The sequence below is a fragment of the Cyrtonyx montezumae genome, unplaced genomic scaffold, assembly GCF_038088225.1.
Source record: "Cyrtonyx montezumae isolate F1298 unplaced genomic scaffold, pur_monq_1.0 scaffold_2, whole genome shotgun sequence".
Lineage (NCBI taxonomy): Eukaryota > Metazoa > Chordata > Aves > Galliformes > Odontophoridae > Cyrtonyx > Cyrtonyx montezumae.
This window is the reverse complement of record NW_027071936.1, coordinates 36,376,549-36,448,637: the sequence shown is the minus strand read 5'-3', so window position 1 is coordinate 36,448,637 and position 72,089 is coordinate 36,376,549. Positions and strand designations below refer to the sequence as shown.

Genomic DNA, 72,089 nt, shown 5'->3' with positions numbered 1-72,089 from the left:
TCACCCTTCCTGAACCATCTTATAATCAAGATTATACGGTTACCTTTAAGTTTCATAAGAATAACATGCACTGGCAATAAAACTGATCTTTAACACAAAAGTATCTATGAGGGAGCAGGACATAATATGAATTAAACATTATATCCTCCTTTAAATCTGTACTACATTTCTCTGAAGTATGAGACAATTTAATAGAAGTTTCTAGTAAAAGTTTGCAAGATATGAATATCACCTGGGTTAGACAATATAAAAAACTGACTCAACACTAAGTTCATCTTTCTTTGCATCGTGTAGGATATATCTTCTGGCAAGTTCAGGGTGAAAGTTTTCTTTGAGAAAAGGATGATACTGCAGTTATGGGATCAACTAAAAGTGTGTAATATAAAGAGCAATATATGAAAATAGGTATTGTAAATACCCAGATATCTACTTGAGTAATTCAGTTCTCAAAATCCAATAACTGAATGGTGAAGGTTATATAAAGTTAATTTTTTGTTAGATGTGGACCAGGAAGCACACTGTTGCAACAGTTACCCCAAGGATTAATGTACAGTTGTAATACCCTTGTACATCTCCAAGGTAACTGAGCACTAATATCAGTTACGGAAACTTTATTGTCAAATGTATTGCAAAGGTATTAGCCAGTAATAAATTAACAGAGAAAAGAAATGTTCTTAAGTACACAGAAGTGGATGTGTGGCACTGTGGAATAGATCTTTTCTTGCTCAGATAAACATGAATATACAATGCATTGATTCACTTATTCACTATCAAAAGGAGTATAGAAGATGCAAAATCAAGTGACAGCCTGCCACATTAGTAAGCTTTCTATAGAGCAAAATACTACATTACTTATATTAACAGGAAGCACCTGCCCGTTTACTATTGAGTAGTTATTATGTTAGTCTGATAGATTCCTATGTAAACATTACAGATTGCTGAAATCCTGAAAAGTTGAGGTGTTCTGCAATTATTTCAAGCCCAAAGGAAATCTGTAACTGAGCAGCTCATAACTGAGACATTTTTCTGAGTTCACCTCCCACTTTAGCTTTAAGACTGGACAATACTTTCCCATCTGATTGTCCTCGTCACTTGGACTTTTCGTAAGTTCAACAGGAAAGGGAATCAATTAAATGTTAAGGTGTGTAGGGTCAATAGCCTAAGTCTTGAGGTTGTGAAAGTATTGTCACTCATTGGATAGAGATAGAACAATGTTGTTTCAATACAGGTGTGCCTAATAGAGTGGTGCTGTAACAAATTCTTCACTGCAGTATCAAAGCAAGATAGCAGTCCCAAGATTTGGATGATTACGTAATTGCTTTTCAGAATGTCCTAACTGATAATCATGCTCCCAGGCACCTTGGAGCAAACTTCAGTGATATCAGCATACAAGAGCTGTTGCCTCCAGCCAACTAACAAAAAATAAACATTTCTATTGCTTTTAACAACTTGTAGACAGGTGAAGGTCCCATTGGTTCAAAACACTAAATCTTATCAGTTTCAGTGAAGAACCTACATCCCTTTTTTGGGGGTTGTTTTTGTTTGTTTTGTTTTAATAGAAGTATTGATTCAGGCTTTTTTCTCCTTGGCAGATCTTCATGATCTTCATGACAGGAACTTCATGTTTATTGTTCTACGTTCTTGGTAACTCGAGCGAAGCAACTTGTGACAGCATCTGACCTCTTCTTATTGCAGTCATGAGACAAAAATATGTTCTTTGAAGACATCATCTGCACTTCATTCTGGCGTCTTTTGCTCAGAGGTAATCTGCATTGTTAGATTTTATGGTATACAATGAATTTTTGCAGTGTTTCTGTACCTTAGAGAAAAGGGCATTACTCTTACGGATGATAGTTAAAATCTTGAAATAAACTAATTAAATGGAAGTGAATATATTCAAGGTCAGAACAAAACATAACAGGTAGAAGATGAGAGCTTCTGTTCACTGTGTAAGAAAAGTAGTTTGTCTCCAGAAATAGATGGCAGGCTTCTCCTGATGCCAGCACTTTCAGAATACCAAATCCAACTCTCACTGATATGGCAGAACCCCACTGTTCAGATTTTTTGCTCAGAAGCCGTGAAACCAAATCATAGCATCAGTATTTGACTTCCAATGTGTCTCTGCCCATTCAGTAGGAAAGGTATAGATGCTGAAACGTTTGCAAATTGAGCAGAACTAGGCTTGAATATTCCAGCTCATAAAATAATTCTGACAAGGAAAAAAAGAAGCAGGAAATAAGTGAGAATGAAACCCAATAACTTAAATAGAAAGGGCTGCAGAAGCATTTGTCTGCACAGATTGAGTGTTACCGAAAACTTTGGAGGTTAGTTGTCCAGAACTGGAACAAGGGAAATTTTAGTGGAAGGAATAATAAAAGAGGATGCTAGAGCCTGAAGAATAGAAAAAGACAAGGAAGTCTGCTGTGTTTGGAAACCAACTATAGCACTTAGTTCATTTCTAATGTTGGGAAAGAGCAATGTGAGTAGTTAGGCTCTTCGGGAAAAGATAGCCAACAATGGAAAATGTATCCACAACCTTCTTGTTAAGGCTAAAGATGGCATAACTTGTATTCACACTCACTATAAGTTCTTGTTACAATATTTTATGTGTATTAAGTAGTAGGCAGGTAATACAGGCCAAGCTATTCGCACCTGACATGTGACTAAACAAGTAAGGATATGAAGGATGAGTCTTCTGTCTTCTGCTACTATATTCCAGTGGCCATTTAAATAGTCCCATCACCAAACTCTAGGATGAGACAACTCTACAGATAAGATGGAAATGAAGCAGGCACCTAATTAACCTCTTTAAATCCATGTAAAAAATAATAAGAATAAAAAAAAGATGGCCCCAATGCTCTATCAGAAATATCATTTTTAAGAGGAAAGACTTTCTTCCAAGGGATGCTGAGATTTAGGTGCTGCTCAAGAGAACTGTGGCCTCATTTCCTTTTCAGGAAAGAAAGACAGCTTCTTCCTTCACATCAAGTGCAAGCTACACCTGAGTCCAAAATGAAAGCAATTGAAATAAATAGGGTTTGAAAAAAGCACCATTCTTGAAACTGTGTGGCTATTTTGTTGCCATGAACAATAGGCAAAGAGAATTTCAGTCTTAAATCTAAGATGTCTCCAAGCTGAAAAAATGTTTTCAACAATGATTACCTGAAATCAAACTCCAAGGCTGTGTTCTTATAATTCATTTTATTGTACAATAAAACATTTTATTATTTTAATTCAGTTAACACTAAACCTGGAGATGTTGGTTTGCTTTTAAATACCTTGCATAAAAATGTCTCATCTCAGCATTATCCTGGTAAACTGCAGGCCATCAGCAATCAGTGCTACATCTCAAGAAGCTGCCACAAATGTTGTAGAAAGAAGTATTAATTTGAAAGTCACATCTTTGTACAAATTATACACGTGGCTCAAAAGAATACTGACTTCTCTGTTTTATGATATTAATGGGAGTGAGCTCTGGTTTGCTTCCCTGTGACAAGAAGTTTGACAGTGAAAGGGTTGGACAGAAATTATATACTAATCCAGAAACTTTCTATTAATAGGAACTGGGGTCTTGTATTATGTCTTGAACCCAAACACAGAAATAACAGAAGAATATTATGGAAGTATTGGATTTGATTTTTAAGAGGTTACTATATTCAGGTTTCCTGAATTGTCAACATTCCTTTTGTAACAATCAACATTCTCACAGTAAGATTTCTTCCCTTTGCACTGAAGCCTCAAGAATATGAAATGTGAAAGTTGAATTAATAATCAGCATAACTGTAGAACAAATGATATACCTAGCAGCTTCACTATTTCTTTAAATCAGTCTATGCCAAGAGGTCTAGTGTTGCTTCTAAATGAATCTTTCTTTATTCGACATCCTTTTGCCCCCATTGAAAATTCAATTTAGTTACAATAGTTTTCATTTTCATTTTCTACCCAGAGTACCAGAATGCTTTGCAAGCTTTCAGCCCAGCATTTCACAGCAGGGCAAGCTGTTCTACCTGCTGTGTAGTCAGATACAAAACTCTGCAAGCTTTTCATCCCAATTCATTCCTGGAAAACACACCATCTTTTTCATTTTATGGTATGCTACACTGGAAATGCTACTAGAGTTAGTATTTTAGCCATGGACAGGGAGAAATGCTTCCAAACATCTCTCCTGTAAAAATGTCCCCCTCCCGTAGCTATTGGAAGAAACGTTACCATTGCATAACACCAAGAAAAACAGAATTAAAGCCTTGACAAGAACTACTACAAAGGTATATTGTGGAGCAGGTTTCAAAGGCAGTCATAGTGTGATGGAGCTGAGGAGGATAAATTCAGATCAGATGAGAGACTGATTGATTCAAGTATAGCTCCCACAAATCTGGAAAAATGGCTGCAATAGAAGCAGTGTTAGAAAAGCATGAGCTGAAACCTCAGTTATTTTAGAAAGCTTAGCTCTGCTTTTGGATGGCACCAGACTGATCTGTAAGAACAGTATACCAAAGCGTGCATATTGTCCTGCAAATGAGTGTTGCCTATGTCAGCATTTTTGCTAAAACAGCACCGGTTCCTTTTAAATTCCAGAAAAATAACTTAAATCCATTACATACAAGCAAGAGCACAGTTTAAGTTATATAGAAATGAAATGTTAGTATCTGGCTTTAAGAACAACTGTGTTATTAAAAAATAGTAGTTCACTTCAGAAACGAATATTTCAGAATCAGAAGGACTGCGTGCACCTTAAGTTTAGCAGTATTAAACATCTAACTTCAGAACGAGATGAAAACATCAGGGAAGAGGGAAACATCATTCAGCTGTTTGCACAGGTGAAGTCCTGTAGATGCTATAAGTGCATGCCCATTCAGCCTTACGGCTTCTTTAAGAAAAATGATCAACAAAGAATGCACCAAAGGTACAAACCTTAACAGTCAAGTACTCCTGAAAAAAAAAATATTGTTTTTAAACTTAGAAATCCTCTTCATACAATTTTGAAGTTTTTTCTCTTAGCTCAAGTTCACTTTTTAAAATCTACCCCCAGAAATAAACTATCATACCAGTATTTTATACTGGTAGTAAAGTCCACCAACATATAACAAGTCAGAACCTTTTCTATATCACTTAAAAATATCATGAGTTCTGAGCGAACAGTTAACCTCTTACTACCATAGCATAGTAAGACCTAGTTTCCATTTCATCAATTGCTGTGGCTACTTGTACTCCAATGCCACAGACCTATTAGCAATAAAGAAGTTGGACAGTATCTTGACACCTTATGTGTGATAAGGCATATTGACTCAGGTTCCCTCACTGCCATTCACACAGCTGCAAAAGGAAAAAAAAAACAAAAACAAAAACAAACAACCATATATTTTGTACTTCTGTGCACTAGGGAGAAAAGGAGTATTAAATCCAGATGTTCTCAGGGCAGCATGCATGGGAGGAACATGCCCACTCCAGGTCCTTCACTTCAGCCTGAGTGGCTGGGCAGCAGGGAAGTGGATTATTCTCACAGAGAAGCTAGTGAGAAGAAAGTGAAACAATATTAAATCAGGAGGAAATAGTTTCACTCTCCACACCTGTTCTTCATTTTTGAGTGAACCGTATGTTCCTGTTTATGAATGAGCAATGAAATTGCCACAGAGTGAGACAATGAAAGCCTGTAGTCCTGAGAATAGCAAACTTTTCTGACACAGATAGCACAGGAAAGCTGCATGGATTTTCACTTGCTGGAACCAGAAAGTAAATCAAAATTTGATATTAAACAAAAAAAAAAATCCCTCAAACCCACAATTCCATTGCTTTCAGGTCCCTTAGCTTAAGTCTGTTGAAATTAAATTACTAAAAGTATAGAAATAACCACAGAGCTTTGGGGGTCAGCATAAACACAGGCCTGGTGATGGCTGCACTTAGGCTGATGGGAGATGGACAGGAGGTACTGCATGTGTAATGCAAGCATCAGGGAAGAAAACCTGAAGCATAACACGTCTGTCATTGAGTTATAAGATAACAAACAAACCTCACTGACAGTCCATTCAGAGTAGATTTCTCTGTACGTGTATCAAACCCTGACAACAGCTATACAGAAATCTCACTGGATCATGAGGCTGCATCTTGGAAAGCAAGGTCCTTTCACCACCACCTCCTTTGGCCACTCTCTTGCAGCCTGCTTTAACACAGAGCACTTAAGGCAGTTTCCTCTGCTTTCTGGTCATTGCCTGGCTTCACCCCTTGCCTTCTGGGTGAGGCTAGTAAATCCCAGCAGATCAGAGGATTTGGAGTTGTATTTAAGAGACCAGTTCATCATGTCCTAGGAGGGAAGGCAGCTTTAGTGATTTGTTGCATAAAACCACTTTCTTTCCCCTGTTACAGTTCCTAAAGCTGCAAATGTTCTGGAATTCATCCAAGCAACTGATATCTACAATTTTCCCCTGGAAAAGGCATTGACAGGTAGGGATTTTTACCAAGCACTGGAAAAGAACTCAAAAGCTTTGAGAAGTTGTATTTTGCACTGCAGAAATTAATCAAATACGGCAAAAGTGATGGTCTGCCTGAATGGAGCTAACTCATGGCTAGCAGGCTGTTGGGATGCTGTCCCACTGGGCTGCTCAAAGAGGCTGTGATTCAGAGCTGGACTCAGGACATTCACTGCACAGGAGAATCACTTTGATCCCCATTACCTAGAGATCTCCCCTGGGCTAGGCTGCAGGCTAAGACTTTACTTGTAGTCAAATATTAAGTACTAGCACACCACAGAAAGAATTTACAGGTACACTAGTGAATGTCACATGCATCACTTGAAGCAACATAAAAGCTTTCCTCCATGCTGTACTCCTTCAGTGCATTGTAGGAGATGAAGTCCTGCACTTCAAGGGAGGGCTGACATGACGTGTGCACAGACACCCAGCTTGGTGCGGCAATGGCAATAATCCAAGAGATCAGACAAGCAAAACCAGAACTCTTTATTAAGATGAGGCTGCATCTCTGTCTGCAAGTACACGTACAGTATAGATAAATTGTAATTCTTTAGTAGGACCCCAGAAGCCCAGAGGTGTAGCATATACCATATATAAGCCTTCAGTAAAACCTTGGAAAGCAGGTACTGAAAATGTTCTACTTAATTTTAAAAATTCTGTTTTTCTTCACAAAATTACTAAGTTTAAATTAGTGGTTTACTTGTTACTTTTTTCCTCTTAAGACTCAGAGCTAAATTAAGTGCTTAAGTTCACAAGCAATCACTTGAAAAACTGGGCCACTTGCTGAGTCTCTTCATGTGAATCTGAAAGTCTCAGCTGAGCGCATGCCAAAACATTTCCACAGAACAATAGGGAACAGCTTGTGCAACATGTTAAACTGTAGCAAGTCTGCATGAAAGCAAGGCTATGAACACTGCATTCTCTCCAGCACTAAGTGTACAGTTATTCCTTGTAGAAAGATATGACTCAGGAAAACAAACCTTCATCTCAGTAAAGCAGAAAGAGCAACTTCTATTGCTGTATCAAGAACATTTTGGTTTTTACTTGGTATTGTTAGAACAACACTGTCAAAATGTTCCACATAGCAATCTAGACAAAATAACCCCAGAATATCAGCAATTTGGGTTATCAGTTCTGGTCCAGTATTGTGGACAACTAGAATAAGCAGGGAGGACTGATGGATGGAAATAGGTTTGGCGTCTTTGTGTTGACAAGCAGCTACAATAACAATACTAATTTGAGCCTCTCTGATTTGAGATCATCTTTCACTCCTTCTCCATTTATTTTTTACCCTCCCGCTGGCCCTATCTGAATATTTGGACATCTATGTCAATAACAGATATACTACAGACCAAACTAGATAGAAGGAGGCCGCATAGCTTGGAAAATGCATACTGAACCTCCAACTGTAGCAAGGTGACTCAGACTTCAGAACTTGTGCTGAGATGTCCTTCTATTGTAGTTAATTGGAAGTTAATTTAATTTTTATAGAAATTTAATGAAATTAAGTAATATATCATATTTTTATTGCTGTGTGTCACTACAGTAGTGTATCTTCCTAAAAAAAAATGTAATTTCCATTCTAAAAAATGATAAGAGATATAAAGTTGCAAGAGGGAATTAATTATATTGAACCCTGCATTATTGCTTTAATCATATACTTAATAAACAATTCTTTCCTTGAAGAAATTAGGCATGATCACTGTAAAACTATGCCAAGCAGCGTGCCTTGATTTTTTTGGTCTTGAGACTGACTTAGCAGAACTAAAGAATGTTGTTGATTGCACCATAGATATGAATTCTGGTAATTCAACTTGATATTGCTTTGAGAGTTCAGTAAGTGCACTTCTCAGATAAGCAGACAGTTCAATAGAATTATTTTAAAATTTTTTAAAGCTTCATTTGAAGGCTTCTGTCATTATGAGTTGCTCACCAACAGAACAGCTTGCCATGCAATAAGAATTGCATATTGTACAACCTATGTTTTAGATTCCAAATAACCAAGACAAATAGTACGTATCTACCTGCCTACACAGCTATGCTGATATAATTGTCCTATCACTTCACTGCATTTTCCCTTTTCACTTGTTAGTGCCCTAATTTGTCATGTCTAATACCAACAACTGTATGCTCTGTGAAAGGACCAAGTTTCTACCCTAAAACCATTAGGCTGCTTTTGAGTGCAAGCATATAAACAGAAAAACATTCTGTAGGAAGAAGGACCAGTCTGTGTCTAAATCTTCCTCTCAGACTTGGCAATAAACATAAGCCTGAAATTCCTTGCTTTACTTCTTGGTCTCTCTAAAGAGGATGAAAACATTACTGACTTCAGAAGTAGACTGAAAACAGCATATATGAATATTACTATTAAGTGTTCCTAGAAGACATAGTTCCTAAAGAACATAGGCTGAAATGTTGTCTTTAATATCCATTTTCTTCTATTATGTTTGTTGGTACTTTTGTGGCTTCTATTTTCAGATCTTCAAGGAAAGGAAAATTCCTGCTAGAGGTAAAACAAACAAACAAACAAACAAACAAATGCACAAAAAACACACCCCGCAGTTTGAGGGAAAGGAAAAGAGTAAAATAAAGTTAATAAGGAAAGGAAGGCTTTGCAGGAACTGATGGGCTGAACAACTATATTTCATCCTATAAAACGCTTTTTCCAGGAAAAGTTGAGACAGCAATTCTATAAATTTAAAAGTGAATTGGTACATAAAATCCAAACTCATCCAAGCTGATTATCAGTGGAGAAGATTCTGGAGAAGGGATTAAAATCTTGAATAGGATTCAGATAGAGAAAGATAGTATTTGATTATTTCCAAGTCTAAGCTTCTATATTCAACACCAAATGGAGCCAAAAAGTACGGAGTTCCTTAGCTGGTTTTAGAAGACAGAGTATTCTGATTGTCCATGAGATGTGGAGTTCCTGGGTTTTGTTCCTTTTACTATTTTTTTTTTTCTGTGCAATCTTTCACAAGTGCTAAATTTTGTTTGTCTGTTATTTTGTGCTCTTGGCAAGGTGTACAGGCATACAAGCTCAAATGTTATATGTCTGAAGAATAAAGTTGTGCTTGCATAGAAACTACTATTACTTCAGTTGCTGTTGCTTGTAGTAAAAGAATCAATTTAGATCTGAGCTGTTGGCCAGTGAAATTGTACTCCCAGGTTAGTCTGTGTTTGATAAAATAGAACTATTTTACAACATTTCTGTGTGAAAAGATCTGGCTAGTCATTGCTCTGAAGGACATGACTCCCAGATAACATGAAGATAAAAATAAGTATTACTCATATCAAATCCTCCCTTTTAATATGACACCCCCTATCAGGAAAGCTTGCTAACTAGTCCTCCAGTGCATGTACTTCATCATTTCTCACCAGTTTGTGAGGCCGAGTAATTTAGAAACATCCTGGGGAATCAGTCAGTCTACTCTAATCCTAGTTTTGAAGCCACTGGCTATTCTAGAATTGGGCTGAGGAATTAACATCTGTAACTTCAGGTTCCCAGCCTCTTGAATATTTTGACTTCAGAGCTGGATGGAATTACTAAGCTTTTAGAGATCAGAATACAAATTTATGATATAACTAGATAAGTGTACCTACATAAACCTGTTACTTTTATGTATCTTCTTACTCTGGTACAATGTCTTCAGGCTCTTCTCAGCCAACCCTCTTTTTGGAATTCCCTCCTCTGCTTTGGGGTACCTCTTTGTTCCAAATATCCCACCTTTACTCCTTGACCTGTAGTTTACAGAGTTTGCAGCATTCAGAAAGTCATGCACTTCACAAGTTAACAAGGAGTATGTTTTTTTTTCAGGCAGACATCTATTGTTGGTAATTCTGTTACTTTACTGTGTGAACAGATTGTGTGGATCCCTACAATGTATGGATTCATACAAGTGATGCCACCAATGAGTGACAATCTTGATGATGGACTCCAGATAGTTCTGTATGTCATGATTGTAATCCAGAATTAAATGATGTGAATGATCTGTTAGAAGTCTCATTTAATATAGAGAAGCTTATCTAACTGTGGAGATTTGAGCCTCTCAGAGAAAAAGGTTGACTACACAAATACTCTACCTGTTCTTATATCTACAACAAACTTCACTGATTAACATCATGCTTTTTACTGTTGCACCCTTCTCATCATTTTAGGGTGTCCCCAGTACTTAACTCATATGACATAAGGGGTGGAGCTCTACCTCATGTTCTTCTCAACCTCTGTAGTAGCAGAGAGGTGAGGACTGATGAAAATTAAGCTAGTTCTTGAGAGAAATATTCCATGCAGGGCAAAACAGATCAAGTAAACATGATTGAAATCCCAAAGATACAGTTTTTTTTCTATTTCCATTGTGCAGGCAAATCTTTTTATTTCAAGGGGAGCAAGGGAAAGCAAATAGATCTTTAATTGTTGACTTTCCTTCATCCTTTAATCTCAATTCATTTTCAAATACCTTAATATAACTATAATCCTGTTTTCAAAGGGGAAAAAGGATTATTGTTTTTTAATATGATAGTCAAATGAAAGTTCATGCCATTGCAATTGTTTCCTTTTATCAGTTTCATTGCCCTGGCCAAGAAGATGAAACCAAGGACAAATGCAGATGTAACAGATTTGAAAGTAACCTAAATACACACAGACAGAGAATTCCTCTGACATTGTATATCCAACTGATAAAAAATTTTAACAGTTGTTTTCTCTACCGTTAACTTGTTTCCTTTTACAACACTCCCTTCGTACCAGAGATAATGCCAGCAATTTTTCTATGACTTGGCACAATTTCTGGTGCCTTTTCAGCAGCAAAGGACCACATGAGTCTATGCAACAGAACAGATCAGGCCCTCTCAGTTCACTGTTCTGTGAACAGTAGTTCACATGAGAAGCCTCAGGAACAGTATCTGCAAACTGTCCCTATGAATGCCACAGATGAAATGCAAAATTACTAGGAAAGCTTTTCTTCTCATCTGTGTCAGACACGCTGCCTTTGAAAGTTGTATGTCTCCTACGTACCATGGAATAGTCAAATTATCTTAATCTAAGCCATCTACAATTATCATATCCCATTGTTCTTTTAACATACTTTCAATCACTTTCATACAGACTGCAATAAGTGCTCCCAGTTCACAAAGCTGTAAGAGCAAGATTCAGTGTTTTAATTTCTTCTAATGATTAGAAGGATGATTGACCCTTCTACTCTGAATTACAACTTAGCTTAATGCTTCCTTTAAGGTCCCCTCCAACCTAAGACGTTTTACAATTTCGTTCATTTTCATGTTTTTTTGGATTTTTTTTTTAAGTAAAATGAGAAACCCATAATTTGCTATATGTAAAAACATGCAATCAGCTGATATTTGCCACAGTAGTCTTCACCACCTGCTAGTATGTTAGAACTATCACTACATGCTGAGCAGACATCCTTACAGGCCTGGTTAATACTTTTTGACTGATTTGGCCTTCAAACTCCTGCTCTGCTTCTAGAAGAGAGAGCCATACAAAAGAGCCTGCCCTAAAAGTTAACAGAATCAAGCTGTGGCCAGACACGGTAGGAAGGGAACTAAAATCTGCTCCATTAAAAGTGCTTTTCTTCTTATGCCCTGCTATCTAGACATAGGAGCAGATCAATATACCTGTGTATTAGATGACACAGCAATGTTCAAGGGCAGAGGTGACATCTCAGGGAACTGCAACTCTTATGAAACAGATTACAAGAATTACCCTGAACTGCATGTGGGGGTAGAAGGTCTAAGGTATCACCCTCACTCACAAAGAAAAGAAAACAAATTGAAGCAAGTTCCTAACACTAGGAGGATAAAATGGCTGCACATATTCATCCAGGAATTAGCTGTTTCAGATTTTCCTCTGGGCCTACTGGATCCCCAGCATATTCTACAGGTTATGTAAACACACAAAATGCCCATTTATTTTCTCATTTTTTGTCTAAGAGTTTGTTAAAGAAGATGTACTACATAGCAGGAAGATACTCTATTGAGACAGGTTAGAAAAATGCACATGTAAGTTTAGTTTTTGTTTGTTTGCTTTTTACAGTAGAACTCACCTCAGGCCCATTTTTTAAAAAAGGAAACTTCGTACTGGAATTTAGCTTTGCAAGTGCAGAACAATAACCTGTAACTCTTTTAATAGCCAGTGCTGATAAGAAACACACTTGTAAAGGGTAACTATAAGAAAGCATGCTGGAACAAGTAAGGAGTGATCATATTCATCAGAATCCCACATTAGGTTATGGCTTTGTATTAGAGGTTAATGATTTGAATGAAAGAACCCAAGCAAGCTCACCTTGGTTACAAAGCAGTAGATGAATAAGTAATACTTTAGAGGAAAGCAAATTAAGAGTCTCAGCTGCCTTGCGAGCACAAAGAACATAGGATGACGTTAATGTTTCAGAACACAGAATCCAAATCCAGAAATTTGAAACAGAAAGGAGGAGGAAAAAATGTAACTCACAGTACTTCCTTGTGAAGAGATACTGAGATAAATCATTTCAGTCTTGATACAAGTGAGAAGTAAAACATCCATCACCAGCCTGCTAGGGGAAACCAGCAGAAGGGACAGTAAGACTGCAAGAATTATACGCAGAGCTTGTTAGATTGCAGCAGAAGGTAATTCGGTCCTCCTGAGCCTTCACAGCTGTCAATATGGCACAATAGAGGCCAGCTGTCCAAGATTTTACTGGGGGAAACAGCTGTAACTGAAGTAAACCCAAAAGTACCTCTCAAACCAGTTTGAAACATTTGTATTTCCACACAACACAAACCAGGAGTTAAAAACCATAAAAGACAGTGAAGCAAGGATCACTGAGCCAGCAGTTACTAAGTCCTACTAAGTCCAGAGAACTTTCTGGGGATTCATAATTGCTACATGGTATTCAGAGCTGAATATGGAGACAAGAGCAACCATTACAGGCGTATGAAAATACAGCACAAGGGAATTACTTCTGGTACAATTCACTTGTGACTTTGTGGAACACCGGTTTCACATCTCTCATGTCTTAAATGTGCTTTGGGGGTAGAGAGCCACAGGGGAGACGTTTACAAGTGCAGTTCTGCCAGAAGGCAGTCACTAAAGGAGATTGCTTCAATCTTTCTCTTTCTGCAACCACAGATTTAACAGAGTGTTGGTTTAGTGTAAAGAGAGCCAAATTGCTCTTGATGGAGGCTGAGGAGCTCCATTTATTCAGCAACCCACAATTTCATAGCTGGGGCAGCTCAGGGACAGGCAGGAAATCAGAGGTCCTTTGATTCTGTTGCCCTCATACTGTCTTAATGTCTCTGGACACAAGGAGACAAGACATCCTCGGCATGAGCCCAGTAAGTACTTCATTTTATTCCAAGGATGGACTTGGCTTGGGGGAGTTTCATTTGTTGTGATATATTGCAGAATTTGATTTTTATTGTTATTTTAAATATACTTTGTTTATTTCCATGTCTTTGACACTTTCCAGAGCAGCTCTTTGCTCATTCTTGGTTTCAGTCAAGGATTTCCTGTTTCACTTCTCTCTGAAAGCCTTCAGCAGGCCCATGCTAGTGCCGCTTTTGGCTGTCACCTGTGGAAATCTTACTCCATTTTCTAATCTTAAAATTGGAAATTTTCTTGGAAAAGAGAGGCTGACCTTTTGGGGGATAACATTTAGGATATATATTTACATTCTTGGCAGTTGCCTGAAAAGATGTTCAGATGTTGCTCCTACAGCCATTTACATGTTCCCACCAGCAATGTCAAGACAGTGCAGGGTGACCTTATACTCCTCTCTTGTTTAGGTAGCTGAAGGGACTGGGCTAAACTTGTGCAGAAATTCCAGTTCAGATGGAGAAATATATACTAACTCAAGGTGAAACTGCTTCGATTAAAAATCACAAAAAATCAACACAAAAGAAATTATACCAGGCATTAGTATTGTAAAGGTGATTGATATGATTGTTTTAAACCCTTTCCAGTTTTCTAGAAATTAAACTAAACTAATTTATCGCCCCCCTTCCCCTTCTCCCACCCCCCTCCCCCTCCTTGTCTTAGCCAGCACTTGCTAGTTTTGAAATAGACATGCTAGTGGTTCATGCAGAAATGGCTTGGGGTGAGCTTTCTGTCACTTTCTATATTCATCATCATAAACAAGTAAAAATATATTTAGCTTTTTGGTAAGGGGCCATGGTGCTCATCTGCATGATATCCTCTCTGGAGCAGCAGATCTCACTCTCTGCCCCTTTCCAAGCCCAGCACTGGTACTTCCTTTGGGCACTCTGCCCCTCTTTATTGCTGCTATGGAACTGACAGTCCTCATCCCATCCTTGAACATGTTTATTGGGTCATTACTACCTAGCAGTCTTGGCATCTGCACAGCTTCTTAGCACAGCTGCTTGCTGACTCTTCTTTTGCTCTGCACCATAGTGCCAACCAGGAACAAAGCATACTTCCAGTGTTGGAGAGATCAGCCTGCACTTAACTACAACTATCAGAAATTCATTACATTACACTTATTTTTGGCTGCAACTAGGCTTGAATCTCAGTTTTGACAAAGAGATCAATACTGAGTGTGTGTATAACTGTCCTACTGCCCTCAGTTGGCAGAAGACACCAATAATCTCTGCTACTTGTAGAGTTAATACATTTATCACTCCTCATTAGTTTGTAATAGCTTTTACTGCTACTGGTTGTTGTTGTTTTCTTTTTTGTTTGTTTGTTTTTTAAGGTTTAGGGTGGGAAATACATACATTCTTGCTACTTAGGAACAACTCACCCAGATATGTTTTTCTAGCTCTTCCCTGAAGGAGGTAATTTTTAACAGTGAAGAAAACTGCAAGACTCCTCATAATTAAAATAAATAACTTGTTCTGCAACCCATAGGCTTAGACAGCATTTTTAATCTTCAGATTAAAAATGTAACAGAAAACCTCTTGACTATGGAGGAGGAAAATTGGACTGATGTAACAAGTATGCTTGAAATCAAGACATATTTAATATCTCATCATTTACGGTCTGTTTTGGCTTAAGATATCCTATTAAAAATCTATCCTCGTTCTGCTTCCATGTCATTTTCAATCAGAACAACACAAAGGCAGAAATGGTTTTAAATGTTAAGACTGCGATCTTCAGTGCTGGCTTTGTTACTAGAATTTAAATTCTTACCCAATTCATTAAAGGGCACTGGTTTCCCTTGTCATATCTAGTTTTGATCATGAGAGAGAAATGGGAAACAATAAAAACAGGCATAATATGAAACAGATTTTCAGCTTTCCACTTTTTTTTTAATTTGTTTTTCAGTTCTGAAAATATCTGAGTAAGAGTTAACTTGATGCTCTGAAAAGAAAAAAAAGGGGAAAAAAAGAAAAAAATTAAAAAATCTTTTCTCAATTCCTGATGGAAAACTTTGCCTTTAAAATAAGAAGCTATATAAATAGCAGTGTGCTATAAGAGTGCTGATGTGGATTGGGTGGCTAAAGTTCCTGGTGGTGGCTGGCAATATTTCAGAGGGAGACTTATGAGGCTTGTGAACAGATTCATTTCTAGAAAGTCTGTACAGATTGGATGATTTTCACCCTGTCCAGGTGAAAATTTATCAGTCTCTAAAAAAGAACGAAAGAAAGAAGGGAAGAAAGAAAGAGAAAGAAACAAAAAAGCATCTAAGTAGTCAAAGAACTGTAACTGATATGAAGAGTAATGTTAATCTGTCTCCTTACAAAGCAGAACAGGAGGCATGAAGCCAAACAGATGTGCTTGGCTTAAAATCTACTGAAATTGGTTCTGTGAGTGGAGGAAAAGGGTTAAGAAGACTGGAGTTTCCGTTCTACTCTGTTCTCCTTCTGTTCAGTGTCAAACAAGGTCAAGAGTATTGCCTACTCAGTTTAGTGTTACATTAGCAGCACCTTGCTTGCAGGCTTAGCAAGACATTACTTATAACAGGGTTTTCCAGGCAGAACTGGGCTCTATTCAATTACTTTGTTTCAACAAAGCACTATGTTATGATGGCATGCAGTAAATGCTGAATTAGATCTTCAGTGAATAAATCACATAACTGCATATTTAGAAGTATCCCTCTCAGCAAGGGTTCACAGGCAGCGCTGCAATTGTACTGACCAGCCATATCCCAGGCTGCCTGCATGCACAGCCATGAGCAATCTCCTGGAAAATTGGCCCTATAAGACAAGGATAAGAATTGGACATATTTTAAAGTTTAAAGTCAGTGATCAAGATTTACCATTCCACTGTGGATTCTTCTGCCCATGACTGCCTCGAATTACTCAGCAAAGGTAAATGAGCCTAGAAAAGAGGGGAAATGGTTGAAACTGCCTTGAAAGATGTATGCGAATTTGCTGGATTTCTGAGACTTTGGAGATGTATTTCACAAACTATAGAGTGGAAGTTCAAGGGAATCTTTGCTAGCAAAGGAAAAAGGAAAAAACGCAAACAAGACACAGCTCAGAAAAAGAAAAAACAAAAAGGAAGAGGGGAAGAGGTAGTGGCAAAGGTTGAGGCTTTGGAGCAGTTACACCTCTATCTGTGAACTCCTTTGGAAAGCTGCTGACAGAGCTTTGGCATCTGATCATCTCCTAACTGCTGATTAACATAGCACTGTTTTATATTTAACTCAGGCCAGAGCAGGAGGGGCTGGGGGTGGGGTTGTGCTGCTTAAAAGGGGAATGCAGCAGGAACAATGTTCTTCTGTGTCAGTTCCCTCGGTCTCTCTGCCCAGCTGCACGCCTTTTGATCACTCATGTTTCCTCTAAATGCATGTTATCTTTAATTAACTGAGTGCGTTGTGGAAAGCAAGGTAGGGGAAACAGACAGAGAACAGCTATAGCTACATAATTAATGTTCAAGCCAAGTTTGCTGAGTTTACTGAAAGAAGTGCTGAAGTGACTAATAAGCTTTTTATGGTTCATGTTTTGCTCTGAGAACAAAACCGGGAGCTGAGATGGAAGGCATGGATTTGGAGGATAAAAAGACCAAGAAGTACTGCATCAAGACGAAGCACGTGGCTATCATCTGTGGAGTTGTTGTTGTTGTAGGTCTTGCTGTGGGTCTTGGTGTGGGATTGAGCAAAACTCAGAAATCGCCAGAGTACACAGACCAGACAGATCAGCCAGCAACTTCTCCTCCCACAGTGGATTTAGGTCCCTGTCCTCCTAAAAATGATGAGTCTGGAGACTGGAGAAATTTCAGGCTACCCACCTATGTGAAGCCTATCCACTATGACCTGGAAGTGAAGCCTGAGATGGAGACAGACATTTACACTGGGACAGTCAATATTTCTATTGCTTTGGAACAATCTACCAGCCACCTGTGGGTCCATCTGCGAGAGACCAAGATTAAAGAAATGCCTACACTCAGGAAATCCTCAGGACAGCAGATTGCTCTGACTGACTGTTTTGAGTATGAGGCTCAAGAGTACATAGTGATGAAGGCAGAAGTGGAACTCACTGTCACTGATGAAAGTGATCCCTATATACTCACCCTGAAGTTTCAAGGCTGGCTGAACGGTTCCCTGGTTGGCTTTTATAGGACCACCTACACTGAGAACGGAGTGACTAAGTACAGCAGATTTTCTTTTATTTATTAAACTTTATTCTCTATTCCTACTTTCTAAGACCTGCTCTTTCCCTGTGCCAGCTTCACAGACTTGTCTTTCACCAACTTGCTGACATTTCTGAGCTGTTCTTTCTCATTCCCCTAAGGAAGATGCGCTACTTAAAACCTTTTGGCTGTTGACAAGAGTGGGCAAGAGAGTTGGGGGCTTTATTATTTTGAAAATCTTTTTAAAACTCTACCAGTCCCAGGTTGTGCTTGAGCTTTGCAGAAGGCTCCCTCAGAGAGGCAGTGGCACTGAGGCCAGTTTTTCTATCTCTGTAGTCCAGTACAGAGAATACAGCTCTCACCACTCTCTCCTGTCACTCCCCAAGGTAATAGTTTTGGTGTGAAACACTCTTGTGATAGTTTTTCTGACATCGTGCTTCCTTGATGCTGCAAGCCTGAGAAATGTCCAAATTCTGTCACTTCTGCAGCTGGTTTAAATTATGAGTTAGACAGATCCAAACTATGAGGGTTATCCTTAACTTGGAGTTTCTGTGCTTCAGATCCTTTTTTTTTTTTTAATATCAACATTTATTGAACAATTAGGGTCAGTGAACCTCATTTCACTTCCCAGATTTGTACTGCTTCAAGGGGAGCCTAAAAAAGCCATTGTCCATGCTGAGGCAGTCCTTTTCAGTTAGTATACAGAGAGGACACAATGCCATCTATTTTACGATATTTACATTTCTGACATGATTTATTCCAGCCTTTACATCTAGAAGGTAAACTTGGCTAGACCCTCCTAGGGCCCTGTAGCAAACAAAATGTTGGTCTGTTTTCCAGGCACTTGTTTGTCTTCCTGGGACAATGGTGTCACGCATGAGAGAGTTGCATCACTTCCATACAGCTGCTTGCAGGCACTGCTGCAAGCAGCAGCAATGGTAGGCACCAGCAGCAGCAAATACGGGAGGCAGAGGAAAAATTAAGCACTCATTTTTCATATGTAAATGTGGTTATCAGATCTGGGAAGTACAGACCACATGGAGACAGCCTGAACCCCCAGCAATTCTTCTCTTGCTCTTCCAACTACTACCTCAATGCTATTCCAGTTCAAAGGTGACTTGGTTTTCTACTTTGAGCAACTAAAACCCTCACAGCAGTTTCAAAGTGTAACCTGTTAGAATCTTCATAAGTTAGGGTATACTACTTGCATCTTGTTGGTGAGGGAAACTTCAATATTAAGATAATTATTCCATGTTTGTCACAACAGCAGAACAGCAGGACCAGAATGCAGGTCTCCTGAGTCACAGAGTAGGGGAGGCAAGTGCCCATTCCTCAGACAGTGTAGAAAGAGAAGGACCAAGCATCTAAGGGTAGGAAGAAAGGAAAACTTACTAATCTAAAAAAAAGCTTGAAATGTGAATATACTGCATTGAATTCCTACTCCTTGACCCTAGCAAGCAGTCTGAAAATTCTCAAGACAAAAAGGAATGTTAGTGTGTGAGTTTTTCTTAGGCTTGAGAAAGGCTCTAATAATTATGAGTGAATGGTGATTTCTGAGATGCTTCCAACGTGGTTAAGTTTAGGCAGACTGTTTCTGGGATGGAAGAGACAACATACATGATAATGGTAAGTACAGCTTTGAAATGAAAGCAACCACTAGCCAGATTTCAAGCTGCTGCTATTTAGCATGAGGGTTGGACATGATGATCTTAGAAGTCTTTTCCAGACTAAATGATTCCACAGTTCTCTGACAGCTTAAGGAAGGATGGTGAGGAAAATGATTTCTTATTAAAAATGTGTTTTGCGCTGGCTTTCTATTCGAAACCAGTGCTGACTAGCATTAAATTTTTGCTTGACATTTGCCTGAGGCAGATATTGGCAAAATTGGCAGATATTGTAAAATTTCAACCCAAGTGGCTACAAATTGGATCAGGTAATAGCAGATGTCAAGAAAATCTACTAATAGTGGATGCAAAAAAGAAGGGAGCTGAGGTGAAAGTGAGAGCCAACTTGTAATTAACCTATGCTCCCAGCCCTTCTGGGCAGTATTCGAAGCAGTGGAACCTTCTGAGAAAATTAATGACCCTAGAAGTCAGCTTCCAGGATAGAGCTATCTATTTGTAAGGGCAAAGGTTTGCCAAAGCATTGCTGAAATGCCTTTTGTTTACAAAGTGGGCAGAAGTCCAGGCTCTTCTGTTGCTTTGATTCAAATCTCCCACCACGTTCTGTGGAAAACATGTAGATCTGTGATGAACTTGTCTGCCAGCCCATGAACCTTGGGAGGCCTAGGGAGAAGAGCAACTCATTCACAAATTGTGTTCAGAGGATCCTGTACTATCACTATCAGGACAGGGATATTTTCAGACATGCCCGGAAATGGATTTGAAGATATTTTGGGAACAAAACTGCTTAAATTGATGCGAAAAAGAAGGTAGGGAACAGGAAAGCAGAAACTTGGAGAAGAAAGGTTTTAGGCATAGACCTGCCTAGATTATCCCAAGGGTGCCTGAATCCACCTGTAAGCAGCAAAGTATTTTCCTAAAACTATTCCTCTGTCTCTGGGCACTTTATTCCCCATTGATGAAAGGGGAATAACAGTCTTACCCTGTTATAAACAATGTAGTGAGTATAAATACATCACAGTTGTGTTGTTTTCAGATAATGAGGAAAGGAGCACAAGGGTTTTTGCCTAGTATTATTGATTCTTCTAACTCATCAGCTCCTGTCAATGAATGTGCTAAAATCTTCTTTTATTTTTACACAGATATTACAGATAATACAAACATGTCAAGACGTCTGATATTGATTTTACATTACTATTTGTGAAAATTTATGGTTTCCTTTTTGTAGGAATCCAATCTGTCCTCCATAAAAGTGGAACAAGAGGCTTGTAAATGAATACTCAGTTAGGCTTGTCTCTAATATATGAGAGGATTTGCATTTAGAACTTTATTGATTATAGAATGGCAATATTTTGTTGTTGTTGTTGTTGTAAGGAAGTGATAATCCCACAGCTCAGGAGCAAAATTTTCTCAAAAGAAGCAATGAATACAGATTTAAGGAAAGGCTGGTAGCAAAAAAAAAAAAAAAAAAAAAAGCATCTCATTTAGCTTAAAAGGACGGATTTTTATACTAAAACTATGGAGGAAAAAAAATAAAGGATATTAATCACAGCTCTAAATGCAGCACTGTTTTATTTTGGTAACAACAGCTGGATGCAATATCAGCCAGATCTTCACTCCTTACTACTAGAGTATTTACAACTGCTACCTCCAGTTCATAATTAAAGTTTTCAATATCAAAAGCAAGTAGAAGGGTGAAAGCCACCAAGCAGTGAAGAAAATCTTATCTAAAAACTACATAACACAGCTTGAAAGGAAATTACATCTCATGTTTCCAGTATTACTTCTGCATGCCATATCCTGAATTTCTTGTACAGGAATGGCAGTGCTGAGATTTTGCACCGCTGATGTCTGTTTGCCTCCACAAATATATGAGGATAATCACTTTTTAGATCAAAAGAGCTATCATATTGTTACCAGTCTAAGGAACAAGACATAGATGTGTCAAAATATATATCCAAATTTTCAATCAATAGATGTGAAGCACTGCCCTGAAGACTTGTAGTTAACTTAATTGTGTAATAGCTTTCAAATCCAACCAAAAGTAAAGAGTAAGATCAAAGAGTTTACCAAACAAATGAAATTCTATTGAGTTGCAATACGTTCCTAATGACCAGTTTAGTATTTAAGTAACACAAAGAAAAGACAAAAGCAACAGAAACATTAAAAACCTGGTTGTCAAGTGAGTTGATAGGCTTGCTGCAGATCTGTAATTTATGATGTATACTTTTAATTACTTTTTGGAAAGAAAAACTACCTTAACATAGTCAGAGCAGCTGTACAAGTGCTGTCAGAAAATGCCTAACATTCCAGATTAATTGAAGAAGCATCTGTGATCTCTTTTACCATTAATTACTGGAGAACACACCCTGCTACTGAACAGTTCATTAATGGGGGAGTCTGATGCTACCATGAGAAGCAAGCATACAGTATGAACTTTCACAGCCTCCACCTTATTTTCCATTACTCCTTATTGTCTAGTTCATCCAGCAGTTTTTGTGAAAGAGAGATATCTTTCTAAATCCACCCCAAACAGTGAGTTCTGTTCTAGGACGTTACCTGGACTTCCCACGCTTTTCCCAGCAGTCTCTCTGGAGTCAGAGAAGTGTAACAGCACCAGGAAATAAATGTATTTGGCAACTGTAGGGAAAGAAACACACAGTCAGGGTTAGAATTCAGGGGCACTTAGACAATTCCAAGGTGTCTTCCTGGTGATATTCAATGCTCCAATCCTGAGATCAATACTAAACAACATGCAGTTACTTAAGTAAATATCCTTCTGGATGAGACTACCAGTAGTTTACTTCAGGCACAGAAATCAGTGGGAATGCTAAATAGGAAGATGAGCACATTTTTTTACCATGCAGGAGGGGTCATTTGTCTCTTATTTCCTGGCTCCTAAAAATATTTCATGAGTAGTAGTCTTTAATTTTTGCAATTTTTTTTAAATTTTGTGGTCCATATGTTCCACTAGCCTATGTAATGTTAACTTGTGCATTTCTGATATTACCTTTTTTTTTTTTAATGGGGAATTACATAAAAATATTTGTACTTGATTTTGGTTCATGATGTTGCTAAATACTTACACATTTCAGATAAGATTCAAACAGTATGCAGTGAAGGCTTAGAGCAACCTGCCAATCTGTTGTTTGTTTAAGGAGCATTGCAGCTACTGATCATGAGCCAACAGATGCACGGAAATCATTTCCTTGCTTTGATGAGCCCAACAAAAAGGCAACTTACAATATATCTATCATCCATCAGGACACGTATGAAGCACTCTCAAACATGCCAGTACAGGTATGTATTTCCCAACTCTGCTGCCTACAGAGAATCATTCTGTAAAGCCAGTAGATCACAAAGCCCTTGTATGTTTACAGACTCTAGCACCTAGACATTGTAAAATTAACGGTAAATAAATATATAATATATATTATATAACTATATATTACATGTATTATTTAATTGCATGTTTTATATTAATGTATTATATATAACATACATAATGTTGTTAAAATAATATATTATTATAATGCTATATTAAAACATAAATAATAAATATAAAATACAACTGGTTGTTTGGTTAGCACAGTCAGCACATAAAATAACAGTACAAAGACAAATTCAAGCAGATATGACGTGTGTTTTATCTTTAGCTAGCTAGCCCTTTCCTCAGATAGTCTAGATGAGTATCCCTTCTAACCGTATGTGGTTAATGGCAGGCTCTTCAGTCAAACCAGGTAGACTCTGAGAAGAAGTCTCCAAAAGACAGCAGCTTCCTCAGTGGGGAGTCTCATAATAATCACTAACTCTTTGTAATGTTACAAAGCAAGGACTTGCTGATCACAACCTAATGGCAAAGGATCCTGCTGGCAGGAAAGTCTAGTATTGTTATGCTCAATAACACAGAATATAAAAACCCCTCTGTCAGCTCAAGGCTATGGACACTTGTCAGTGCACTCTGACTGTAATTTTCTAAATAACCTATTTCTGGAACTGCTGCATCAAATTCCAGTTTTGGAATGAAATTCAATGGCATCAGTTATCTATCTCTGGGCACTCTGGAAAAAGACTGAAAGGCTTTCAGCAGAGACAGCTTCAAATGAATAGCTTAACTGAACATGAAGTCCAATCTCTAATTTCTAATGAGTATGTTTTGATGAAGTGGGAGATAATGTGCCAAATTTAAAAAAAAAAAAAAGCTTCCAGTCCTGAAGCTGTTGGCATTTGCATCTTCCCAGTCACTCCCCATCCAGAAAACAAACAAAGGTCTGCTTTGCTGTGTACTGTTTTATTTAAGGAGTCACCCAAACCCTAAATATGCACTTGCAGTGTGGCTGAGAGAACAGTTACTAGTCTGACAACTGACTAACAGTCCTTTGCAAATTTAAAGCTCCAACATATTGTTATTAAAAATATTTTTAAGATACCTAGAAGAGAAGCAGGTGCTTTGATAAACAATACATATGAGAGTATTTTGGTAGTTTTTCTTAAAGACTTCAGATAAGCATGAGTACCAGCGCAAGAGATGAGGGGGTAAAACCAGATGTTTTCAAGATTTTTTCAAGATTTAGTAGCTTTTGAGATTCACTTTAAATCTTGAAGTGTGGATCTTGCCTCTAGAACAAATATTAAAATTAATCTCAAAAGGACTAGGTACTTCTTGTTAATTAATTTGCTAAAATCCAAATATAAGCAGGGAAACATCATGCTGCATTCATCCTAAGGTTTGACTAAAAGATGACAGCTGGATCATTTTTCATTTGTTGAGATCACAAGGTCGGTTGCTCCTTCTTTGCAGTGAAGGATCTCCAGGGAATCAATTCAATGGATGTAGCAGTAGTTTGTAAATGCAGGACACATCATGTGTCACATATTCCATAGCAGTTCTGGTGGTGTGGATCTTTATAATCAGTTCAGGAAAGTCAGGACCACGTACAATTAATTTTCATTTTCCACTGGAGTGAATTTTGTTTAACTTTTTTTCAGTGAGATTCTGACTTTGCTGAATGCACTAAATATAGCAAAATTAGAGTCAAATAGTGGAAAACTAGATTGCGAATATATCTGTGGAAAAAAAAATGTTACTCATGCAATTGTATTAGTGGTAACATCCACTACACATGTTTTATTTACACTGAGTTTATAACAAATGAACCTCAGAAAGTACTGAATTTCTAGTAGAATATTAGTGTCTTTTACACACAGTTTGCCTTTCTCCTATTTTAGTCATTCATACAGGAGCTCAAAAAATTATCAGTTGGTTACCATTAAGGTGATAATGGATAGCAGTAATCAGTATTCTAAGAATGAATCACATAAAAAAATGCTTGTGAGTTTGTTCATATTGTTTATCTGAGAAAACCTAGAGTACTTTTTGATTAATTTCCAAATAAAAGCTATCATCAGCTCCATGTCTTACATACATTAGTGCTAACAAGTTCAGGACAGATTTACTAGTGTAGACTTTAACCTAACATTTCTGCACTCCCTGACATCTACACATTGTAGAAATATAAAAGAGGACAGAATTCAGTGTTTCCTCTGACCTGTCCACAGGAATGTGATATTTATGCAGCTATTTCAAGAACAAAACATATTGAAACACAGTGGAAAACTCCTTCTGGTGAAATTCCTATGCATATGAATTATTTCAAATCCTTGTTGCAAAATTAGAACCAGGTAAACTTACTTAATGGAGAAGAACAACGTCCCTTTTTGTATATTTTGTCTGTTCTCATGCCATCACAAATGGGATGCCAAAAGACGTGAATCTGTAGAGTTGATTTATATCTATGTAGTCTTACCCTTCATAAAACTATTTTACCCTATTTCGTGTGTTTGCAGTTTCAAAATCAATTATTTTTCCATTTCTGCAGGAAACTGTATCACTGGGTAATGGCTGGAATCGGACAATTTTTCAGAAGTCAGTTCCCATGAGCACTTACTTGGTATGCTTTGCAGTGCACCAGTTTAAGTGGGTGGAGAGAATATCCGCTAGTGGAATACCTGTAAGTTCTATTACAGATTGAACACAACTCAAAGGACTGATATACTGTGATTTGCACTTTATAATGAATCAGCTCTTCTTATAACATAAGCAGGATTTTTTCCCTTTTCTATAGTGCATTTTACATGGCAGTTCAAACTAAGTGTTCACAGTGATCCCTCTTGTCTTCTGTACACCCAGTATTTTTCAGTCTTTCTCCCACCTCAGTGAGATCCCAGCTGGTACCTCTCATACAAGCACATGGGGGAGGAGGTAACAGTAGTGTTTCAATCTCATCCTTGACTCGAAGCCCAGAGGCTGAGGGAATGCCCAAACCCAAGGATGCAAGAGATGCACAGAGATACAAACACTTTGTAGTTTTTTGAAGCTTATGAGGTATGAATACATACTGAGTGTGATGTCTGTCATATTTACAGTGATGATGGCATAGAACTACCGTGCTATCTGCAACTGCATGTTGGCTACAATATTCTTCATTTTGCAACAGTAGCCAAAGGTAGCTGCCACAGGGCAAGTACAAATACATACAGAAGTGACAGTGCCTGGGTATTTGGCAAGTACCCTAATGAAGTACTTTTAAAACTGAACCCATAAAATCCAAACCTCTTGATTTAGATGCCACAGGCAACTATTTCAATCCAGTTCTGACTCTGATTCAGTAACGATCTTCTGAAGGTGCAGCTCATCAGGCATAAGCAGTTAAGTCCGAATCTCAAACTGACAGCGTAGAAAGAATTTGCTCTTCAACCTAAACTCCTTACTTAGCCTAAAACTATTTTGAGATGCTCAGCCCACAGTTGGTTATTTATTGCTTTACTATCTTTCCATCTGAGACAGAGGGTGATGTCAGAGCCGCGTGCCCTGAGTGCTTCCCCTCCTCTCCCCTCTCAACAGTGTGACACGTGCTCCTGTGGTCCAGCTGGCAGTTCTTCCTTCTTCTGGAGGAAAAGATGCTGATGGATGTGAAAGCTAGAGCATAACTCTAGCCATGTCACTCCTCCCTTAGCAACCAACCTTCTTCTGAGTTTCTCTATCCAAAGAAGCATGGAAAATCCAAGTTTTCCACTGATATGAAAATTTGTCTTGTATAAAGCACCAGAATGCTGAGTCGGCTCTCAGCAAAGACTTCCTGGCATAGTGCTGTGCTGAGGTGTATAGCATCATGCTGCAAACTTATTTTAATTCTTGACAAGTAACTGAAGCCAAATTACACTTAACCAAAGAAACTGAGTCTGCCTTGAGATAGTGATGCAATAGTTTTAGATAACTGCTATTTGGTTTAGTCAGCAAAATTGCTTTAGGATGTTCAGTAGCACAGTTGTTAACAATATGCTCTTTGGGTTGGCTGCTCCACTCATTGTCAGGAAAAGGACTTTGATTCTTTGGCCTCAATAATAGCTAAGCTCTTGAGAATACCTATTTCAAAAACAAGAATTTGTTCAGCTGTAGAATTACAGCATCATTTGGATTGGAAAAGACCCCTGAGATCACCAAGTACAACCATCAACTTGACTTACCAAGTTCCATCACTAAACCATGCCCTTTATCGACACATCCATGTGGCTCCCCAAGGATGAGGCCTCCACCACTTCCCTGGGCAGCCCATCCCAACACTTGACCATACTCTCCCTGAAGAAATTCTTCCTAATGCCCAATCTAAGTCACCCCTGGTGCAACTTAAGGCCATTTCCTTATGTCCTACCCTTTGTCACCTGAAAGAAAACTGAAGAAAACTTTTGTAGAGGTATTGTAGAAAAAAAATAATGGAAAACAAGAAATGTTGAAGACATGACTGCTGAAGAAGACAGAAAACTCTTTGCTTTCTTTCTAGATGTAAAAGTTCACTAACTACTCATCCATGCCATGCTCCAGATTAAGGAAGATTGCGGATTTGCTTAGTTGAGCAATGAGATATTGATATCTGTTGACTGTTGACAAGAACATTCCATAGTTTGCTATATAAATTATTAGAAATAAATCACCCAAAAGAGAGAATCCACACAATACATATATTCTGTCATAAACAACAGCATGTAACTAACTCACAATATGTTACTTTAAAACTCTGCCATTGGCCCTGAAAATCATTACCCTAACAAAGACCTTAACAGAATCAATGGTGGAAAATGCTCCCACAGACAGAAACAACTCTCCTGATCTAATTACCTGTCAGGTACCAAAGGTCTGCTTTGGAAAATCACATAAGAGATTATGAGAAGAAGAGATTTAAAACTCAAAGCCAGTTCTAGTGCACAATGATGGTTTTGGAACCCATTAATATGGAGCAGCTAGTGGACTGAAGACTGCTAAATTGGGTAAAGAGCTTACTGAAGTAGAAATTACAGATTGTAATTGCAAACTGACCCTGAGGGAAATCCCTTGGCTGGGATGGATTCCTGATAGAATTTCCATAAGCTTTTTTTTAATTATTATTTATTCCCTTCTTATTTCTGATCACTTTCCCATCGCCCCCTTTAGTTGGAGGAAGTATAATTTCATGGTATTTAAACCAATGTGTTGTCAAACTCAAAGAAGGCTCCTAGTGTAGGGCACCCCATTTGCTCTGTTTGGATCCTAAATGCCTGGCTGTAAGACAGGACTGAGGAGTAAACAAGCCACACTAACACAGACAGAAGAATGTGCACCATTCATAACACACTGAGCCTATGAAAAGATGGAACAGTTATCCCTAAGCCATAAACTTCATTCAACACAGCAGACATTCAGTGACAGGGAAGAGGACAGCCTACAGCTCCTGCAAGGGCAGCACCGTGGTTCAGCTCTGGGGTTAAATAACTAGGAGCAGTGGGACAAAGAGATGAAGAGTAGGAAAAAAAATGCCTCTTTAGTTCTGAAGGGAAACTTTGTCTTTTCAATGTGGAGATAACATCTTGTAAGGCCTTTTCACACTGAAGAACTACCTATCAGGGTTATGGATACCATAAGGACTCTAGGGCTCAGGATTTCCTACTATTTAACAGTAACAGCTAAAGCAGTCCCAGATACCAAAACCAAGAGTGGAAAAGCCAGCACTCAAGACACCATTTTTTGCCTTCATCAAAAAATGCAAGTTCAGATATGCAAGAGGAGCATGGAAGTAATCACCGATTGCACACAGAGCTAAAAAATGTGCCTCCTGAAAGGGATCTGATGAGATCCATCCAAATTATTGAGCAGATCAAATCAAGTGTACTTCCTTCAGGACGCTCGTGCAGGTTTCCATCTCAAGAAAACAAGGCCTTGGAGAAGGAATAACTGGTAAGGATCTCAGGCTCTTTCCCAAGCTTAGGAGTGGGGAAATGGCCGTTGCCAGCTTCAGGAAAGGAATCTTATTGGTTTCACAGTTTAGGCATACTGATGAAAGTGCACCCAGGTTATGCTGCCATTGTCTTTTTTACGTAAGAGTTTTGGAAAATATATATATATATCATTTACAACAAAATGGCATTTAAAATAAACTTTGAATGGATGTGTCAAGGAATAGAATCCAGCATACAGGACAGTCTCCTTGAGAAAAAACTCTGTGCTATAGGTGTACGTGTTAAATAATTTTTCAATGCTTGCTGCCTTTTGGTTCCTCTTAACTGAAGAATGCTCTAATTCTCTCTATTTTAACAGCTGAGAGTTTATGCCCAGCCACAGCAACTACACACAGCAGAATATGCAGCAAATGTAACAAAAACTGTGTTTGACTTCTTTGAAGAATACTTTGATCTGAGCTACTCTCTTCCAAAACTAGGTGATTATTAGTACTTCTGCTTTTCATTTTGTTAATTCACTGTCATTGTTATGTTTCCCCTATTGTTCCCTGTGCTTTGGTGGAAAACAGAGCATGAAAGAGTTTGGTTGCTACCTGCTAATAATATTTCAGGATGAAAATTGTACCCATGCAGTTCTTAAATGTGACAGTGTGAAAGTTGGTCTCAGTAACATGTTGGTTAGCAGTTCTCACAGATTAACTGATCCTGGTACAGTTATTTTAGAGTGACTTGTGGGAATTCAAAGGAATCATTGATAACACGAGAGCAATACAATGAGCTAAAGTAAAGCCAGATTAAGTTTGAGAAAAACATGTATCACTTCCACAAGAACTTCTGGGAAAAAAAAAAGTCAGCAATGAGATAAGTAAAAATACAAACTGCCAGAGAGTAGGTCATATTATTTACTAATCTCATTGCAAAGTGGGTTTGTAATCACATCTTAGAAAGATGAATGTAGTCCAGTGCATAATTCAAAGTTGCTCCTGCTGGACTGGTGAAAGACACAGAGCAAAACAAGAGCAGATAAAGTATCAGATGATGCCCATGATTACAAAATAAGCAAAAAAAAAACCAAAAAGTACCTTTGGGCATCCTTTAACTTGGGCTATCTGGATTGTGGATCTGATTGAAGTAATGAAGACAGGAATGTAATCTGAGTTGAGAAAATGCATTGGAAACATCCCCTCCTAAAACCTCCACACTTGTAATTCAACCAGGTTAATAAACTTAAGAAGCTAGAGAAAAAGAAATTGTTTAACTACAAGCAGACATGTCTAACAGTCTAACTTATATTACTTCAACAATAGGTACTTAGGTCCTTTCAAAATATTGTCTGAGCTTACTGGAAGTATCTATTTGCATTTCAACAAAAACTGAATTAGGGAAGCTATTACAGTATGCCATCATTTCACACACAATGGTCGCTATTAATAGCTGGAACTGTATCTCTCTCATGCTGTATATCCGAGCCTTCATTTCCATAAACGCCTGATGATTTTGCACATCAGCACATGATTAAAGATCTGTCTGCATTCCCAGGCTGGAAAAACCAGGTCAGCAGTATCAGAGGGTAGATACTTCTGTAAGTTTTACATCATTTTTCTCAGAATGCCTATTCATTGCATCACAATTTTCAACTTACTGCATTGTTCCCTCAGTATTAGAAGTTATCTAGATCAAACCTGATGAATCAAATTTGTTTCTGCAAAAATGTTTATTGAGATATTTCCCACTGGCTTATGGCATTGCCATTCTCCTTGAAAAGCTCATTTTTACTCTCTGTGGAGCCCTTGCCAGACTATTCCTTTTGATTCTATAATCAAGGTGCTTAAATTAAAATGATTAATTTCTGCCTTATATTAGGGTTGAGTGATGGCTGTTTGTTCTGTTAAGTTTTAAATCCATCTGTACTTTTTCACTCAATTGAATAGAAGGGTTCTGGTCATTATTTGCAGAAGAAAATGCCAGTCCGATTTAATTCACAATTCTCATTTAAACCTGTATTGATTACTGACCATGAAGGAGTGACCCCCACAAATTGCCAGGAGTAGAAGCAGATGTTCTTCACCGCATGGGGGATTTACTTCAGTTAACATGTCAATAAATATTTTTAATACAACAGAATGACAAACAATGACATGCCTCATTAAGCTACAAATAGTTTCAGGCGGCTTACTGCCTACAGCACATCCCCAGATAATACTATTAATTTCTGGAGAAAATTAAGTAATGTATGATATGCACACTCTCTGGAGGTGAGATCCTCAGCTAGTGCAACTGATTGTAGCTCTGTTAATCCCAGCAGAGCTCAGGCACTTGCTGTCAGCTGCTGTAGGCTAGTCCTGTGCTTCTTAACCAAAGGTTATGGACTACAGTCCACAGCACTAAGCCAGAACCATACATAGCAAGCAAAACTGGCTATGAATAAGCAGAAAGAAGGGAATTCAGGTGGCTTAAGAGATAAAGAAATAAATGTGTTTCCTTTCTTTCAATATAGATAAAATAGCTATTCCAGATTTTGGAACAGGTGCTATGGAGAACTGGGGGCTGATCACATACAGAGAAACAAACCTACTTTATGATCCCAATGACTCTGCCAGTTCTAACCAACAGAGAGTGGCAGCTGTGATAGCCCATGAGCTCGTTCATCAGGTATGTATCAGGACACAGTTCATTTTTAAGCATGCTTTAAATGTGCAGTAGCAATCTTTAATTGAAATAATACTGTCATTAATTCTATCTCAGGATACTCTGTGTATGCCCGCATTTCAATTGCAAATATCACACTGAAACAACTCCTTGTTAGAGCTTTATATTACCAGAACTACTCTAATGCCTTTGAATTTTTCTCAGGAAATGAGATGCTTGGGTCCATACAGTGAGCCAGCTTATGAAAATCTGTCTGAAATGTCTTAAATGAACTAATTTGCATGTGCAGATGTCTTTTTGGGGCAAGCAAATAGGAACAACTATACACTCTGGAGACTGTCTGAAAACATATCTGTACAAGCACAAATCATCAAACTAAGGGGAAGACACTAAAAATATTTCCAGTGGCACATGAATCATAAGCAATCTCCTCAGCAATGTGTAATTTTATAATAAAAAGTAGATTTTTAACATCAGGCAAGGACTGAATTCCAATTTAAACCCCCAAATTATGACAATATTCATCTGGCAACAACAAAAAATGTAAACAAACATGCTATGTGAAGATGCAAAATATAGAAATATACATTTACTACTCAGCTAGAACTATAACTTCTAACATTTATAATTACAGTGGTTTGGAAATATTGTGACCATGGACTGGTGGGATGACTTGTGGTTAAATGAAGGATTTGCCAGCTACTTTGAATTCCTGGGAGTAAACGTTACAGAACCAGATTGGCAAATGGTAATTGTTTCTGTCTTGTAAAGGGCTGGTAGGGTTGGGGGTAGCATTTTGAAAGAGCAGATGTAATTCTATAATGCAATAGAAAGCACAGCAATAATAGCAGAGTAGCAAAGTCCTAGGCTACAGCAAGTAGCTCAAATGCAGCAGACACAGAAACAAAGGAAAAAAGCTGCAAAAGGAAAAAAAACCCTTGGAAGGCCTCAAGCACACAGTGATCTTCAGCAAGTAACCCCTGCCAACCTCCTCTGCCAACATTCACAATAGGTCTGGGAAGGGGTGGATCCAGGCTTCAGCCCTCCCAGTCACTCAGGTATATTGTATGCACCTGAGCTCCCCTGGGTTGGCCCTGCCTTCCTACCAGGTGCTCTATCACTAGTTCAAGTGACTTAGCATTTCCACTATAGCATAAAAATTAGGCAAGAACGACGAGGACTTAAAACATATTGACTAATAAAAACCAACAACAGCAGTGTAGTACTGTGAAATATAAAGAAAAAAGTTGGATTAAATACTTCTACCTCCCTACATTGAGGGAGACAAAAAAAGGTAGCCTCAAATAATCATTATGCTAAGAAGAATAACAGCTGTGTGCAAAAAAAGTGAAGTTTCTGCCAAACAAATTTGATGGCACATAGCATTCATATTTTCCCAAGCCATCCAGGAATAGTGACATTCTAGCTACTAGAAAATGTACAACACACAGCCTGGAATGAAGTTGGGTAGGTACTGCATGAGTTGATCCCATCATCAAGTCTAGTGAGGTCTGGAGCAGGTAGTGCCTACCTGCTACTCCACAAATATCTCTTCTCATTGTATTATGCAAGGCTGAGGACAAAACTGAGGACAAAAATCATTTTTGCACCACTTCTTTGCAGGATTAGGAGATCCTGAGCCTAGAATTTAAAAGACATTCCAGCATTTTCGCCCTATTGAGCATTAGAAGAGGAAAACTAAATTGAAATTTAGTCTTGTACCAACACTGGTATAGAAAAAAGGGAATTTTGCTTACAGATTACTTCATCTTTTTAAAAGAATTACCAGTGTGATGGAGAGCCCACTTCCTTCTTCCCTCCCCACCAAGCTCCATTTTTGCAAGAGAACCCATAACAGTTTGAGATATTGTCAAACTTCTCATATCAGTAACACAGGCTTCTTTTATGCCTATTGAGGGCTTCATTGTGGTAAAATACACATGGGAAATGGGATTTGCAAAAGGTGATTTATCATAGTTAAGGAAAAAATATATCCCTGCTATCTCAGAAGTAGGAATTTGCAAGTCCTCTTTAAAGGAGGAGACATTTCATTCTATTTCTAAATGCCTCCCCCTACAGAAGCCATAGCTCAAGCTACTTATTTTGTCAAGTATACAGTCCTGCCTTTGTTTATCTTCTAACATCTTTTTTAGCTTGAACAGGTTTTAATTGATGATGTACTTCCTGTAATGAAGGATGACTCTTTGCTTTCTTCCCATCCAATTGTGGTTGACGTGTCATCTCCAGCTGAAATCACCTCTGTTTTTGATACAATATCCTACAGTAAGGTAGGACATCCTCCTGTGTTGACTCCAGATGCAAAGGAAGTAGAGGGTTAGGAAGGGAGATAAAAGGGAGAAGAGTTCATAGTTCACAGTTCCTAAGCCAGTACAGGCTGCATTTGCACAGCTTTTCTCTGGGATGTTCCCTGTTGTCATTGATGACTCAGTCAAAACTGATGGTGAGAGTAGCCACTGACACTAGCAGTATCTGCTACTAGTAGCAGCAGAGTTAAAATTATACTAAGCTTGTCATTAAGCATCTCCCTCTCCCCTCAACTTATGTGCTAATGCAGCCCAGTTAAGACACCATCAAATGCAAGGGCAGATGTCCCTGTGTTTCTCTCTATCTTCCAAAGAGCAACTTTGGGACACCATAGCTTCTATTTTTAGGAAGCAAGCCAGAGATTCAGGCATTTAAAACAGGAAAGTAATTTTTTTGCTTTGTGTTGCTCTAAGGATCCCAGGCACCCCAGAAGTCTTAACAAATATGGGCTATCACCAGACTCTACAAACATTCATCATAAATTGGGAGATGTTAAAGTCACAGTTCACTGAGTGTTGCGGATCTCAACCAGCCATCACCCATACTATGCTGCATATGTGCAGATAACCATGGTTATATTGACAGCTTCCTTATGACTGCAGGTGGTTTCTACCAGATATTTTCACTGAACATGCAAAATCCACCATTGTTAAGTCCTACTTATTCTCTCCAAGTTCTCATTACCAACGAAAGAAAAAGTATGTATTTCATTGATTTTAGCTTAGTTGTGCTTCAGCTAAAATCTATAGCTGTAGGCATTACTTTTATTAGCTAGACTTGATCTATCCATTTCCATCGGTTTTCTGTTTTCAATTGTTAAATCCTCTATCCAACAACAATCAGTATTTATTGCATCATAAATTCCTCACACTCAAATCATAAACCATATGAAAAACTGTGCTATGTAACACTGATGTTCTTAAATCAAGCTAACAAAAAGTCAAGAAACACCCAGAGTTATATCAAATACACTGGAACAAAATGTATTCTATTGGTGATCTAAGTGAGAGACACATTTTTTGTGTAGTCTGAAAAAAAAAAACAATGGAGAAAAAAATCCTAGTTTTAACTCATCTCTGTGCCTAGATAATTGCTACATTATTTTTTTTTTAAGCAAAAACACTTGAAGACTCATGCATTCTTTTGGAACAGTCTGCTTAGGATATAATTTGGCTTGGGATATAATTTGGCTTGAATGAGAAAGTCTTCACATAGATTTAGCTCAAATTACTGTTGGTATTTATATATAAATGCGTGACAAAATTAACTTGTTTCTTTTTGGTTTTATTTTGGCTTCTCTTTAGCATTTTTCTTAGAAAAACAATCTCCTCATGACAAAATCCACCAATAAACAAAGCATGCTTTGGAATGTTCTCCATTAGTTTTACCAGAGCAATTACAAGGCTTATACAATCCTAGAGGTCTAACAAAATGCCTCAGGGTCTGTGAAGCCATTGCAGCATGTTCTGTGAATGAACCTCTAGCTGCTGCATTATCAAGACAGCACTATGCACTAGGAAAACCATACTGGAACAGAGCTGGGTGAATACAGAATTAATATACATAACTGTATTTCAGTTTAATCATCTCCCTTAATGCAGAAGATTGCGTTAAAAAAAAGATCTCATTTTAATCTTTGTAATTCAAGTATTGATTACCATTCTAGAAACTATTTCAGAGTTCTGCTGGAAATTTTCTCTTGGGAGCCCCACAATTTTGGAACCTCCCAGATAAAGAAGTTTAGGATCACAAGTTCCACATTTCCACTATGTGCAGTCCAATCATATATTTGGCAAATACTCCAACACTATCAAAGAGGTAGTGACATCATCAGATGTCAGCTGCTCAAATCAATGTCTCTTGAATCTTCCCAGATATTTGAAATACAGTTAAGAAAACAGTTGGGTTCCTATAACTAGCCATTTTGTTGGTGTTTTTCCTTGAATGCACACTGTTATTAAATTTAGAGGATGGACACGAGAAAAGACCAAAAAGAAATTGTATTAAGATGCAGCAACTAGCTATTCATTGCCATCTAAAGGAAAAGAAACCTCCACTGTCCCCAGATACTTGCATTATTGCCTGATTTTCCTCTGATTTTTAATGTGAGAGGGGATGGTCTACAAGAGGTTATATCACATAAGAAGTGGCTGATAGATAAAGCTGAGATACCCTATTGCATACACATAGGATTATAATAGCCACTAATGGATATCTGTTCTAAGTTTTGTTCAACCATTCATTGTACATATTCTGTTTCAAATAGATTAAGTACTATATAAGAAAAAGAGTCATTTACTAACCACCTTGACTTTGCAACGAGAGTTGGAAAGCATTCTGAGGCATACCTCTTCAGTTACTCTCCTGTTATAAGTGCAGCCAAGTTTTTATTCTCAGTCACATAAACAAGGGAGATAGGATTTACCAAGAACTCATACATAACGTTTGTGTTTTCGTGTGACAACAGTATTTTTAAACAATTCATAGTATTAGGCTTTCGGCTGTCCTTTGATTTAGATGGGAAAATGAAAACACACTAATCTCCAAATCATATTATGCATTTTAGATTTGCGTTACAATGCTTTTTTCTTTTCTCATTTTTTTGTCTGTATTGTTCTTTGACCCATACTGCTCTCTGATTCTCTCATCTGTATTCCCTTTGTATCTTTCTTCTTTCAAGGTCCTAGTTATTTATGCGACACCAAAGTCAGTCACTTCTCTGATCCCAATTCTACCCTGCTTCAGAAATTAAAGTTCTTACACCAGTGATCAGCAAGACTCATTCTGAATATGGAGCTGACATTCCCACTGTTATGACCCCAGATTTGAAGTGTTTTAGTTCCTTACCTGTCCAGCATTCAGTAGAACTCACTTCTTGACCCAGGCTTCAGGGCTGGATGGGACTGGCTCCCCCATCCTATCTGAAGTGAAACAGGGAGCCCCACTTGTACAAACTGACAGAGTAGCAGGATAGTCACCCCCAGCAGTAGGCATCTGATCACTACTAAAACCAAATCTCACATGCAGCATCAAGTTTGTGCAGGCAATGCTGCAAAGGAATGAGATAAAACATTTCCTTCATCAGATGGATAGTTTCTACTTTTGCTTTATAAAATATTCATTCATATGTCACTTTTCAGGTGAATGGCAATCCAATATTAATGCAGTGTGGAATGACCTTCATCCCTTTCCCTTTGCCCTCAGGGTGCATCGATTCTCAGGATGCTTCAAGACTGGATTACACCAGAACTCTTCCAGAAAGGGTGTCAGGTACGAGTGGCACCAAAACATGCCAGGAGGGCAGCTCTTCCTCATAGGGCAGTAGCAAAGCCATTATTCAGAAAGTAAATATGAGAAATTCTGGTATGAGTAGGAAAAACTTTAAGCTCATTTCATTAGACAGTGTCAAGGGAAAGCTCCACTCTCCCACAATACAGGAACATGACCTGCAGGAAAACTTGATAGTCTGCCAATGAGGACCAAAATTTGTGACAGCTGATAGCAGAGAAGCCTCTTAAACTGTGGGGTTGATCATGTTGTCAGCTAGAATTCTCTCATTCAGCTGTAAAGCATGTCTGCAGCTTTACGCAACCAGCCAACCCCAGCCAACTTTGCAGGGAAATTCTTACAGATATAAGCTGCTCCATGCCCTGAAACCCGATGCTGGAGCACCCAGCCCCAGGGAGCAAAGTTAACTGGAAGTAGAAAAGGGAAACACTGTCTAGTTCATAGTTTTCTCAGTTGGAGGAGAAAAAAAAAACAAAAAAAAAAAAAAAAAAACGTGGTGCTATGAAAGTACTGAAATTGAAAACAGAACAGAGGAGACCATCCAGAAATAAGATTATTTGCTCTTTCCTTTGAATCAACATCTGATGTCTCTGGAAAGTTACAACACAGATTTACCAAATATACTCTTCGTTTCTCCCCTTCTAAAAAGTGTGTTTATGGGCAGCTACAAGAAAGCTGTTTTTTCCTTTCAATATTCAATCAGGACAGTCCTACAAAATAGGAAAATGCAACCACCTTGTCCACAAAAGATAAATGCTGCTTCTTCACTCCGAGCTTTCAAAACATAAACAAAGGTAGCTGTAACTAACAATGAGACAAACAGCACCATCTACTGACTAAACCTCATCAGGTCCGGTTAACAGGGTAGGAAAGCACACGTTAAACTGACAGGTAAGGCACAGGACAGGAACAGTGTTTAGGGCAGGCAGACACACCTTTATTTCTTATAATGCTATTTTTCCATCCCATTTTGATCACAGCTTAGAGGTGACCAGACTTCTCTGCTTCCACAGTTAGTGAAATCTCCTGAGATAACTTCCCCCTATGACAACCTCTTTCATTACACAGAAAAGTGCAGCAGGGCATGCTGCTGTCCATTCAAATGAAACACAAAGAACACACTGGAACGTGCTGACTTTCAGCACTATGGAATACATACAAAGGAAGTTTATCAAATGAATATGGATCCATTTACCATGTGGTAATGCAAGATGGATGTAGATATAGCTTTATGCTCAGATAAAAACATCTCTTCAGAGAGCAACTTTATCTTCCCTGATGTTATTTTTTGACTTTGCTGATTTTCTCCTTTAGATGGATATATTTAAACAAAGTGTACATAAGATGTGAAGTTCTCATCTGGAAAAAGTATGAAGATATATATGTAGGAGTGTGTATATAGATAAATCAATCATACTGTACTATGAGTGATTTAAATCAATACTTTCCCACCTACAACATTATCACTAAAAAAATGTTTGTTTTGTTTTTTTTTAATTATTTAATAGAAAGACCTTTTCAGTATTTCTGAGGAACTTCTCCATATTTTCACCTTAAGCAAAGCCATAAACATTGCTTAAAGCAACTGCCTGCCTCCTGTACTCATGAAATTAAGGCAAAAGATTTTTTTTAGAGCAGCCTAAAACATTGAGAAGTATTGCACAGGAACTCTATTGTGGCAAATGCTGCCTGTAAAGATGGAGCACACAAATAGCTCGAAGTCCCACCAGGTTCAATAAACTGCCACCCACAGATACTCTATGCAAACAATCCTATTTGAATGCATGTACTGTTTTTTCATAGGCAACAAAGAAAGAGCTGGTACTACTTTTACAGTTTTCCACTTTCCTCTAGGCATATCTGAAGAACCACCATTTCCAGAATGCCAAGACACAACATTTTTGGGAAGCTCTGGAAATGGTATGTTTTGCAGCCATCCAAACCCTCGCTTATACAAGTTTCAGGTCTCACTCTATTGATTTCAATTTCCTAAATGTTTTATATCCCTATAACTCTTCTGTCAATGAGAGATCATAAGCTAGGCAGCCTCCCAGTATATTGCAGCATAACTTATTTCAAGGAACATTATACTACTTCTTCATTTTTAGCACAAGAGTGTGGTGAGTGGAACAAGAAAAGAGAAAGGAGGCCTTGTTAACAAACAACCTGCTTCTAAAGCATCTCTCCTGCATTTCAAACTCATTTGATGGGTGAAAACACTCCTCAGTCACCACACACATATCATATCCTCAGTCATCTCTAACCAGATTCATGTGTTTGAAAGCTCTCACCATCATAAATTACCAACTAATTTTGGTGCTTATCTTCATCTCTGTTTTCCAGTTCCCAGCAGGCTTGTTCCCTGTGCCACCACCTCCTCATCTTTCCCTTTCCTTATGGCTCACCTTTTTCTTTCTATCACATCTTCTAGAAGCCTACTTACATATGACCAGGTTCTTCCCTAAGACTACTTCCTTTCCTTCCCTTTTCTCGCAGTAGATACGCATCCAACTCAAGTTGCACTCCTGTGTCCCCTCTCTAGTTCCCTTTTTCTCGATCTCATGCTTCTTCCTACTCAGCTATGCACTCTCTCTGCTTCTCTGCATCTTCACTAACTTTATCTGAAAAAGGATGCATTTTGTAACCCTTCCCTCACACTCAGCAGTCTGACGAGGCAGAAGCAACTTCTTCCAGCTTCAGCCTTTAGAACAGAAATTCCTGGTCCACAGAACAGACCAGGAAATTACATTAGTTTAGCTGCTGCTGCTAACAGTGGCTCTCCATTCACACTTGAAACAGAGCACATTGCAAGGTAACTTCTAGCTTTGAGAGGTCTTTTTATGCCCTTCCTGTACTGTTCTATTATTTTCTTAGAAAAAAAAAAAAAGAAAAAAGAAAGAAAAAAGAAAGAGAGCTTACAGTCTGCAAGGGGCCCTCAGTATTTCTTGCCCATGTTACCAGCTAGTCATCTTCCACATACTTCTCATTTCTCTGGCTGAGTTCAAGTTCCTAGATAACTGTTTCTACTAGAGATTGTAGGGTGTTTTGGGGTTTTGTTTTGCTTTTTTTCCCTCTTTGGCCTGAGTCTTTTTTTGCCCTGCCTCCCATCGTTCACAGGCAAGTAATAAACCCGTAAGTGAAGTCATGGACACATGGACAAGGCAAATGGGTTACCCTGTTTTGGAGATGGGAAATGATTCAGTACTCAGACAGAAACGTTTTCTCTTGGATCCCAGTGCTGATGCTTCTTATCCTCCTTCTGATCTTGGGTAAGACCCTACTGTAAACATCTGTCAAAAATAACTAGAAATCCTGTACAGGTATACTCTGTTACTGACACCTAAATAGGCAACATTATATTCATTCTTAGTAAACTTACTCTCAGCACTTGTTTTTAAAAGAAAACAGGAATTTAGCTGCAAATATTATAAATTTAGGTTAGCCTCAAACCTTTGTCTCTGGGCTTCGTTATCAATCACAACAGAATAAAATTGGACAAAGTCTCTTACAGGTTCTCATTTCCATGCACAGACAGCTCAGATTATTGCAAGACATCTGGTGAATAACTGCAAATTACAGTCTGTTAGACTAAAGAAAATTGCCACAAAATTTTCTCTACCCAGAAATCAGATACTATGATCCAGGTATTTTGTTCTATACAAGCCCCTTCCTTTTCCCATACGATGCAGGACAAATTATGTAACACAGTACAGGATCTTTTCTACATCTCTTTAAAGCATGAATTACTATGAAATAGTTAGTTTTTAATAAATAACATTGATCCTTACCCAGAACTGTTTTTTCCTGTTTAGCTCAGACCACCATTGTTCAACTTAGCATCTGAAAAAGCCAAAGGCAGCCTTCTCAGGTTCTTATATAGCCAGACAACCAGCTGCAGATATTTATTACCTTATTCAAAACAGGTGGGATGCTACAGGAACATGTATTTGTTATCAGATGACTAACTTACAGGAAGATTTATCCTGTCTGGGGATTGGAGGAACAACATTGAAAACTTACTTATTGCTCCAAGTTGGCATTGTTTGTATTCTTAGTTCTAATTTTTAGGTAATGTGACTTTGCTAGTAGTCAGTAAATGGTACTGAACTTAACCCACATTAGGAAGGTTTAATTCCTTCAGCTAGATTGATAAAACTAAATCAGTAAAGATTGACTGTGTGGACAGGAACTGAGAATCCCCAAGTACGCCTTCCCACTAACTGCTGCTAGTTATGTTTATATAAAGAGCAAGAACAAGAAGAAAAGGAAGGACTAGTGTTTTCTTATTGAAAAGAAGGTACTTGAGTAATAGAAGTCCCCCAGCATTGGCAGTTTTGGATAGATATCAGAAGAGTTAGGATGAGATTATTACTCAAGTGTTTGTGATGTTGTTTTTCTCCAAACGTAAGCAGAAAGTTTTGCAGGTTTTTTTTTTGAAGCAAATCTAGCTATAAACTCCAGCCTTGTGCCATGTGAAGACTGGTGTTACAGACTATGCAAGCAAACAATACCTCTTTGTGTTAAAATCTTGACATGCTGTACTAAGCTCTGAGATAGCCGACTCAAGAATACCACTTCTGGCTGAGTCCAAGACCTGGAGTGCCCTGCCATTTGTCGTTTCTTGAGTAGAAATCCCAGTACAGTTCTTGTCTTAACCTATCAGGAAGCTGAGCTCTGTACTGTACCTACTATTCCTGAAGTGAGAGTGGAATTTTTTTTTGACTGCGTAATGTTTATAAATGGATTCAAAATAAACTGATAGTATATATCACAATAGTGACATTATCTACCCTGGGACAGACAGACTCTTGCCTAAAAGCTGATCTATTGAAAGTCAGTACCTCCCCCTTCCAGTCTTGCAGATGAGGGTGAGGAAGATCCTGAAGAGATTCTACCTCAAAACTGGACAGGCCTGCTTAAGCTCTGGATGCAGGATTTTGATTTAAGCAGTGAAAACTCTTAAGTCTTGTATATGCTTTATTCTCTGAAAACGTGATATGCTATTCTGATCTGCCTGCTTTTTTCGAGCTTGTTTGGCTTGAAAAAGTCCTCCTCTGAATGCCGGTACTCTTGAGAAAAAGAAGTTTGAAACCTTGTGCTCTTAAAATATAAAGGTAAATATAAAGCTGAGCATAGCACATCAGAAACATACCCTCAAAATGCAGTTGGGAGAACACAGCTATTATATATGATGCTCGCAAAAAACATTTCTGTGTGCAATCCCATGAACATATAATGAAAACTAAATAAAATCCCTAACACTCTCCTATTGAATGTGTTTCCAAGCCATTTTTTAAAGAAAAAAAGATATTTTATGTGCATTCTCTTGAACAAACACAATACTGAGGCTTCTGGCCAAACAATAATCTCTCTCAATTCTATGGCAGTAAGGTCCATAAGAGAACTCATAAAAACTCAATGTGTATAAGTCCCTTTAAATACATATATATTTTTAGAATATACAAAACAATAGTTGATGTTTCTTCCTGGAGACAGCAGGACATACAATTAACTTCATTTTGGTATTATCTGAAAGTCAGTGACCAATCATTCAATACACAGTTGTAAGCAAGTTTTCCTATAGCACTTGTCACCATGGTATTTAAGATTGAAGAAAGATCTCCCTGAGTTGAACTGTAATATGCTAACATGGAACAGCAGATGACTACCCAAAAGGGCTTAATAATTTCAGCAGCACTACATAGGTGGTTGTGCAAGTATGCTCATAGCATGCTCTGCCATCCTGCCCCTCACACTGCCCCTTCATAGTTTTGGTCAGGTTGTGCCATGGCTCTCTTAGAGCCCTAATGTGTAACCTTCAGGCTGTTCTCAACATGTCTGGATGCCAGGCACAGCCCAGACTGAGAAGCCTGCATCTAGCCACTGCAGCTACTCATGGATGTGAAGAGGGAGAAGTAAGGTCACATTTGGTGCTCTATGCTTTATAGTAGTGGAATTATGGTTGTCTCAGAGAAGGAGAAGAGGTTGGAAATGGCAATAGGTCCTGCTCACTGTATAGCAGTGATTGCCTAAGGTATTTCATTTTTCTCATCTGTAAAAAAGGTTTAACAACGCTTAACCACTTGTTACAACACTTAGCCACTTGTTTCAAGTGAGCATTGCGAAGATTAACTGGTATCTGCACAGAGCCCTAGACATATTAACATTGGCATGAATCATCCACATACAATTATCTTTTACTAAATTAATTGCTGTGCTCCTTGTTAGATTATTATCTGGCATGACATGAAGATGCTACTTAAAAGAGCTGCATGTTCCAGTGTTATGGTAATAAGCTACACAGCACATGAGATACATCTGCACAATCTCTGATTATAGGTTATTAGTATCTCCATCATGATTTCCACCAAGAGAGGAAGGCTGTGTTCAGAAGTATAAGGTCCTAACACTTATACTGATTTTCTCAAAAAATAAAAAATAAAAAACAGATTCTCTGAAGGCACATAACCAAGAAAGTATCATAGTATCATAGTAGACATTGGATTCAGGACAAAACATTACTCCCTTTCTCAATCCACCAGATGCATTTTGAGAACTTTCTATAAATACGATGTATAAGAGAATCTATTTTTGTTCTCCATCTCTAGAACATGAACAGGCTCAGACATTTCATGCTTTTTATTTTGCTTTTCAGGGAGTATAAATGCCCAATCATACCATAGCAATCTCTGACATTTTGTTCTCTGAATAGAGTATCATAGTACAGAAAAGTCTTCAGAACATAGACAACAGCTACTGTCAAAAAGCTGGAGGGCAAGTTATGAGGGATTTTTGGTAGACGAATGTGTGCACAATCACACAGTTGGTTTCATAAAACATGATGTATACAGTTACCCAATAAAAGCATACGCTGGAGTTATATTTTCAGCATTTTATTTCAAATATAATTTGTTTCTCTTTTCCTTTAAATAATTTCAGTTACAAATGGAATATACCAGTGAAATGGGGACTGGGGAATTCAACAAACTACACAGTCTACAATACCTCTAATTCTGCAGGTAAACTTCCTTGACTTTTTTATGAATAATAAATAAAGAAAGATTTTCAGTATCATTCTTCAGTCTGATCACAGAGGTCTCCATTTTAAATATAACAAACCAGCTACTGCAATGTAATTCACTCTTTTAATACAAATGCCAGTATCTGGTCCATCATGCTTACACCAACTCATTTTTACTCAAAGCTATTAAAAAAAAAAAGGCTAAATTGAGGTTTGGATCTTGTTTTAATACTCATTAAAACCAAATATTACTTTTGGAATCAAGGCATCTCCAGTGAGTTCTGTGTTGTTTAAGATGGACTGACTAATCACTGTTTGTTTTTCAGGAATTACAATAACATCATCTGCTAATTCCTTTGTGAACATTAATCCAGACCACATTGGATTCTATCGTGTGAATTACGATAGTCAAAATTGGGATGCATTAAGAGGTCTTCTGGCCAACAACCACGAAGTGAGTGTCACAATATTAAGCTATCTTGTTGGTTTCTAAGAGAGGTTTATAAAGGCAAGTTGTTTTTTTTTGTTTTTGTTGGTTTTTTTTTTTTTTCTGCAAATAATCTATGTATTCTTGATGACTCTCATCCTCTTTTTGTACAGATTTTTTCAGCTGCTGACCGTGCAGGGTTTTTGGATGATGCCTTTTCCTTAGCAAGGTAAACTAATTCCCTGCTGAGTGTTCAACAGAAGTTTTTCACTTTCCATTTTCTATTAACTAGAATTAACTCGAGTGGACAAAAGAAAATTTCTGAATTTATTGCAGGACTTACTTGTTGGGGTTTTTTTTTACGTTATGTTTCAAAGAAGCTCATAAGAGTATGCACTGGTAACTTGCAGTATCAACATAGTCAAGAGAAATGCTCCCTCTCTACTCAGTAGAGGAAAAAAGATGTCTTTAATTGCGGACATTTTAGAAGGGGGTATTTTTATTATGAAGGAAACAATGTTAGAAGTACTTCAGAATAAGCTATGTGTCCAGAAAATCAGAGGCATGCCTACAATGCACAGTAAAGCATTAGAAAGTTATCACTACCTCAGCTATCTTCATTAGAAACATGCTTGGAAACTCCTAGTTCTTGTACCCAGCCTCACTGATGCAGACAAACTTTGGGTGACCTCTGTATAAACCTCTAAGTTGGTAGCTCTCTAGAGTTTCAGGATGTCTACAGAACTAGCAATTTCTTTTGTATGACTGGACTTAATGTGGTCAGTTAAGGGCTACTCCTGGGTGCTCTGGGCTCCAGCATATCATGGGCAACTTCCTCATTATAGCAAGAGTTCCTGCAATTAGGCACTGATCAACAGCGATTCTCTGTGGTGCCTTTGGAAAACACCACCCAGATTCCATACCAGACTATTTTCCCCCTCCTAAAATTTATTATTTCAGACCTTCTGAAGTGAGTAGTGTTCTAGAATCTTTAAAGCAAGTTCTCCAAATTCATCAAAATAATAGAAGTTCTGTTTTTTCCCTTCTCAGAGCTGGACTTCTGAATTACTCTGTTCCCCTGGAGCTCACAAAATACCTAATAAATGAAACAGATTATTTACCTTGGCACAGAGCTATATCAGCTGTGACTTACATTGCAGACATGCTTGAAGATGATACAAATCTCTATCTCCTGTTTCAGGTGATGAAGCAAAAATATATTCCTGCATGGGATCAGTGGATATGACAGATGAGAATCTGTAATGGCAATAATATTGAAGTTCAAATGATTTTCATTGCTGATGAGCTATCAGTAATTAGTTTTTGTTACTGTACTTTTAAACAAATGCTGCAAAGTGCTTAGTACTGATTTCTGAATTACCTGAACTGACAATTTCGGTCTATGCATTTGGAGGAAATAAATTATGACTCCTTATTCTTATAATCAATCACCATAAGTCACAGTACAGAGAATTGTTTGTCAAGGCTGTCCTGCATCCAACAAATAAGTACATACAAGGCAGCAAGAGCTCTGACACCTGTCCTGAGCACGAAGGATGACTGTACCTCAACATGGCAGTCAGAAGACTTGACAGCTGACCTGAAGCTGAGCATGATTTAATGGTCACTAAAATAACTATGTCCTCAAGACAAGGTTACTTTTGGGAAAAAGTTATGGCAGTGTGCCCTTGCTATACCCTGCCTTTCATTTTGAGGAACAGACAAAGCTGGAGAGAAGCAGGCTGACTTTTGTCAGCACATCAGTGCTGCAAGAAAGAATGCATGAACGTGTTCAGATTTGACATGCCATGGTGAGCTGGAAAGATCATGTCTGTGTGTTTGCATCCCTTTTTGCTTACGATATGGTAGTTCTTGGAAAATGAAAGGGAATAAACTATAAATATAAATAAACCGTCATTTAATGAAACCTATACAAATAACCATCTCTCTTTTTCTACCTCAGGAATATTTTCGCTCTCTGGTAAAACCCATTGTGAATAAACTGACCTGGAGTGATTCTGGAAGCCATTTGGACAGGTTGAACAATCGTTTTACTTTATCATATTATTGATGGATTCAAGGAATCCTAAGCAGAAGGGAAATCTTTCTCTCTCTCTTCCCCTCTCTTTTAAAGGCTTCTTCGTGCATCTGTTCTAGACTTTGCGTGCAGTATGAATGATGCAGAATCTCTTAGCAATGCTTCTCAACAATTTGAGCAGTGGCTACAAGGACAAACGTGAGTTCTCATTGGTTTTGTGCTGGTGAAGTGTGACTCAGTCATAGATTTCAAGCAGAAAAAGTGGGAAGAATACTAGAACACTTATTTTTGTCATTCTAGCATTGCTGTAAATCTCCGACTCCTGGTATACCGCTATGGGATGCAGAATTCAGGCAATGAGTCATCATGGAATTACATGTTTGAGACATATCAGGAAACTTCATTAGCACAAGAAAAAGAAAAACTCCTGTATGGCCTGGCATCAGTGACTAACATCACTCTTTTGGACAGGTGATTTAAATCCACAAAGATTTTTCTTTCCCTAGAGATACAACTATTCACTGTTTACTCTTTCATTTCTCCTCTGTCATGTGCAGTCATTTTTGTCAGATTACAGCATGCAGAACACAACACATTCTCAAGAACAGCTATTTAACACCCACCTTGAGACTGCAATACAGTAGAAATAAAAAAGCCTTGCTAGTTCAGTGGACAGATACTGAACACATGGTAGTTTCTGCACATAATCAACAGCCTTCAGCATTTCCAACAGTGCCTTCACCCTGATTAATTTAACTGCCTAATAGTGAGGCATAAGGAGAAGATTCTTTCCCTGTGTTTCCTCTCTAATCAGGGACAGACAAGACTTCCACAAAACTGTTCATTCCAGACCAGGAATGGGACACCATTAGAGGGAAAAATTGCATTCAGCAGCAGTGGGGAATCTGGATGCTGTACAGGTCTGATGCAGCTGTCAGACCAGGCGAGCATCTCCCCAGGCTGCCACTGCTGGGATGCACCAACTCCTTTAAGTGTATCTCATATCTTGGCACACAGTTGTACCACAGAGTAGAGCTGCTGGCAAATGTCCTCACTGGAGCCATTTAACACTTCGTTAGAGCCCTGTTTAAATATCACAAAATGGAATAGTCTTTGCTTTGAAAAAGTTCCAAGTTCAAATAGGATGGAATAAGGAAATATAGGAGGTTCAGGAAGAGGAAGTATAAAACATAATTAAAATAGTGGTGTGATGCAACTCTATTCATAAATCTTGTAGTCACAACAGCCATAACCTAAAGCTGCCTAATAAACAATCACTGTCACAATGAAGACATAAATTAATAATGTAGATCAACCTAAATTTGTAGAAAATACAGAATTTCTCCTAAATCAGGGAGAATGTATCAATTCAATACTAAAACAACAAAGGGGGGAAAAAGAGCAAGAAGGCTGGTAAAATTGTTCCTATCATTGGCATATAGGAAAAAAAGAAACAGCCTTAACCCCAGCACGACATCCGAAGGGTGCTCTTCTACAGCTGCTGCTGTGAAGCCAAGACCATGCCCCTCATCACCCTGCATGTGTGCATGATGAGGGCCCCCTGCTCTGTCAGCCAAAATCATTTATGCTGTGACTGGGAGCATAACTGCAGCACATGCAGACAGGATAAGGATTTCAGAAACAAAGCAACAGACCAGATTTCAGCGTGAGCATATGTCTTCATGGTCCCTATGAGATCTTGATACCCTGGACCACTAGTTTTTGATGTTTTGATGGGCTTCTGACTGCTCCAACTTTGTTTTCACTACTTGATTAAAATATTGCAATACTAGTGGCTCTAGGGTATTTCAAAGAAACTTAAGAAGCTCTGTTTCTTTTCTAAAGAGATGTCAAACTGTTCAGGTTTATTTCAATTCACTATTATTTCTTGATACAGTTTTCAACAGGTAGTCACATTTTAGATTGGTGTAGTTCACCTTTAAGATGCTTTAGACGAAAATAATACAACCACTTGGAAACAAGCTGTAGAGTGACATGGCAAATACTTGGGAAATACAGATATTAACATTGCATTATTCCTCATTTTCATTGGTTAAGTCTCCATTGAAAGTGTTAACTTAGTTGCTTTCCCTGGACACTCATGAAAGGTTCACACTGATTCTTACTGGATTTCTCTTAGGTATCTGAAATACGTTTACAACTCCAGCCTCATCAAAAGCCAAGATGTGTTCACAGTTGTGAGATACATTTCCTATAACATCTATGGAAAAACAATGGCTTGGGACTGGATTCGGCTTAACTGGGAATACTTAGTTGACAGGTATGCTAAGGAACTCATTTGGAATTTTAGATCTACATCCATCCATGTATCTTCTCATATGCCAAGTCTTTCTGTATTTTCACTATATCACTGCCTTCTACTTTTTTTCTGGAAAGGCAAAGTTTGTGATTGTACTTCTATTTCTATAAAAGCAAGCAGTTCTTATAGTCAACTTCTCAGGTTGATGGAAACCAAAAGCATATTCATCACAATCACAACCACTTGCTCTGAAAAAATGTTTTGCTGTTTTGGGTCCAACTGTAAGATGATAAACTATTAGTGGTAAAATTAAAAAGCCAAACAAAGCAAATGAAACAGGAAAGATCATCCCATTAGCAGACATATTTTAGAACAGCACAGATATTCTGTAGGAGCACTATATTTGAAGTATTTCCAAAAATACTGAAATCTGGGTGCATGTTTTGTTGTATTGCATTTAGAAGATACAGCTTCAGACAACTGACTGTGCCTTTTATTTTGAACAGTTTTGCATCAAATGATGTTTGGTGGTAATTTTTTCTTAGATTCACTATAAATGATAGAACCCTTGGTCGCATAGTAACCATCAGCCAAAACTTCAACACTGACCTCCAGCTTTGGCAGGTATGGTGCCAGCATTTATCTTGGTTTTATGTCAGCATTTTTTGAAACTTACTGTCTGGAAAACTTGATTTTTTTATTCACCATGTGTGTATATGTTATGGTTTTATGATCAATAATATAACAAAAAATCATGACAGTATAGCAGTATGAATTACTGTAAAACTATTCCAGTACTGCAAGCCTGAGCTTTAATATTTCACTTAGCCAAAATTGCAATTATCTGGTCCCCGTAAAAACCTACTTGCCCAACACTAGCGTTATTTTCTTCATGTCAGTTCTTTCTCTCTCTCTTTTCCAGATGGAAAATTTCTTTGAGAAATATCCTAATGCTGGGGCAGGACAATCATCCAGAAGTCAGTCAATTGAGCAGGTGAAGAACAATATTCAGTGGCTGAAAGAAAACAAGGAGGAGATACGAACATGGCTGGAAGGATGGTCAAGCCCTTAAATTCCTTGTTAAAAACATCAGGCATCCATCCTGGCCATGCAGATCCTCAGATATTTAGCAATGTGGATTTCTCAGGTAGGGAACTTAGAGGACCAAGGTCTAATATTTTTTCTACAGACATTCAGGAGACCACTGCCAGAGCAATGTTTGTGTAGCTGCTGATCCTGGATCCTGCCAGTGCTTATGTGCATGAATAGCTTTATATTTTGAGATATTAATTTGCTTGAACAAACAAGACAAATATTTCAAGTAACTCCAGGCAAAATTGATGGCAGAACTGGGGTTCTTGCCAATCAAGCTGGTCTCAGATCTTCCATAAACCACTCTGAAAATCTTCTTGGTTCATACAGAAGTATACCTACTACACTCAGGGATTCCTTTCCAAGTGCACCTTGGGGGACCTTTGTTCTGAAGGAAAGGGAATTAAACAGCAATATTAACTTTGAAAATCATCCCCTATATTTATATCCATAAAAAATTTACATTTGGAATTAAGCTTTGCATTTTTATATTGCAGAAATGCCAATTAAGCTTCTTTCTCCACTGATTTTGGAAGTTTAACTACAGGTACAGAAGTGATCAATATTATCAACTTATTTTTCAATGTTATTAGTTGAGATTCTGTTGCTTAGAGAAGTGGTTGTCTTGGTTATTTTTGTCTTATTTCTAAGTCTTGTCAAAAGAAGAACTTATGGCAGCCATTACTGCGAACAAGAAAGATGGTACTGTCTCTTTTCTTAAGGAAAAATAAAATTTTAAAATTTACCTGGAAATTTGCCTTTTTCTAATAATGGGAAAAGCATGTAGAAAGCAGCTGTTTTATAGCCCAACTTTATAGTACATACAGCTGTAATTACTTTTAAGGGGGAAAAATTTATTACTGTCTCTGAGGAACTACAAAAAGATGGCAAAATCAGGTAGAGGGAGCAATTGAGTCTGCGGTAGACGCAGAGGAAGAAAAGAAAGAACTCTCCATTCCCAGTTCCTCTGTCATTCCTAGACTGGAGAAGGCACTGGGGCATCTCTGCCTTTCAACCCAGGGTACCTGGGGTACAAGAGAAGCATGTACAGCCCCAGGTGGAAAGACTTTACCCCACTCCTCAAGGAGATCGCAGGCTAGTATAGCTTTGGGCCTCTCCCAAGATAACCAAACAGCTGACAAGCCCAGACAGACCTGGTGACCAAGCCATTCTGTGAAAGGAAAATGTCAGCAGCCATTTAGCTCATGTAAACAAAACACGACAGAGTGCTGACTAACAGCAGTAACAACTTTATGTAGATGCCAGCTTCTCGTCGAGGCGAAGAGACAGCAAAGAAACAGGCAATTTCTTCCAGCTTTTCTTACTACTCACACAGACGCACAGAGAACTGTGAAGCAGCAGATGCAAGCCACCAGCAGATCAGGACGTGGGGAGAGGACAGGCCCTGTTCAGTTGCCTGCTCAGGAAGACATATACCAATTCACCTTCATCATTTCCTTCTTTCAAGGAGTGAACTGAAACAATAGAAGGCACCTCTCTTGGTTTCAAGGTCACAAACTGGTTTGGTTGCCCCACACTGTGATACTGACTATTAGCACATTGTAAGGTTGTGACTCTATGTCAGTACACATGATCAGCTCACAGAAATTTCCTTTGTACTACCAGTGCTGTATGCTTTGATGCAGGTTTTTAACTTCAGCCAAGCATGACGTGTAACAATACAGACCCGAGATGAAGATGCTCAAGTATGTAGATCAGTGGTTTCCTCTTTAAGAAAAGACAATGAAATTTGGTAGAAGTAACTGATCCTACAGCCTTTCCTATGCTTTTGCCACAATTCACTGTAGGAAGAAATGTATGATTTACTATGGGAATTAGCTAAGATTAAATAGTTACTTCCAGAGATTTCTATCCTTTGTTATATGTAGATCCTACTACCATGGAGTGGGATCAAGCTTGCCAACCTTGTTAGCTACAGTAGGAAGCTGTCATCGGGGAAAGCAGTCAGGGAGATTTACTATGGTGCTGGAAAGCTCTAGCAAAAGCAGCCTTCAACCAAATCCCACAGACATACCACTGGGCACATATTGGCAGTATTATGTATCACTGTTGTAGAAAAAAAAAAATCCTCAACTGGAGAGAGAGACAGAAAAATACCACCAAGGCAAACTGGGAGCAGGGAGCTGAGGACAAGCCTGAGGAAGCACTGGGTACGTGACCTTGACTGTGTTGAAAGAGAGAAGGAGATTTAAAGTAGCAGACTAAGCAATGGCTTCCCATCATTAGAGTCCTGTTCCACTCAAGAAAACAAGAGGAGCATGTGCAGTGTTTGTGTCTGAGTGGTACTGGATCAGAGAGATGTTAGGAGAGTACTTGGGTTCTTTTGATGTTATAGAAAGGTTTGCTGGATGTCTGCACTGATCTTAAGTGGGTAGGTGACTGTGAAAGTAAATCCAAAAGCCCCAGAAGAAGGCTGCTTTTATAGCAGGATAAAGATCCTGTCAATTTTAAATAATGTTCTCTAGATTATGCGGGGCTCTTGCTGCCTCTAAATGGTTCATGGAGAATGTTCTGTATGTCATGTGTCTCTTTCAGACTGTTTGTCCTAGATGGATAACAAATCTGGTACATGCTAAATCTTTCGGTCAGGAACTAGTGCATTTACAAATGGTCTGTGATAAGCTTAAGAATGCCAATTTGAAACTGAACCCAAAGAAATGTGAACTGTTTTAAAAAGAGATAATTTTCCCTCGGTCATTCGATCAGCAAGGAAGGAATTTCCACTGATAAAGTCAAGTGAAGGAGTGCAGAACTGGCTGGCTCCTTAGACCCACACAGCTTCTGGAGGCTCTGCTGCTCCTATTATACCAGTGTGAAAACTATTGCATACAGAGAAGTAGAAAAACACTTTGAGTAACTTAAGTGTGATGTGGAGTTTAAGAGGGGCCACTGTTGTGACTGTTCCAGTGTTGCCTTACCCCCGCCCTACAAATCTTTTTTCATATCAACCACAGCTGTATGTCCTATAAAGCCTGTGGGCCTCGAGAGACCGTAAACTTGATAGGCACATGAAAATGCTTTATCTTGATGATTTGGGTAAAGAAACAACTGAAACCACACAGAATTATGTTACCTCACAGAAGAAAACAAAAATTGAATAGCAATGATGCAAATACCACAGGGTCTACAAATCCTCAGCCAAGTCAGTTTCTAAAACAGCAGGTAAGATCTCTATGGTGTTTTCAGACATAAAGAAATACAATATATTTATGTCTCTGTTGAAATAGGACATTATTAGAAAATATCCCTACTGTCATCCTACAGTGATCGGAGCTATTTCCTAGCTACCACCATTTTGAGTGAGGGCATTTTCCAGCAGCTTTGGGGATTTAAGGTGAAAACCAATTTGTGGTTGGCACAGGAGAGACCAGCCTGGCAGGGTTAGAAGGACAAGGCCTCATCCCATTGCAGTCAGCAGCAATACCATATTTCCAGGCTAAGACTTCATCTTGTGCTGTATGTGTCCAGTATGAAAGTTAGTCAAAAAGGCTGTGTTTGCTTCCCCTAGTATGTAGCCAGAAGCCAGCTGACATGGAGGTATCTCAGTTTCACACCCACATTTACGGCAGCTGAATGTGGAAAGCTGGTTCAGGAAGAAGCTAGACCAGACAAAGGAAATGTTATCCTGCTATTGTCTCATGGGGCTGTGCAAATGTCTGAACTTTTCCAGGATATGTTCTGGAAAAAAATACAAATATATTTATAACACCTGAAATGCATTTTGTTCAGATAAATCTTGGAGGGTTTGGATTCCTGGAGTATATTCGAAGTTGTGAGTGAGGAACAAATCCTAAAAAATGCAGCTATGACTTACTATGTGAGAGATCCTTCTCTTCAGTAGTTGTTTTAGTAATCCCTCACATACAGAAAACCTTTCCATATCAGTTCTATCTTCTTCACACATTGATGTCTAGGGATTGCTGTCAGCAGACAACTGCTTACAAGAGATTCAATGATGGAGAAGCAATGCATACAGGTGGTCTCAAGAAGCAGGCAGACAGGGAAAGGAAGAGATCCATACATGAGAGAAGACTGGAGCCTAACTAACTCTACAAGAGGAAGGCTAGGGGTACAGGATTTTTCTTCTCAATAAGCATTAAACCTCATTTTGAAATAGATGCTGCAGTTTTATATGAGATATCCCCCGTGCAACCCTCACTTGAGCTTAAACCATCAATGCTAGCTTTGCTTTGAAGATGGATGAAATGGCCAAGTGGCCTCTGGATATCCTTTACAGCACTTATGGATTTTTTAACAGTTTGCAGTGAGCAAGAGACTGGTCACTGATATATTTTCTCCCAGGAAGTACCAGGCCGAGTGTATATGCAGTCCTATCACAGCAGCATTCCCATTCTGTACTGCCTGCTGTTGGATGCACTCACAAACTGCAGTTTGGTGAAGAAGTCAGTCCAACCAGGAACTGCATACCCCAGAGCTACAGGTCTCATATCTGTAGCAGGTCTGTACCTTGAGAGTATTTCCTTGTCTTTTGCAAGAGGGAGCCTGAAACCAAACAACAGCAGAATACTCTCCAGAAAATGATCAGTGTCACTATCAGCCAGAGCAGAAGTTTCACAATGTCACGGTAAGAACTCACTGTGCCGCTGGTCAAGTTCTTATGAGCTGAAATAGTTGCTGTGGAAGTCTAGGAAGCAGACTTTTCAGGTGTCTGGTGGGTAGCCAAAAACAGATTTGATTCATTTATTTTAACAAATAATCTCTTTCATCAATTAATGAAATTAAGGCCCACCCAGATTTGTTAAGCAACTTCAGATGGAGAAAACACTGTGTGCATTAAGGTACAAAATCACAGATGAAAAGTCATCAGCTGCCTCTGGACTGGAGCATTTACAACAAAAGCAAACAGATCAAGCCTCACTTCTGTCCCCTCCAAAGAAATGCACATGAACTCTTCCACATGACAGTATTCTGAACCCAGTCTTTAAAATTCCCACATGGTGCTTAAATAATAGTCAGGATTGAAAGCAAATGAATAGCTTTCAAGTTCAATCTGTCATATGAGCATCTGAAAACACAGGAGCACCAGATCCTTATATTTTATTATTACTTTATGTAAAGATGGATGTCTTGAACAGAGGTGCTAATAAGCTCAGATCTGCATCAGTACGCCCTAAGCAACTACAAATGTTGAAGAACACAATTCTATAGTACAGTGGTTTGAGAAATAGCCCAAAAGGGAAGGCATGTGGTTAAAAACTCTCTCCAGCAGAAACAATAATTCACCGCATCTCCCACCTCCCACTCAAGGTCTCCAACCACTGCCTGTAACGGGTGTTACTCTGCTCTGGCACTCTGGTAAATGTAGCCCTTCTTTTACCTCACCACTTCAAGGACCCCAAGCCAAAAGACTCAGTCCTGTGGAAGGAAACATTTCTGTGTCAGGCTAGACAAGATTTCAGCTTTTCATTTCCTCAGCACAAAACAAAGCTTCATTCAAGCTGCACAGACTCACTCCCCTCCTCCCTAGTTCAGGAGAAAAACAAACAAACAAAAATGTGCTCCCCTAGCGAGTGCCCCAAAATAACAGAACTGCTGGCTTCATGCACAGGCTGCTGAGCTCCCCAGCCAGACTCTGATAGAAGAAAGACGAGCTCCAGGTAGAAAAGTGAACCAGCACAAACTAGGAGGTGAACCAGAGCAAAATGCACCCTCAGGTATTGCCCTAGCCATAAAACAGAAGCACACCATTGCACAATTTGAGAGAGGCTGATGCAAGCAGGGACTGGTTTTAATTAACCCTGAATCAGTCACTCCAGTATCACAAATACGGAACAGCCAGCAGAGCCAACAACACACAATTAGCATTGGAACAACACAACCAACTGAAAGGTCAGCCACGGTAAAGATCTGATTGCAGGAGGGGGAAATCAGGTATGTGGCCAAATAGCATGTCATAGCTGGCAGCAGAGCAGCTTGGTCAGAAAAGTCAGGGCTAGGATGGACATTGTTCATGTGAGCATGGTGCTATGCTGATGCAACAATACAGCTTACTGAACAGTGCATCCTGGACAGACAGCACCCCACAAACACTTCTTTAGAGGCATGGCTAAAAGAGAACAAAACAGAGAACAGATGTTTGGCCATCTGTATGCTTTGAAATCCTGGAGAACACCTCCTTAGCCCAAAACAATCTGCTCATTCTGATCTAATGGATGAGCTGTTTCACTCAGATTAAAACAAAAAAAAACAAAAAAAACCCTTGTGCAGTACTTTCTGGTCCGTTCAAATGAACATGGAAGCAACGTGCAGGACAGGGTACCTGAGAAGCATATAAGTTGCCAAAGTAAGTTAATGTACTTGTCCTAGTGACATACATATCCCACGTGAGTATCACCTATTTCAGATGTTAACAGATCCACACAATTTGTTTTAGAGCTCTAGGCAAAATACCGATATATTTTTCAAGTTTTTCAGTTGTGATTCCTTACACAGGAGATGAATGTAATCAATCAAAGACAAATCAGATGGAGAAGATTAAGGATGAAAAACAGCAAGCATCAGAGAACATTAGAAAAATAATCATATCCAGTTTATATTATAAGAAAAGTATTGCTCCCCTTAGAACTTATAAAAACAGAAATTAACTACTATAAGAGCTATTGCTCAAATACTTCTCAACATGCAAATTAAAAATTACGATGATAAAAAAAATCACCTAGATTGGTTGTCTAGGATATGTGGTTTATCCATGGCCTAGTAACACTGGGTTGTAATATCTAGAAAGACTTTATAGTTGAATGGATGAGAATTAAATAGCATAAATATAAAGAAGCGTCGTGGGAACAGAAATGAACTTTTTGCTCCCTCGTAAAAGAAAGAAAAAGTAATCTCCTGTACTGGAGACAAGGAAACATGCAGCAAAAGGGTTTCCTATTTTTATTTCTCCACAATGTATTAAGAGCGGCCTCTAGTGACATTTAGCAGTCATTGCATTAAATTACAAGTGGCTTTAACACAGCGTACTTAATTGTTTGAAATACATCTAAGAAACCGAATTGGTCCTAAGGATCTTAGGAACAACATCAGTTATTGGACATATAGGCACTGATAAGGAACACTGCGTAAGATTACTTAACCTAGAATGAACAGTTATCATTAACTGAAAATGTGTAGGCATGTGAAAAAAGACACAACAAAGCCATAAGGTTCTCTGTCACTTTTGAAAATTTTGTTTAGCCATGTGAGTTCTTAGGAACTGCTGAAAATGCAAGTTATGTTTCAAAAAGTGCTAGGCACTGCTATAAAGGACCAGGAACTAAAACACTCAGAACTTGAGACAGTCATAAGATGCACACCTGTACCCAGCAGGTGCACTGAGCTCCAGAGTGATGGTTGTTTTGCCTTAAGGAGTTGTTTGCAGCCAAAGAAATGTTTTCGGTTTTTTTTTTTTCTTTTTTTTTTCTTTTTTTCACAGACAGCCATATGTCATTTGCAGCAATCAGAAATGCACATAAACTCACACCATTCTGCACCATATATTTGTAAGCTCTTTCTGCTTATGCACCTGATTCCTTAAAAAGATATTACGTCCCACTGTAAACCTGACTTTTTAAATAAATATTCACACAAACATGTTTCAAGGACCTGTGGAAACAAACAGCTGCCCTTGAGCTTGCCAGATAACCTCAATGAACTTGGAAAAATATGATGGAGCTGCAGCAAGAACCATGCTGCAGTCAGGATGGTCTATGGAATGGCAGAGCCCAGGCTGAGAAGCCACATCCTGCCCAAAAGGATATCTCTGTGCAGGATTATCCTGCCAAGCTGACAACAGCCTGCAACAAAGCTCAGTATTTCCAAAACAGGTTTGTGTTTGTCTTGTTTAATCCACTGCTTTTAAGATTGATATGTTCTTTCACTCCTCAATGAAAAGAAGTTCAGAAATATTTATTTAAGAAAACTTACCACCTGCCTTTAAGTTATTACGGCATTTACAGAGGAACAGGTCAACCGCTTCTGTCCATGGCTGTTATCCTCCCACCAGCACACACCTGCTTTGACCTTGAAGAACCATTCTGGGTGAGCTGAGCTTTGTTTGCAGGAAGTAGACCCAGACTTGTGTTCTTCGCCACATCTGCAGCCCCCAGCAACTCAAGGAGACCTTCACACTGTTCAAAAGGGAAGGCTGAGGAGCAGGAGAGAAGCCAGGAGACCATGGCCCCTTGAGGGGGGGAGCATCCAGCCATGAATCACCCATCCCAGCTGCACTGGGCAGCAGGGCTTTGTCACTTCACCACAGGGCCCTGAGGTGAAGGCCCTGTCCCCCTGCATGGCAGCAAGGAGGGGTTTTATAGAAATTACTTGTGCTGAATGACTCATCTTAGCAGAGGGGCAGTGAGTTTGCCCTGACAGAAACACAAACATGAAGCACAAGGCTGCCACATATGGGCAATTGTCTACCCCTGGGCCTACTTCTGCTAGGTAGTCATTTCCTAGTGCGGTCAGGAGTGGCTGCTGCCTCTTCCAAATTCTTGCCTTATTCCAGCTGTGCTGTGGAGAGACCCTTTTCTTTTTTCTCTTTTAAAGGAAAAGCCTCTTCTGGGAGCATGACACATGCACCTGTGCACGATGAGGCCTCCTCTGGCCTCACCTGGTAGCAACAACTCCCTGCCGCTCACCATCTTGAGGAGAGCTCTCTGCCAGGGCTTGCCAGCCCATGCCCCCAGTACAGAGACCTCCATGTCCCCATAGCAGAACAGTGCAGCCCCCGCCAGGATTGGGCCCCTCATGAGATACTAACAGCATCAAGCTGCCAGAGCAGCTTAATAAATCAAAAAGAGAAAGGGCACACGTAGGCTTATGAGATCCATGTTCAGTGAGCTCGTGTGGCTTCTCCAAAGGTCTGCTAGCTAACCGGTCTGCTGTTTATTGGAAGCCTTTAAAGATGTACGAGGCATAACCCTTTGTAACTAATATTATCTTAAACGCAGAAGGCCTTATCAAGCCCTCCTTGCCCAGGCAAGGCTCCCTGGGAGCTCGTCTGGAGCGAGCACCAAGGCAGCGATGGGCAGTGGGCTTGATGGAGCTATGCAGAGCTGCCTCATCTGCCAGCATCAGTGCTGCAGCAGTCTCACTAGAGGGAGCAATTTATTTCAAAATATTAGTCAATATTAGCTCAGCGCTTAGCTGGGCCACCAGTGGGTCAGAATTAAGAAGGCTGTTCTGAAGCAAATAGGCATTTTAAGATAAGACAAACGAGAGGAATGGAGAAAAGACAGTGTTAATTAAAAATCCTGACTTCTGAAACTATAAGTTGTGAATTAGAAAAGGAATCTGTGCAGCATATGGGGATGATTTATTTTATGTTGTTTTTCCATGCTGAAACATCTACAGTAGAGTTTCTGTCCTATTTCTCATAAAGATCTCCATTTTCAATGGCCTGCAGATCATTTTGGTTGATGCTTGATGTGAAATTTTTCTTTTACTTTAAAGCATGCATAGAGTTATTCTCTTTTTTATAAGCTGTAAAAGGAAATAAATTCCCAGATGCATCAAGATTCTTAGATGTATTGCTAGCACTCAGGCTCTGTCAACATTTCCACCTTAAATCATTATTTAATGTTCAGTCATAAACACTTTTCTGTAAACATTTATTTAGTTCCTGTCAAGGAAGGGAGTAAATGAGGGGTGTTACTGCTCAAAACAATAAAGCAGGGTTTTAAAATATTTTTAATGATATATTTAACAGATGTGTTCTAAATCTGACACAGTTCTATGTTGTCCTTGTTAAAAATCTGTATCTGAGTAAGTTTGTTCTGGATTTGTATGGTGCCTAGCACAGTAAGGTTCTCAGAGACCCAAGGCACTGAGGTGTAAGCAAACAATACAGATTTAATACTGACTGTGTTTATGCAGCCTGACCCCAAGTACCTCTTAGCTCCTGGGTCCTGCTGACTGCCTCAGCTGTGTCTGGCCCCGTGCTTCAGTGAAACATGGGGATGCAGACTCACTGCATCTCCAAAATGATCAGCATTGTGCAGTTGTGGGAATGTAGAAGAGAGTTTTTGTTTCATGTTCCAAGCAAAGAGTTAGTGGGTACAGAATTACTAAATCTGTTTCTGTGGGTCTTGGATACTGCTTTTAAAAGCCTTAAACCTAGCAACTGGTCCACAAAAGAGTTTTCTGTATATGGGACAGCAGACGTGAAAAATTTATGGAACTGAAGATGAAAACTTCTACATATGATCATGTTAACATCACTATCCCTATGAATTACACAATACAGCGTTAGGGCAAAGTTATCATTATTAGCAAAATTTATCAAGATCACAGTTATATTTGGTGATGATGCTGGCTCCATGCTTTACCCAAGCAGCAATCAATTTTTACTTCTCAAATTTGACTTGTGTAGAGGATGGACTTATAACTGCAGCTTTGCTGCATTTCAGGAGGCTGCACACAGGCTGGATGGAGGTTTCTATTTTCTAGTTGCTTTGATCTACAGGTGGAGATCTAGTATATGTAGCATCAGGCAAGGAGGAAGTAAAATCTGACAGACTGAGAGAACGACTAATAATCTGTTCATGCAGGAACCTTTTTTGTTAGCACTGATGTAACTCCTCTGCTGAGTGAGAAAGGAAAATATCTATTTGGTTCTTTGAACAAGATACTGAAGCATGAGCTTAATTTAAACTACATGAATAATGCCACTGAATTGGTATGCCCAGTATTAGAAATCTTAAAACATGGGCATCTTCAGTTAATTACTCAGAGATCTCCCACTGCTTTGAGAAAAATCCCAGAAAGAAAATTCCGAATTCTAATAGAGGTTTAAAAAAATGAATTAAGTTGGACACAAATAGCCTTCATGTATTACCTCTCTAACTTCCCATCATTTCTAGTGCCCCCAGTCATGGCATATGTGTATTTCTGTTGTCTTAAAATTATTGCAGGTCCTATCTTCATTGCATGTGGTCAAATAATCCTGATGTAACTGAATGGTTGGTTGTACTGAGAGAGCACACCACATCTAAAAATTGCTTTTGCAGCATAGCTCAGCTGAAACAACAGCAGCAGCCTATAGTCTGAATTCCTTAATTTCTATTAGTGAAAAGCCAGAGTGCCTAAAGACACAAGTTCTGTATGTAAAGTGAAAGTGATCCTTTAATATTTAATAATTCCCTAACATTTACTTGTTCATCTCACAAGAAACTTTACTGTGGACAGGGATTCGTATCTGTATCAACAAGATAAACTTAGCCCTTAACATATTTATGATTTTATTTCTTTCTCATTAAAACGAGCTGCCACTTTGGTGAGAATTGAGTTTCTTAATGTGGCAGACATCTCAGGAAAACTTTAGAAAGCTCTGCATACCTCTTCATTTAAAATGTGGGATATTATGTGCAAAAACAAAAATATGACCTATTAAAAAAAAAAAGATTATTGCATTATTTCAAGTCCTGAACTTAAATTCCTGCTTTCTCTGCACATTATTGGAAGAAGTGAGGTTAAGCTTTCACAGTCACCAAGCTATGTGCAATTCACATGGCCAGAGCGCTATACAAAACCCACAAAGGTATCAAGTAATCAGTTCTTTGGAGGAAAGTGGGTTCATCTATTTCTGCTATAAGAAGAAGTAGTGCTTTGCAGAAAGCCCCTTGCTCTTTGCCATGTGAATTAGCAGTGCACTGCTGGTAATCTAAGTGGATTAAAAATGAATAAAGTCTCCTAGTCCATGAAAGCCTGCTCTACAGGTAGATTTTGTACAAGTGTAACTGTGTTGGTTGCGTGGGAGACTTTGGGGGGAAGCACAAGGGGGGTCTTTTAACTGCTTCTCCAGTTTCTGGTATCAATTCACTTACAGTGTCAGGAAGGTGCTTGCAATTCATTGCTTTTCCTGGAGAGGAATAATAATACCAGTATGGGGTCTTTATGCTGGTATAATGGCATCCACGATGTGGGGGAAGAGGGGAAAGCTTGTGCTGGTGCTCTTATGCCCAAGCAGTCGACGCAACACAGCTTCTGTGTGCAGACAGGGCCGAAACAGTGAATTTCCCAAGAAAGACAAGAGAGACTTTCTGCAGCTATAAAGCACAGGGCTTAAGAGTTTTGCTGGTGAGCATATCTTGGAGCTTGGCATGCTGACGAGATAAATGTTTAAAAATAAGTCTAGTGCCCAAGTTGACAAGCTTGTGCCTTCCTGAATATATTTATTTCAAGAAGAAAACGGATTTATCTGGAAGTCTGCTTCATTTGATTCAGGCTCTCATCAGGGATGTAACGCTGACTTGCCTTTTTCTCTACTCACCTGAATATTTTTGGTATCTGGAGACAAGAAAGATAAAGAGGGTTGTACTCTATTAATCACCCTTCTCTTTGTTCTCAAGCTACCTTTCTTCCTTCTATTCCTCCTCCAAACATACCTCCCTTGCCAAGTCTTTAGAAAAAAAAAAAGTAATCGTCGCTATATTCTTTCAGGGACTCTAGCACTTACTGGTACAGCATGTAACACTTGTGTCTGATTAGCTTTGTTGGTATCTGAATGAGAGCCAGTAAAGAAAAAGGAGAAAAGAAAATAACATAAAAATGGAATTTTATAAATAACAGATGTGAGCTTTTTTGTGAAAGATGTTTTGTTTTTAAAATGTTCAGAGTTTTAAAAGGAAAAAAAAAAGAAAAAAAACGACAACAACAGAAATCAAATTCTGTTTGCTTATTTTGTTTTTTTCCTTTTTCCTTTTGTTCCTCTCTCTATTTTCCTGAGGGTAGAGGGCAAATAAAATTTTTCAGGGGAAGGAAAAGAAATAAAAAGTATTGTCTTGTTTTCAACGTGGTAAAATGAGCATACAAAGGATAGAGTCCAGAAGATTCCACAAAACTAGGATATCTCAGAGCTGACACTATTCTTTGGGTACTCTCCACTACATGGTACAAATTCTGCTGGCATTAATTACCGGTAATATGTCTAGCAATTAGTGGGGTTTATAGAAATAATTTTGCAGAAAAGTAGTATTTTTTTGTGTTCCCTTAGAACCAGCGCTTTCTTATATCTTCCCACTCTGTTGCTTGAAGATCTGGATAGCACGAAAATACAGCCAATCTCAAAGCTGCTAAAACAGCTTCCCACATCTTTCTCCTTTAGCTAGCATAACAAGTAAAAATGTCCACACATGAGTATAAAACTTCTTATGTGCAGACATAAGCTACTGACTTGCAGTGCAGTCACATCTTTCCTCGGCCTACTGCAGCTCCAATCCACAAGAGTAGTGTTTTGAACGTCAGGGCCCTGTCCTGATGTGGTCTGAGGACATCGCTGGGACACAGTCGCACTAAAGCACTCCTAGTCCTGAGGATGTAGGCACAGTCTTGGATGCTGAAGGCCTCACACAGGTCAATACTGCCCTGTGCTGCCTGTGAGCAAAGGTTTGGCTTGAGGCTCCTCAGCTGTGTAGTAAATCAATTGCCATGTTCTCACCTGCTCTATCTGTGCTGCTTGCCCAATGCTAGCATTTACAAACTCCAGAAAGGATATAATCCATTGCGGTTTTTCTCAGTGCTGTGATGCCTTTGTCAGCGCTGGCCCCCATCTGGGCACAGCCATTCATCTCAAGCTCTCTACCATCTCTATAGAGAAAATTCTCAGCTCTCCCTTAGTTTCAGCCTGGCCTGGGTGATTTCATTCTCTTGGCAAGTTCTACATTACAGGTACCAGTTACAATGTGCCTTCCTACTGTACTTGGCTGGCCTACTCCAAGAGGTGCAGGAGCAGCAATCCCAGCAATGCCTGGCCACCGGCTCTCCTCAAGATTCCCCAAGTGGTCCAAGGATGGACCTGCCCAGCCCCATGGATCCTGGGCAGGAGAACGAGGCTTTGACAGTGAGACCTTATGGACTGCTTGAGGAATTTCTGGCTGGCTCCAGAATGTGAAGCATGCAGCAGTCCCCTACCTTGCTATTGCCGCACTCTCCAGAACATACTGTGGCAATTTGGGTTCATAACACTTCAGTGCATATTTCGTACAGAAACTGGAGTCTGATGAATGTTGGCAGAAGCACATGTAATCTTCAGAGAATTAAGCTGCCCAGCTCTAACAAGTCTCTCCACAGTATATATAAACTAGAATATCACAATTTTTGGCTGATATTATGTAGGAAAGCAAAGGGCACGTTCCTGAGATCAGAGTAACATTGTCAGCAAATTCACATAGCTGCTCCTGAGCACACACAAGTCAGTGCTTTGCAGTGGGACAGAGGTGTTTTTCTACCTTTGGAAAATGAGCCAACTATCAGATTAATTTCATTACCCCTGCAAATAATGGCTGAGCCATTTCTGCTGAATCTTTAACCAAAAGATAAATAAATCATCAAGCAAAGATAGACATCCTTCAGGGATGTTTTTAGCATGAAGGGAAGTATGGAAAAATTCTGACTGCCTAAAATAGTCATTTACAAAAGGAAAACCCACATTCTTATGGATGCAATGTAGTGCTATGTTTCTCAGTAACCGCGTTTACTATTACAAGCATCTGTGCCACACCTTTTGTCAAAGTACTTCTTCAAGGAAAAGGAAAAATGTTTCACAAGTAGTAAGTTAAAAATAATCTTGTTCTACTTAACCCATTAGCAGTTAGTATGCTTGGGGGTGGGATCTTCCCCCAGCTGCTCAGATCCCGTTACTCAAAGGGCCTTCTGCCTGTCTTTTCCTCCCTTACAGAGACAAATTAAGCTGTCCTTGTTCCTTTTTCATCCTTGCCTTCTCTTAGCTACAGTGAGGGAATTTTACAGTTCAGAAGCCGAATGAACTGCAGTCAAAAGTATCACTGCATCCTCCAGTGTTTGAAGGTGTCTGAAAGAAGACCTGTGACCAAAGGCTTCATCATAGACCAGTGTCCTCCTGAAGTAGCTGTGGTTGGCCACTTCCTGGGAACATAGTTCCTATGCAAATCTTTGTCAGCTATATCTAATCCACTGAATGATGTGGTCCCTTTGAATTTGCTGAGCTCATTGGAGATTACCTGGGTTCATAGAGGAAAAGCTTCTCCCAAAATTTTCACAAGCAATTCTCTTTTTCTGAATGCTATTCCTGGGAGGTTCAAGGAATTGGGTATCTGGCAGAAGAAACGTTGCTTTGTGAAGTAGAAATCATCATTCCCTTTTATGTACAAATGCACTGAGGTGGGGGGGGGGAGGAGGTTAAGTGACTTACTCAATGTTACAGAGCAACCAACTTGTAGAGGAGAAAAAGTAATCTGGTGCCCTGACTCCTATTTATCTGTAGTTCCTATTCTTTCATTCTCTGATGCTTTCAAATCTGCAGTTAACATTGCTATAATGAGTTTAGAGATGAATGAAAAATAAATATTTTTCTTGTGGGGAATAAAGATGAGTTGATTTTGCATAGTTGTAAAATTTAGTTATGTATAAAGGTTTCTTTATAATAGCTATTAGAGGATTTGTTTGCAGGATTTTCTTGGGGTGGAAACATCAGAAGAAGCATTGCTTTGAGCTAATCATTTAGCAAAGGACAAAGATGCCTTAGATTGCTGGCTCGTCTTATAGTTAATGGTTCTCTCAGGCTTTTCTGAGTCGAATGTGGCAACTATGACATCAAACGTTATCTCTGTAAACACATGCCAGCTTAAAATAGCACATGGGTGTGTTGGGGAAGAGTGTCTTATCCTATGTTTTAGCCATGATTTTGGTCACCAGCTTGTTCCTCTCCCTATGGAATAAAATAAACTTCAAAAGATTCAAGATTAGCTTTTCAAAAGTTAATTTTAAAAACTAAATGACCAATCCAACAAGCCATTATGCTTTCAAGTCAGACACCGTAGGGGGTCATGATATGAATGCATAAAATACGGAGTGCTGATTTCTGGGATGCTGGTGTTTTGATATACTTTTTTATGCAGCCTTGCTACAGGCATGAGGACAGCAGCAGCTATTGGAGCCTCTTTTTTTTTTTTTTTTCCCAAGAATTTTGCAGGGCAGCAGGCTGACAGGTTAGAGAGCCAGACAGTTTTGTTGATTCGCCACTGCTCTGCCATGTAACCTTGAGCAAGTCTTTTCACTTTTCTCTCACTCTGCTTCCCCTCCTGCAGTTTGCCTTATCTATTTAAATGGCAGCCCTGACGAGCAGGGAATTTCTCACCTAGCAGTCCTTAGCAGAATGTGACCACATCTTCCTTGGGATTACTGCATTGCAAAACCAGCAAGTTTCACAACAAATATGAAGCACTAGTATAAAATTCTAATTGGCTGGGGTTTTTTTCAGGGAGTTCTCTGTGACTCAGCTCTGCTGCTCTTCCTATCAAGGAACTGCAATATGGCATCACCAATGTTTTCCAGAGAGATTTTTGGAGGCAGCACAGAGCAGGGCTGGCCCTGCTGAGGCTGCTGAACTGCACTGCTCCTACATAACAAGTCAGATCGCTCTCATGCTGGGGTTTATCAATGAGGATAAAAGGTGCTCCTAATCCTGGCTGTAAGTGAAAGTGTGCCCAGGGATCTTGTGAATTACCTAATGAAGTAGAGAATGTATGGGTAACTCAGATTTGCCATGCATGCCCTCTAGACAGTGGTGCATCCCTCCTGTATCTACACACAGGAGCCTCAAATGTCCATTTAATGGAGGATTTGCAAGTTTGGCACCTGCTTTTGTACATTAGGAATAGTATAAAGTGAGAATCACCCCAAGGATAGGCTTTTCTTCATTCTTCATGATACGCTGCTTGCAGAAATCTCTGTGCAAGCAATCTGTGGGGATGTCTCCTAAGTCAGGGGCTGCAACCAATGGACAATGCTGCAGGAAAACTCTGTATTCCCCCCAGACCAATGGTATTAAGTACATGTTGGAATGGGGTAATTTTCTGGGTGTTGAACTATGATTTTTGGATGGAAGTGATGTTTTGTTCAAGGATATAAAATGTGCTGCAGCTTATGTTGACTTTGGCCTAACAAGATGTTTGTAAATATGCCCAGCAATATCTAATACGTTTTACTAGCCAGGCACAAGCTGCCAGCCTGCAGCATATCCATACCAGAAGCAGTTCCCACAGTGTTCTTCATCTAAATAGGACAATGCCCAGACTTCAACAGCTCACTACCCACTCCAGGATTTCTTGCTTCAGGTCTCAGTAGAGATGTGCCCACCTACCCCACCCACACAGCATGGAGACTGCAGCACCCTTTCCACCACCAAGCACTCACCTCCCCCCTCCATCTGCAGCTTGGAAGAATCTGGGCAGAGGAGCATGGCTGTGCCTTCCTCTGGCAAATGCCAGAGCTTTCTGCCTGGAATTCTCCCAAGCCAGACAACATCTGGAGTTCTATCCCAGTCAGGAGGCAGCTCTCAGAAGAACATCTGGCTCCAGCGTCTATCTTGTCTGCTGCTCCTTTATACATCTACTTCCTTGCAAAGATGTTAACACAGGGAATGGAAGAGGATAACAGCTCCAGGTTCTTTGGGATGCTGAGAGAGAACCACTGCCAGGCATTTGTGCATTTCCTATAAAAATACAGCACTTAAATAAGGGAGAAAATGACATGTGGTTGTGTGGTCTTCTGCCATGTATTTTCAACACCTCTGGCATTTGGGGAAGTCTACAAGCAAGGATGCTGCGTGCGGCACAGAGGAGAGCTCCCACGGTGCAGAAGGCTGGCTGTGCAGTGTGGCAGAGGGAAACCTCACAGTGCTTCTGGAGCCCTGTTAAACCCTAAGCAGGGATGCTGGTCTGCCCAGCGTTGCAGACAGATCCCCTATCTTGCAATCTGTCCCAGAAGAAGCTGATGGCAATCTTCTGAGGGACTCGTATTGCCTGGTGTGAATAACACTGTCCGTGCCTTCTCCAACCATTTCCAAATAAGTGCAAGACAAATGAGAGAGGGGAAGAACAAAGGACACTGCTTTGGGGAATTAGATTTGAGGAGAAAAAAACTGTGATTTTGTGGTCAGTCAAATATGGAATGTGCTGATAGTTCCTTAAGATTTTTTAATGGAAAAATCATAAGCTGCAAATAGTTAAATCAGAGTCTCTATTTCTCAGCAAACATCTTAAATTACACATAAAAATCTCTTAAACACCTCAGCTTAAGGGAGGCCCTGGCTAGCCTGAGATCCTTCGTCTTTTGGGGATTTCACAGCAGACCACCCACTGGGAAAATGAGAAGCTGGCACCGTCACCACAGTGGCACTTCTGCTGGAGACGAGTCTCTGAAATGCTGCACTCTTTTCCTTGGGGAGATGAAATGCAAGTGTCTAACATGGCCTGTGTGATTTGACAGAGCAGGGAGGCATAAATCACCCCCGGCACTGCTTTCTTTAAGCTATTATGTACTCTATTTACATGTGCTTGGACCAAACGTCCTGCTTTGCCCTGCTACTTACATGTAATGTAATCACCCCACACTTGTGCAAATAAGTCTAAAATTTCACGCAGAGACATGCTGTACGCTGTAAATGCCTTGTCTCAGATAATGAGCAAGTTGTATTAATTATTATAAACCTGTCCCAGCCTATTAAAGTCTTTCCTTAATGATGCTGTGGTGAGGTGGCTGCTTCCCTGTGAGTCAGCAGCTCCTGCACCTCTTGATGGAGCCCTTCGGTGTGCTGGGTGCAGGCAGGCAATGTCGGGCAGATGGGTCAACATGCCACTTTGCCCAGAGAGCCTTTCATGGAGATTATGCTCTTAGATGGATGAAAGGCCTGGAGTTGGAAGTGCTAATCTTACCTATGCCAACAAAGCAACATTAACTGAAAGGAATGTACACATTATGCTCCGTCAGTGCCTATTGCTAGGTAGAAATTATGGATGTGCTCTCCATATACTGAAATGCTCTTCCCCACCAAGTCAGCTGAGCATTTAACAAGAACCAACATGCTTTTATCTCCACACCACTAGGAAAACAATTGTTATTCCAGTTCAGGTAAGAGCAGGTAAATGTAGCACACCGCACAGTATACATGAACCAAGCCTGCACGCCATAAAAAATCACACAGTGCTTTGAAATACATCTCTTGAAGCTCCACAGACCCTTTAAATTCTCTCCCTGGCCTGACCTTATCTTGATGCCTGAAATGGGCACCAGCTCCAGCACCTTGGGTTTGTCTGGTTCTGCAGCTGCACAGCCACTCTGGGGCCATTTGGGGTGAGCCTTGGGGCTGTCCTGTTGTAGGATAGGCAGTAGCACTGCTACTACTTTGTGTGGCAGTGTGTTAACCAAAGGGCCACCCAACCAGAACAGCACACCCAACACCATGTCCAAAAGTGTTAAGTAGCATCAAACCAGCATGATGTGCAGATGAGTGTCAGCTGCAGTCTGACTTCCTTTCCTGGGTATCAGTAACTGCTTTGTGTGGTTTTATGCTTTTCACTCACTTGACTGCAGCCCCAAGATGGGCATCTCCCAGTGAACAGTTTCCTGGGTTGGGATCCTCCAGAATGAAGTGCCCACATGTCCTTCTAATGCAAATTACAGCAGCGCTGACCATGTGGTTTTCCTCTTAGGGCCTCTTCTAGGCTATGCCATGCTCCTCATAATGGTCTTGGGTTTGTAATAATTAAAATACCCATGGTGGGCCTTCTGCCCACATCTCCACACATTCTAATTTCATGTATGTATGAACTTAATTTTTCTGTGAAATTACTCAGGTGCTATAAACAGCAACAAAGAATAAATGATATGAACTGTTGTCACCATTGCAGAAACTGCATCAAGATCACGAGCTTGGTTGTCCCACTCTACCTTCACAAGCTTATTTCAACTGGATTTTTTTTTTTAAGAAAGAAAAAATCTGCCATTAGAAAAAGAATCATTTAAATGCAGATGACTGAATGCTGAAGAAAAAGATTCATCACTCCTGTAACAAACCTCATAAAGCTGCTCTGGACAGTGTATTGCCTCCTTTGTGTGACCCCTCATTGGCTTCAGTGGCATTGCATTCAGCAAAAGCTGCTGCTCATGACAGCTTCCACAGTGGAAATCCCTCAAGATCCAAAACCAGATCTTTTCAAGCTGCTTTATCTTTTCTTCTTCCTCCTTCCTTGGCCTCATTTATCCCACCAGAAGAGAAAAGCATCAGAAGTACTCTATAATTTGCAATGCAGCTTGTTTCTAGCATAGGTCTGTAGTGTGCTGTGCTCATGCTGTTCTTCCTCAGCCCTCAGACAAGTCCTGCATGCAGCTTGTTCCTGATGCAGCGCAGCTCCTGCTGACTTCCAGCACTGAATGTGGAAGCTGATGGGATGTAACACAGATGTACACACCCCATTGGGCTGGGGATCACCCTGTAGACACTTCCCTTTCCAGAGCAAGGGGAGTGCAGCACACTGAGCATGGCAGACCTGTGATACTTACATGTGAGCAGTGCTTGCTGGGGGCCCACAGTGGCATTATTTATGTCCTTGGCATTTCCAGCTCTGCCCAGGGGGATCTGAGCCATCTCCAGCGGCAGTGTTTGGCTGTTGCCAGAACCAAGTCTGCTATTGTCAGAGAGAGAGCTGTCAGAGCTGCACTCCAGCTTCTGAAGTCTTTTTTGTTAGGAGGACAGAAAAATGCAGCATTCCCTATGCCACAGACAATTAAAAGGAAACACCCTTCAAGAGGCTGAGAGCCTGCAACTGTCACTAAGCCGCAGTGAGGCTGCTCCTCGGGGTAATGAATGGCCCTTTTTGTCCAAAGAACACCAGCACTGCCATCGAGAGCCATTTTTTCCCACTCTGTATGGGGCTGGGGTGTTGGGTGGCAGCTCAGGTATGTGGGCCAGGACCTTGGGAAGGGACCTGCACTCCAAAACATCCACTGTGCTCCCATGGCTTTGGCTCTCGGGAATGACAGTCACCCACAACTCATTGGGAATGCCACCAGCCACCCTCCTTTGGCAACCCCAAGCCTGCAATCTCCCAGCTCAGCCCCCAGTTACAGTCACATCAAATGGACAACAGCCAAATAAATCTGGGGGCAGAGGTGGACCAAGCTCTGGCATTCACAAAACGTGAGACACATTTGTATCTCCAGAAAGCTATTTCCTAACTGTTAACACGACTTGATGCCACATCCAAGCCTTCATTTGATGTTACTCATATTCATGTACTTGCGTGTCTTGTTTTCATTTGCAGATCAAGTTTATTAAAAATTGTTCTCAGTGTAATAGTCTTCATGGTAGGAATTTCTGTTTTGGGGGAAGAATACCAGAGTTGGAGATTTCGCCAGCAGGATGTGAAAGCTGAAGGAAATAACAATGACTGGGGCTGGAGATTTGTCACAGCAAGTTAGAATGCGAAAATTTACAGTCTGGCCATGAGACAGACCAGGCTAAAGCTATGAATTTATAGGAAGCATTGCCAAAAGCTGGATATTATTATTTTAATCAAACTCTGTTTTACTTTGCACTGAAAAAAAAATGCAAATTGACGGAGGTTTTGGCTCCACGAATAGAGGATAAAGGGCAGAATAGCCACCTCTGCCTCCCTGGCCCTTCCCATCCCAGCTGAGGAGTGGGAAGCACGCATGACCTTCCCCAGAGAAATGATGGGAATCCGCCCCGTCCTCTCGGGAAGAGCTGTCGCTGCCTGGGAACTGCTCTCTCCTCGGCGCTGCCGGGGCAGCCCCGAGGACTTCAGAGGGCACCAAAAGGGCCGATGTCCGCTCACCCGATGTGCACCAGGCTCCACGCCCAGCTCAGGTGTGGGGCTGCAGATCCCTGCGCAGTGCTCTGCAACGACTTTTCTAAAGGCTTTGTGCTCCTTTCTGCTTGTGTTGTCCCGACGACCTTAATTGTTGTCTTGGGTTTTTGTTTAATCGAACAAAAGGCAAGGCAAGGCAAGAGTTCTCTCGGCTTTTATCTCAACAGTCCGAGGTCGAGATCTGCTGGAAAATCACTTGCCAGACCTCTGGATCTCTGTTTGCACAGAAGTAGCCACTTATATTTATTGCTTTACATATGGCCACAATCCAGCAAATCACTCAAGCATGCGAATAACTTTAAGCATGGAAGGAGTCCCCTATGAGCCCGCGCACCACAGCCACACGGAATACGCACGGAACGATGGGCCCGGACACCCTCGCGCCTTTCCCATTCTCCCACACACCGCACAGGACGGGACTTTGCTCAGTGGGTTCTT

At 39.6% G+C, this 72,089-nt stretch overlaps 1 protein-coding gene across 2 annotated transcripts; it reads left to right on the top strand.

The window, feature by feature from the left end:
• Positions 1–17,153: 17,153 nt before the first annotated feature.
• On the top strand, positions 17,154–50,850 carry ENPEP (glutamyl aminopeptidase). 2 transcript variants are annotated; one of them, XM_065736888.1, is made up of 21 exons: positions 17,431–17,482; positions 17,592–18,009; positions 22,772–22,913; positions 25,493–25,624; positions 29,242–29,362; positions 31,381–31,535; positions 32,167–32,280; positions 33,686–33,820; positions 37,062–37,127; positions 39,000–39,065; positions 40,263–40,414; positions 44,085–44,164; positions 44,493–44,620; positions 44,767–44,822; positions 45,644–45,794; positions 46,557–46,630; positions 46,728–46,829; positions 46,932–47,102; positions 48,772–48,912; positions 49,437–49,515; positions 49,814–50,850. In XM_065736888.1, the coding sequence occupies exons 2-21, from the start codon at positions 17,693–17,695 to the stop codon at positions 49,961–49,963; spliced, it is 2,532 nt and encodes an 843-aa protein (XP_065592960.1). In that variant the 5' UTR covers positions 17,431–17,482; positions 17,592–17,692; the 3' UTR covers positions 49,964–50,850. The 2 variants fall into 2 exon arrangements, with proteins under 2 accessions (XP_065592959.1, XP_065592960.1); XM_065736887.1 differs by having other exon boundaries at positions 17,154–18,009.
• The last annotated feature ends 21,239 nt before the right edge of the window (positions 50,851–72,089 follow it).

What these genes read in the sequence shown, in the direction of transcription:
- ENPEP (XM_065736887.1), top strand. Translation starts at nt 17,393, where the DNA reads ATGGAAGGCATGGATTTGGAGGATAAAAAGACCAAGAAGTACTGCATC. An exon ending in CAGAACCAGATTGGCAAATG is followed by an intron (nt 32,281 to 33,685) that starts GTAATTGTTTCT and finishes CATCTTTTTTAG; the next exon opens with CTTGAACAGGTTTTAATTGA. An exon ending in TTCTGGCCAACAACCACGAA is followed by an intron (nt 44,621 to 44,766) that starts GTGAGTGTCACA and finishes CTTTTTGTACAG; the next exon opens with ATTTTTTCAGCTGCTGACCG.